The sequence below is a fragment of the Triticum urartu genome, chromosome 3A (genome assembly GCF_056163025.1).
Source record: "Triticum urartu cultivar PI428250 chromosome 3A, HENAU_Tu73, whole genome shotgun sequence".
Classification (NCBI taxonomy): Eukaryota; Viridiplantae; Streptophyta; class Magnoliopsida; order Poales; family Poaceae; genus Triticum; species Triticum urartu.
The window spans coordinates 43,570,995-43,642,810 of NC_141875.1; the positions used below are offsets into that span (position 1 = coordinate 43,570,995).

A 71,816-nucleotide genomic window follows, 5' to 3' on the forward strand; every position below is an offset into this window, starting at 1 on the left:
GCAGAATAGAGAGAAAGGACGAAGGTCGTCCCCTATGCTTAAGACGTAGGCTCTTCAGTATGCTATGCTGTGTACCGCACCTGAAGTGTGTCGTGCCATGAGTCAGTGAAGGGGTACAAGAGTGATCCAAGAATGGATCACAGGACAGCGGTCAAAGTTATCCTTAGTAACTAGTGGACTAAGGAATTTTCTCAATTATGGAGGTGGTAAAAGAGTTTGTCGTAAAGGGTTACGTCGATGCAAGCTTAACACCTATCCGGATAGCTCTGAGTAGAGATACCGGATACGTATAATGGAGCAACAATTTAGAATAGCTCCAAGTAGAACAGTTATTTGGAATAGCTCCAAATAGAACGTGGTAGCTACATCTAGGAGATGACATAGAGATTTGTAAAGCACACACGGATCTGAAAGGTTCAGACCCGTTGACTAAAACCTCTCTCACAAGCAACATGATCAAACCCAGAACTCATTGAGTGCTAATCACATAGTGATGTGAACTAGATTATTGACTCTAGTAAACTCTTTGGTTGTTAGTCACATGGCGAAGTGACCTGTGAGTGTTAATCACATGGCGATGTGAACTAGATTATTGACTCTAGTGCAAGTGGGAGACTGTTGGAAATATGCCCTAGAGGCAATAATAAATAAGTTATTATTATATTTCCTTGTTCATGATAATCGTTTATTATCCATGCTATAATTGTATTGATAGGAAACTCAGATACATGTGTGGATACATAGACAAACACCATGTCCCTAGTAAGCCTCTAGTTGACTAGCTCGTTGATCAATAGATGGTTACGGTTTCCTGACCATGGACATTGGATGTCATTGATAACAGGATCACATCATTAGGAGAATGATGTGATGGACAAGACCCAATCCTAAGCCTAGCACAAAGATCGTGTAGTTCGTATGCTAAAGCTTTTCTAATGTCAAGTATCATTTCCTTAGACCATGAGATTGTGCAACTCCCGGATACCGTAGGAATGCTTTGGGTGTACCAAACGTCACAACGTAACTGGGTGACTATAAAGGTGCACTACAGGTATCTCCGAAAGTGTCTGTTGGGTTGGCACGAATCGAGACTGGGATTTGTCACTCCGTGTAAGCGGAGAGGTATCTCTGGGCCCACTCGGTAGGACATCATCATAATGTGCACAATGTGATCAAAGAGTTGATCACGGGATGATGTGTTACGGAACGAGTAAAGAGACTTGCCGGTAACGAGATTGAACAAGGTAGCGGAATACCGACGATCGAATCTCGGGCAAGTATCGTACCGATGGACAAAGGGAATTGTATACGGGATTGATTAAGTCCTTGACATCGTGGTTCATCCGATGAGATCATCGTGGAACATGTGGGAGCCAACATGGGTATCCAGATCCCGCTGTTGGTTATTGACCGGAGAACGTCTCGGTCATGTCTGCATGTCTCCCGAACCCGTAGGGTCTACACACTTAAGGTTCGATGACGCTAGGGTTATAAAGGAAGTATGTATGTGGTTACCGAATGTTGTTCGGAGTCCCGGATGAGATCCCGGACGTCACGAGGAGTTCCGGAATGGTCCGGAGGTAAAGATTTATATATGGGAAGTCCTGTTTTGGTCACCGGAAGAGTTTCGGGGTTTATCGGTAACGTACCGGGACCACCGGGAGGGTCCCGGGGGTCCACCAAGTGGGGCCACCTGCCCCGGAGGCTTGCATGGGCCAAGAGTGATGAGGGACCAGCCCCTTAGTGGGCTGGTGCACCTCCCACATAGGCCCAAGGCGCCTAAGAGGTGGAGAGAGAGGGGAAACCCTAGGCTTAGATGGGCCTAAGGCCCACCCTAGGGGGCGCCCCCATCTCCCCTCCCCTCTTGGCCGCCGCCCCCCCTAGGGGAAACCCTAGGGCGCAGCCCTCCTCCCTCTCCCCTATATATATGAGGCCTAGGGGCTGCCCAAAGACACGCGATTCGATCTCTCGTTGGTGCAGCCCTGCGTCTCTTCTTCCTCCTCTTCTGTGGTGCTTGGCGAAGCCCTGCAGGATAGCCACGCTCCTCCATCAACACCACACCATTGTGCTGCTGCTAGATGGAGTCTTCCTCAACCTCTCCCTCTCTCCTTGCTGGATCAAGGCATGGGAGACGTCACCGGGCTGTACGTGTGTTGAACGTGGAGGTGCCGTCCGTTCGGCACTAGGATCATCGGTGATTTGGATCATGGCGAGTACGACTCCATCAACCCCGTTCACTTGAACGCTTCCGCTTAGCGATCTACAAGGGTATGTAGATGCACTCTCCTTCCCCTCGTTGCTGGTCTCTCCATAGATAGATCTTGGTGACACGTAGGAAAATTTTGAATTTCTGCTACGTTCCCCAACAACTAATCTTGTCTTGAATTGGGAAAATTGCCACTTTATGGTTAATGAAGGTATTATCTTGGGGCATAAAGTTTCTAAAAGAGGTATTGAAGTTGATAAAGCCAAGGTTGATGCTATTGAAAATATGCCATGTCCCAAGGACATCAAAGGTATAAGAAGTTTCCTTGGTCACGCTGGATTTTATAGGAGGTTCATTAAGGACTTCTCAAAAATTTCTCGGCCTCTGACTAATTTATTACAAAAATATATACCATTTGTCTTTGATGATGATTGTGTAGAAGCATTTGAAATACTTAAGAAAGCATTAGTCTCTGCACCTGTTGTTCAGCCACCTGATTGGAATTTACCCTTTGAAATTATGTGTGATGCTAGCGATTATGTTGTAGGTGCTGTTCTAGGGCAAAGAGCTGATAAGAAATTAAATGTTATCCATTATGCTAGTAAGACTCTAGACAATGCTCAAAGAAATTATGCTACTACTGAAAAAAAAACTTTCAGCAGTTGTATTTGCTTGTGATAAGTTCAGATCTTATATTGTTGATTCTAAAGTAACTATCCACACTGATCATGCTGCTATTAAATATCTTATGGAGAGGAAAGATGCTAAACCTAGACTTATTAGATGGGTTCTCTTGCTACAAGAATTTGATTTGCATATTGTTGATAGAAAAGGAGCTGAGAACCCCGTTGCAGAAAACTTATCTAGGTTATAGAATGTTCTTGATGACCCACTACCTATTGATGACAGCTTTCCTGATGAACAATTAAATGTCATAAGTACTTCTCGTAGTACTCCTTGGTATGCTGACTATGCTAATTACATTGTTGCTAAATTCATACCACCTAGCTTCACATACCAACAAAAGAAAAGGTTCTTCTATGATTTGAGACATTACTTTTGGGATGACCAACATCTTTATAAAGAAGGAGTAGATGGTGTTATTAGACGTTGTGTACCTGAGCATGAACAGGAACAGATCCTACGCAAGTGCCACTCCGAAACTTATGGAGGACACCACGCGGGAGATAGAACTGCACATAAGGTATTACAATCCGGTTTTTTATTGGCCTACTCTCTTCAAGGATGCCCGTAAGTTTGTCCTATCTTGTGATGAATGTCAAAGAATTGGTAATATTAGTAGACGTCAAGAAATGCCTATGAATTATTCACTTGTTATTGAACCATTTGATGTTTGGGGCTTTGATTATATGGGACCTTTTCCTGCCTCTAATGGATATACACATATTTTAGTTGCTGTTGATTACGTTACTAAGTGGGTAGAAGCTATTCCAACTAGTAGTGCTGATCATAACACTTCTATTAAAATGCTTAAAGAAGTTATTTTCCTAGGTTTGGAGTCCCTAGATATTTAATGATTGATGGTGGTTCACATTTTATTCATGGTGCTTTCCGTAAAATGCTTGCTAAATATGACGTCAATCACAGAATTGCATCTCCGTATCACCCATAGTCTAGTGGTCAAGTAGAATTGAGTAATAGAGAACTCAAATTAATTTTGCAAAATATTGTCAATAGGTCTAGAAAGATTTGGTCCAACAAACTTGATGATGCATTATGGGCCTATAGAACTGCATATAAAAATCCTATGGGCATGTCTCCGTATAAAATGGTATATGGAAAAGCATGCCACTTACCTCTCGAACTAGAACATAAGGCATATTGGGCTATTAAAGAGCTCAATTATGATTTCAAACTTGTCGGTGAGAATATGTTATTTGATATTAGCTCACTTGATGAATGGAGAACCCAAGCATATGAAAATGCCAACTTATTTAAAGAAAAGGTTAAAAGATGGCATGACAAAAGGATACAAAAGCGTGAGTTCAATGTAGGTGATTATGTACTGCTATACAACTCTCGTTTAAGATTTTTTGCAGGAAAACTTCTCTCTAAATGGGAAGGCCCCTATGTTATCGAGGAGGTCTATCGTTCCGGTGCCATAAAAATCAACAACTTCGAAGGCACAAATCTGAAGGTGGTAAACGGTCAAAGAATCAAACATTATATCTCAGGTAATCCCATAAATGTTGAAACCAATATTATTGAAACCGTAACCCCGGAGGAATACATAAGAGACACTTTCCAGAACGTTTCAGACTCCGAAAAGGAATAGGTATGTGGTACGGTAAGTAATTAAACCGATTCCAAAACAGTTTTTAAGGCAATATTTCTCCGTTTTGGAATATTTAGAAAAACAGAAAAATAAGTAGAAGTCCGGGAAGGACACGAGGGCCCCACGAGGGTGGAGGGCGCGCCCCCCTACCTCGTGAGCACCTCGTGTGCCTTCCGGACTCCGTTTTCTTGCACGATACTATTTTGGTCGGTAAAAATTCACTATATATTCTCCCGAAGGTTTTGACTCCCGTATCACGCAAATATCCTCTGTTTTCGTTTCGAGCTGTCCCGCTGCAGATTAGATCAACATGTCTTCCCAGGATTCAGAAGGAGAAAGCTATGTGGATGATTACTTAGCCAATCCTAAGGTCTATGGAGATGTGGAGCACGATGGTTGGACCACAGAGGAAGAAGAGGAGTATGAACCCAATGGGAAGGAGGATAAGAGCTTAGATGAAGACGAAGCCCCATTACCTCAACTTGGGGATATGCACGTGGAGTTCAAAAAGTCAAGTCTCCCTGATAGGGTAAAGAAACCAAAGTTCGAGTTTATCCCTTTTTGTCTCTTGCAGGAAAATAAGCAGGGCCTATGCAAAAAGATATTAACCCTGGAGTGGGAGATTGATGATCTGAGGGATCAAAATGCCGTCCTCAAGCGTAAATTAAGGGAGAAGTCTATGCCATCAACTAAGTCAGCATCACCTCCATCTTCACCAACACCAACCAAGAAGACATAATAACATGGGTATGGGCACTCCCCTTGGCAACTGGCAAGCTTGGGGGAGGTGCCCCGGTATCGTATCACAATCACAACTCCTATCTTTACCGTTTTCCTTAATTCGATCCTATTAGCAGTATTTTGATCTAGTAGAATAAAGTTTATGGCATGATCTAGTTTTGAGTTTTGCTTTATGATCTCTCTATGTAATCGAGTCCGTGAGCTATATAATAAAGATTAGTGTTGAGTCAAGGGCTTGCTTATTTTTGCCATGATCCCAAATAAAAGAAAAGAAAAGAGAAAGAAATAAAAGGAAACAAAGAGATCATGTGACTCTTATGGAGAGTAATGAGCTCACATAGAAAGAGTATGATGAATAAAAGTTATTGAGGGTTGACAGACATAGCTTTGGTCATCGTTGCAATTAATAGAAGTAATAAAGAAAGAGAGGTCTTCATATATAAATATATTATCATTGACATCTTTTATGATTGTGAGCACTCATTAAAATATGACATGCTAAAGAGTTGATATTGGACAAGGAAGACAACATGATGAGTTATGTTTTCTTATATCTGAAATAAAGTATGTTGTCATGGATCCTCCAACATGTTGAGCTTGCCTTTCCCCCTCTTGCTAGCCAAATTCTCAGCACTAAGTAGAGATGCTACCTGTGCTTCCAAATACCCTTAAACCAGTTTTACCATGAGAGTCCACCATATCTACCTATGGATTGAATAAGATCCTTCAAGTAAGTTGTCATCGGTGCAAAGCAATAAAATTTTCTCTAAATATGTATGATTAGTGTGGGAGAAATAAGCTTTATACGATCTTGTGATGAGGAAGTAATAAAAGCGACGGACTGCATAAAAAGGTTCATATCACAAGGGGCAATATAAAGTGACGTTCTTTCGCATTAAGATTTTGTGCATCCAACCACAAAGGCGCATGGCAACCTATGCTTCCCTCTGCGAAGGGCCTATCTTTTATTATTATCTTCTACCTTATGCAAGAGTCATGGTGATCTTCACCTTTCCTTTTTACATTTTATCCTTTGGCAAGCACGGTGTGTTGGAAAGATCCTGGTAGATATATCTAATTGGATGTAGGGGGGCATGAGTTATTATTGTTGACATTACCCTCGAGGTAAAAGGTTGTGGGGGCGAAACTATAAGCCCCTATTTTTCTTTGTGTCCGATTAAAACTCCGTAACCACAAGTATTGCGTGAGTGTTAGCAATTATGAAGGACTAGATGATAGTTGAGTATGTGGACTAGCTTTTTAGCTCTGTCATAGACTCTTTTTGATGTTATGATAAATTGCAATTGCTTCAATGACTGAGGTTATAGTTTGTTGGTTCTCAATAAGGTTTCTGATTCATACTTTTGCATTGTGAATAGATCATCACTTGAACATAAGTAATCATATGACAATATCTATATATGTTGCTGTTATGAGAATAATCATGATGCCTTCACGTCCGTATTTTATTTTTATCGACGCCTCTACCTCTAAATATGGGGACATATTTATTGTTATCGGCTTTCGCTTGAGGACAAGCGAGGTCTAAGCTTGGGGGAGTGTTGATACGTCCATTTTGCATCATGCTTTTATATCGATATTTATTGCATTATGGGCTGTTATTTCACATTATGCCACAATACTTATGGCTATTCTCTCTTATTTTACAAGGTTTTCATAAGGAGGGAGAATGCCAGCAGTTGGAATTCTGGGCTGGAAAAGGAGCAAATATAGAGACCTATTCTGCACAACTCCAAAAGTCCTGAAACTCCACGGAATACCTTATAATAAATAATGAAAAATCCTCGCCAAAGATGAAGACCAGGGGGCCCACACCCTGTCCATGAGGGTGGGGGGCGCCCCCCCCCCTAGGGAGCGCCCCCTACCTCGTGGGCCCCCTGGTGGCTCTCCGATGACCATCTTCTGCTATATGAAGTCTTTCATTGAGAAAAAAATCAGAAGCAACCTTTCGGGACGAAACTCCGCCGCCACGAGGCGAAACCTTGGCGGATCCAATCTAGAGCTCCGGCAGAGCTGTTCTGCCGGGGAAACTTCCCTCCCGGAGGGGGAAATCAATGCCAGCATCATCACCAACGCTCCTCTCGTTAGGAGAGGGCAATCTCCATCAACATCTTCACCAGCACCATCTCATCTCAAAACCCTAGTTCATCTCTTGTATCCAATTCTTGTCTCCAAGTCCAGGATTGGTGCTAGTAGGTTGCTAGTAGTGTTGATTACTCCTTGTAGTTGATGCTAGTTGGTTTATTTGGTGGAAGATCATATGTTCAGATCCTATATGCATATTAATACCCCTCTGATTATGAATATGTTTATGCTTTGTGAGTAGTTACGTTTTTCCCTGAGGACTAGAGAGAAGTCTTGCTATTAGTAGTCATGTGAATTTGGTATTCGTTCGATATTTTGATGAGATGTATGTTGTCTAGCCTCTAGTGGTGTTATGTGAACGTCGACTACATAACACTTCACCATTATTTGGGCCTAGAGGAAGGCATTGGAAAGTAATAAGTAGATGATGGGTTGCTAGAGTGACAGAAGCTTAAACCCTAGTTTATGCGTTGCTTCGTAAGGGGCTGATTTGGATCCACATGTTTCATGCTATGGTTAGGTTTACCTTAATACTTTTGTTGTAGTTGCGGATGCTTGCAATAGAGGTTAATCATAAGTGGGATGTTTGTTCAAGTAAGAACAACACCTAAGCACCGGTCTACCCACATATGAAATTATCAAAGTACCAAACGCGAATCATATGAACGTGATGAAAACTAGCTTGAAGATATTCCCATGTGTCCTCGGGAGCGCTTTTCCTTATATAAGAGTTTGTCCAGGCTTGTCCTGCTACAAAAAGGATTGGGCCACCTTGCTGCACTTTATTTACTTTTGTTACTTGTTGCTCGTTACAACTTATTCTATCACAAAACTATTTGTTACCACTTATTTCAGTACTTGCAGAGAATACCTTGCTGGAAACCGCTTATCATTTCCTTCTGCTCCTCGTTGGGTTCGACACTCTTACTTATCGAAAGGATTACGATAGATCCCCTATACTTGTGGGTCATCATACGGCGATGCCTCAGCGGTGTGGGTGCCGGAGGGTGGTCGGAGGTGCGGGTCGAATTCATTCTGGTGGCAGTCCCCTGGCGTGGGTGAAGGCAACCGTGGCGGAACTGGCTTTGCACCGCTCGGTGGTTGCTGCGGCTCCTAGTCGATGTTGAAGGTGATGGCTTTAGGTGTGTTCCCTCGGTAGTGAGGGGGGCTTCGATGGCAAGTTGTTGCGGTGACGGCGGTGTGAGTCATCTGATCGGGACTGGCCGGGATCTTGGAGACTTGGAGATGTGCAGAGCTACAGATGAAAATCCTGTTTGTTTGTGGCCGGACCGGCGTTGATGGCACCTGCGGGTGTCATTCACCTTCCTGGAGGCTTCGCCGAGTGCAACGACATCTTCCTCGCGACTTCGTATCGGCAACTGTCTCCGGGGCGAAAGCCTTGATTCATAGGATCGGCATGATGGCAACGTCTTTGAGGTTGTTACTCTGTTGGGAGCATTGTGCTGGGAGACTCAAGGTCCCATGATGCGGTCCTTCGGTGTTCACCGCTACCCGGATCTTTCTCCTTCGGCGCCATGTACGGTTGTCGCTGGCTACTCCAAGGAAGCTGGAGTTGCTATTCTTCGGAGATCTTCAGTGTCGCTGGCTACTCCAAGGAAGCTGGAGTTGCTATTCTTCGGAGATCTTCAGTGTCGGCCGAGACGCGGCAAGGGGCTCGGTGTTGGGTAGGCTTCTTGTGTCATAGCCGTTTTGTTGTGTTTGGTTGTCCTTGTACGAACCGGGTGTGAAGTTGGTCACCTTCATTCTCCGCAGCGAATGGTTAACGTTGTTGTATGTCTTATTTCTCTCGTACTATAAAGCTAAGGTACGCAATTTGTGTACCTTCGAAAAAAAGAAAAAAAGGTAGACCATCTTATAATTTAGAACGAAGGGGGTATAATTCAAAAACATATTTTATAATGAACTTAATGAAGTAAATTTGGTTTGTACATAGATGTTAATATACTTTTATATAGACTCGGTCAAATTGACAATCCTAAAATTTTAATTATTTTGAAACAAAGATAGTACGACACGATTACAAATTTAGATATAAGATAACTAAAAGTAACTTAATCCAAATAACATGATGCAACTGATTATCTCATATCATCGAGAATGTCTGATTATAGTCAGCTTTTTTTTTGAGAAGAATCTGATTATAATCAGCTCAAAGGGTATTGTAGTCTTTTCGTCATGCCAACACACAGGGAGGTTGGCAAGTTGCTGCTCGACGACCAATCGTCAATGGGCCCGGCCCACTAAGCCCGAGGAGCGGGGGCGAAGCGGCCAAGCCGGAGCACGACGCGGCTGTCTCCGTCGGAGACGAGGCGGCTGACGAGCCGTCGGAGACGGAGACGGCCTGAGTAGGTCAGGGTTGAGGGTGCGGGGGCTCGCCGGCGTCGGAGAAGATGCGTGGTGCGCGGTGTTTAGGTGGATGGCCTGGCTGGCGACGCCGGCCGCGTGAGGCCGGTAATGGCGGTTGGGCCAGTGCCAGCGGGCACGCCTAGCGGTGGTGGAGGCGGGCGGAGATGGACGGCAGTGGGTGGGGTCGGGTGGGCTCGAGCGCGACAGCGGCTCCACCTCGCATCTCATTCAGGTTTCTTTCAGCTTCATGGTGAAAAATATTGCTTCACATTCGTAAGTTTTTTGTACAGTTGTTGGGCTTGACATATATAGGGACACAACAAAAGGATTAGTCAAACTTTATTTATTTTGATTTTGTGTCCAGATGTCTGGAGAGCTTAGTTTCAAGCCACCTGAGGCCAAAATGGATGCAGCCGAGGTTCAGTTCACCCCACTGTCTCTCTCAGTTAGCAGCTTCAAAGCAGAGGTACAGAGTCCGGGGCCGGGTGCGTCTCCCACTGATGTGGGGAGCCTTCAATTCAAATCATGGCCACACGTTGTTCAGCGTCGAGATTTTTCGATCGAGGATAAAGTGGCTGACACATTCCCTGCCTGAAGCCTGAACCTCGACACCAAAAAGAATTCTCCAGTTAGCACACTTATCTTTTGGTCTTCTCAACATGCTGATGCTTCTTCCGGCCTATCACTTGCAGGGACAAACTATCCAAGCCAATATACATCACAATTCACAAACACAGATAAAAATGTGTTTCAAAGAGCGGCTAGTTGAAGGGCAAGTTTATGCATTGCCAGATTCTGAAGTGTCTGAAGTAAAGCACTGAAATTTCATCACCTGTCGTAATGGCTTGATGATATACGTTAGTGGATGAGATAGATGGATATGTCAATTCGATACCAGAAGATACAGCACCTACATGCGGTCCAGCCATTGACCGACCGAGGTTTGAAATATAACTCTTGAATCTCATGTTTAATTAGTCTACAGTTACGTAGTGTCCTGGTGTTTGCTAGGAAGCTTCTCCACATGGAAAATCGAATGCGATTTGCAATAGAATCACAACCAAGCTGTTCCCTTGTGCCAATCTGGAACGAGGAATTAACATGGATCTAGTCGTCCAGCTAATCTCATCCATGGAATGGTAGCACAAAACGATGTCCTTATCCTGGCAGTAGTTTTCTATTCTCTTGACTGGCTGACTGGTCACAAATTGCTCCACTTACTACATAGCATAAACAACCCTATGCTTTCATGGAACTACGACTTTCCGATGGGCAATATACATGTTTAAGTTCAGTGATTTATGATCGGGGGTAGAGTAGCGTGATTAATCTGCACCATGCTATTGTGATCTCGCCGAAATAACTAGTTAAATCTTTCCTTCTTTTGTCTGAATCGTTTGTGATTTTCTAGTATATTTCATGTTGTGCATGTGGCAAGTTTCTATGAAACATATATGTTCGGTTTGAAATAACATTATAAATGTTACACATTTGTATCTTTATAATAAAGTTTAATTCCCTGCAGTCGTGCTATGGCATGGAAAACCAGTAGGCCATTCTTGTGGGTGCCAAATGTATAGTCTTTTGGAGTGAAAAATCAAAGATGGTGAGATGATTGTTTTGCTTTGAACATGAGACCTTTCAACATTTATTCTTTGACTATCCTTTGCCCTGGCGTGCTGTTCATTCAGCATTCAAATTACTCCTTTGTGTGGCATGTCACATATTTTTGCCCGCTAAGGCATAGGGTGTGTGCATGCTCAATCTCTCATCATATTTGCCCACCAAAAGTGCTGTAACAGCTGCCGCTCATGCCTTCATCTCGCCCGTGGCTTTGATCTCTCTTCCCACATAAGCTCGGCCTTCCTGTTCAGGTAACCATGCATCCTCCTCCCCGTTCTTTTCGAGCTCCTTTATCTTGATCCAGTTGGATATGCTCTGTGTATCCATTCCTGGGCTCCAATTTCTGAAGGCTTCTGATATTTATAGCTTCCGCCCCAAATTTGGCCAAGGGGTTCCCCTGAGTTTCATGCACAATCACCATACTGTGTGTTTTGGAGTGACAACAATTCAGGTTTTCCTGCTTGGATTGTTTGTTTTTAGACTTTAAAAAAGTATGATTTCGAATCTAGTAAGAAGAGTAGACCTCTTTTTATGGTAAATATCAAAATAAAAGGCAAGTTGTCCACCAATTTCTTTTGTAGATGTGGAATCATCATTCAGGACTGTTGCTCCGCAGGTCAAAATGATGGACTGTTGCTCCATGTGTTTCCTCTTGGTGTGAATTTTTCAAGCACAAATGTATACTAATGTTTACTTGATTTCTTTCTTAAACGTTCTGTTTGTACATGCTGGATCTTCCCTTGTGAGATATATATTGCCTACTTCTGTTGAGCTAAATTCTTGCACTCTTTTTTTCTTCTTATTTGCACTACTATTGGAAAGAAATTAGTGAGCAGGCTTTGTCTATATCTGTCTTCTGGTACTGTTCCCAAATTTCGGTGATGCCAGGAACTTCAATTTACTAAAGTTCTTGCAATTATTAGTTGTGTTCTCTTACTCAGACACGTGGATGTTCTGTCTTGCATCAATGAGCTTTTGTTCAAATTGCCATGATTCAGTTTACTGAATTATCAACTTCTTTTTTGCTGCGATTGCAGGTTCTGTGGCTCTCTAGGTGTGCCTTCTTCACTAAACAATAGCACGATCCTACGATCCTCAATTTTCCCGACATTTTCTTGCCTCAAATTCCAAGAAAATCACAATGTTCTTGCTCTATACAACTGCCCCCCTGTAGCAAGTTGCTGTAACGGAGTCCCCAATTATTTTATCCTGGTACACCAACCACCGCAATGGTGCTCCCGACCTTACCAGTTACCCTCACATTCCTCAGACTGTTAGCTCTCTTGTTGATTGCCATGGCGGCTGATAACACCTCCACGGCCTCTGGCATCATCCTCCTAGATTGTGGAGCATCAAGCCAAAACATTGATGATAGCACTGGTCGTACTTGGGACGGGGACGCTGGCTCCAAGTTCGCGCCATCACTGAAAGGAGTTGCAGCCAATGCTGCGGTCCAAGACCCTTCACTCCCCTCCAGGGTCCCTTATATGACCGCACGCATCTTCACTTCAAATTACACCTATTCCTTCCCTGTCAGCCCAGGCCGCATGTTCTTACGCCTCTACTTCTATCCGGTTGCTTACGTAAACTATGCTGTCTCAGACGCCTTCTTCAGTGTCACGACACGGAATCTTGTCCTCTTAAATGACTTCAATGCTTCGCAAACAGCTCAGGCGACCAGTTCTGCCTACCTTGTCAGTGAATTCTCGGTGAATGTGAATGGCAGCTTTGACCTCACCTTTGCACCATCAGCACATCAGTATGGTTCTTATGCATTTGTGAATGGCATTGAGATTGTGCCCACTCCTGACATCTTCACAACATCCGACACAAGTCTTGTCAGTGGTGGTAGCACAATTCCATTCTCATTCGGAGCTGACACGGTCTTCCAGACTATGTACCGGCTCAATGTTGGGGGCGAAGACATTTCCCCGACAAATGACTTGGGCTTTACCGCTCATGGGCCAAAGATTCCCCATACATATTTGGTGGCTCTGGGATATCATTTTCCAAAGACAGTAATTTGACTATCACGTATACACCAGCAGTGCCGAATTACACCGCTCCAATAGATGTCTACGGTACAGCTCGGTCGATGGGGTCAAATGCACAGGCCAACCTGAACTACAACCTTACATGGATTTTACCAGTTGATGCGGGGTTCTTCTACCTCCTAAGGTTCCATTTCTGTGAGATTAAGTACCCCTTTACCAAGATAAATCAGAGGTCGTTCTTCATCTACATCAATGGCCAGACAGCGCAGAAGCAAATGGATGTCATCGTCTGGAGCGGAGGAATCGGTAGAACAGCATACAAAGACTATGTTACCATGGCTAATGGTTTCGATCAGGTGGAGATGCAGATTGCACTTCACCCTGATCTTTCAAGGAAACCAGAGTACTTTGATGCAATACTGAATGGTCTTGAGATCTTCAAGCTACCGTTTTCCAGTACAAATATATCCAAAGTTAACATGCGAGCAGCCCTCATTGGAACTATCGGTGGTTTTTCTTTGATGTTGATTGTCATTTTCAGCACGCATGTCATCTGTAGGCGGAAGAAGGTAACGAAGAGTTCTTGCAAGACCGACTACGGACATCTGAATCGTCACACTGAACAAAGAAAGTCTTCATGTGATCTCGTCCGCCATTTCTCATTTGCAGAAATTCAAGTTGCCACCAAAGACTTTGATAGAGCACTTATCATCGGCAGAGGCGGTTTCGGGAATGTCTACAGCGGCGATATAGACGGAGGGACAAAGGTGGCGATCAAGCGATGTAACCAGAAGTCCCAACAAGGCTTTCATGAGTTCCAGACTGAAATCGAGATGTTGTGCAATTTCCGACATCGCCACCTTGTGTCTCTGATTGGCTATTGTGAGGAGAAGAATGAGATGATTCTGGTGTATGATTACATGGCTCATGGAACATTGCGTGAGCATCTATACAACACCAGAAACCCACCACTGTCATGGCAGCAGCGCCTTGAGATTTGCATCGGTGCAGCCCGAGGACTGCATTACCTCCACACTGGCACAGAGCTAGGAATCATCCACCGTGACGTTAAGAGCACCAACATCCTATTGGATGATAGGTTCATGGCAAAGGTTTCCGACTTCGGTTTGTCTAAGGCTAGTCCAGACATTGACAACACCCACATGAGCACCGCTGTGAAAGGCACCTTTGGATATCTTGATCCGGAATACTTCCGGCTGCAGCGTCTCACCAAAAAATCAGATGTGTACTCTTTCGGGGTCGTGTTGTTTGAGACCCTGTGTGCCCGCCCTGTGATAAACACCGAGCTCCCCGAGAGCAAGTGAGCTTGCGTGACTGGGCGCTATCTTGCTTGAAGAATGGTGTACTCGAGGAGATTGTTGACCCCCGTGTTAAGGAGGAAATCACCCCTGAGTGCTTAAGGATTTTTGCAGAGATAGCAGAGAAATGTGTTGCTGATCGTAGCATAGATAGGCCATCAATGGGTGATGTACTCTGGAACCTTGAGGTCGCACTCCAGCTGCAGGATAGTGCAAGCTACAACAGCAGATGTGCCAAGGGTGCGTCATCTCTTCATATCATGGCGGTGGATTCAGACAGACCATCGACCAACTCAACAATTAGCGTTGCAGCACAGGAAGCCATATTTTCAGATATTGCACATCCAGAAGGACGATAAAAGCAAAACGCAGGTCAGTATTTTTATTTGTATGATCTTTTCATAGTTACCATGCATAACTGATATTCTGTTAGCTGGTTAACCTGTATGTTCAACATACTATCTATGTTCTGGTGACCATGCACAATACTATCAGATAATTTAGTTTCCTCATTTTAGATTTTTCTCCTGGTCACTGACATTTCAAAATACGTCCCAGGTTGCTACTTCGATATTTTGCTACATATGTGATCGCCAAGGTTGTCTGGTGCTTCGGCTATCTGGATGCAATATTATTAACGATAGCATCATACCAAGCTATCAAGGATAAACGAGGGATCTGAATTAGACATATTACCTGATTTTTAAGCATTCTCCCTTCTCCGAGTCAATGAAGAACTCACCAAGTGTTAAGTCGCTGTGCTGCTGCAAGTGTGTCGACACGCACTGGTGCTACCTCATCTCCCACCTGGCAGCCTCCGCCCCCTCCTCCGCGCTGCGGGCCACTCCGGCCGCGGCGGCCACCAGCCCCCGTGGCTGCCCGCTCGGGCAGCTGCGCCTCATCAACGGCCATGGCCTCATCCCCTCCGCTGCCTTCAACGCCTGTCGGCTCGCCTTCGGGCCGTTCGGCATGGGCGACCCCTGGATCTGGGGGTGCGACCCCTACGCCCTCCGGTCCGTACGAGGTCCTAGATTCGCAGCTGTCGCCGCGCATCCCATCACCGGATCCGCCGCGCCTCCTCCTCCGGGGTGAGTGCTCCCATGCCGCCCCCCTGTTTCTCCACTGGATATTGTTGCGCCTCCCTTCTCTGGGCGACCCCAGCTTAGATCCATCGTGGTTGTTCCGTCGCCGGCCGCCGACCATTCCCCTTCTGGAGATGAGGAGGGATGGAGCACGTATCGCTCGCGGAAAAGCCGGCATGCTCTTCAATCCCCACCGGACGCCCCAGCGCTCCGGCGCGCACCCCGACGCCCCGCCTTCAATGCCTCTGCGGGTCGCGCTGCCTTCTTAAGGCGCTTCAAGGGTCTATGCTTCCGCTGCCTTAGCACAGAGCATCGACGGATCGACTGTAGAGACCCTCTCCGCTGCATCTACTGCAAGAACACCGGCCATTTTGGTAGGGAGTGTAGCCGTAACCCCCGCAACCGCCCCGCCGGTGGCCCGGCGCCACTGCACCAGCGTCTCCGTTTCCCTCCGCCGCCCAACCACCCTCCACCGCCACCCGCCATGGCAGCTAGCCTCCACTTCCACGTTGACCCTTCGCGTCGCCCCCGCGAGAGCCACAAGATCATCACCTCCACCCCAGCCATGGAGCGTCAGGAGTCCATCCTTCGCCACCATGCTGTTCTGCTGAATGCCGTCGACAAGTTGCGCCCCACCAACCCCATGGCTGTTGGCAAGGCTCTGGAGGCGCAGCTGCGCATTCCCCCACACCTGTTGAGGGTCACCTACGACCACCCGGAGGATTTCCTCGTTCGCTTCAACCTCCCTGCGCACCATGACCTGGCCGTCCGCCAGGGCATGGTGATCGTCAACGCCGGGGGGGGGGGGGGGGGCGCTCCGGATCAAGCCCTGGCACGAGGATGATCACATGACCCACGACGACTTCAAGCTCCACGTGCGGCTGGTGATAGAAGACTTGCCGATGCAGCTCTGGTCGCTCGAGGGCGCTGAGGAGGCCCTTGGCAACCGGTGCAGGGTGGATCGGCTCGACTCCAGAACTTTCGAGCAAGATCACACGAAGACTTTCGGTGTGTGGGTCTGGGTGTGGGACGTTTCCCACATCCTGACCAAGCGCGCCCTCTGGTTCATCAAGCGCGGCGCAGGCCGGACCGAAGAGATGTATGGCTTTTCCCCGCCGAGCCGCGACGTCGCCCCTCCTCCGTGGGTTCGGCGTCGGGACCTGCTCATCCACGTCGATCGCGTCGACGACTGGACGCCGCTGTCCCCCCGCTCCTCCTCCTTGCCTCAGAGCGGCCTCCCCTCCTCCGAGTCCGAGGTCGACACCAGGCCGTTCCCAGCAGTCTACCCCGGCACCTGGCACATGAAGGTCGAAGATGGCCAAGCCACTGCTGACCATGGTCGGTCTCAACGCTCCAGGCCGGCAGTGGTGAGCACTGGCTGCCACGGCATGCCCTTCGGCGGCCACAGGCGCAACCACGATGGCGACGATGGAGGAGGCCGGCGCTCCTAGAAGGACACCCTGCTGGGGCGCGGGCGCTCCTCCCGTGGCAGCGAGGCGACAGACCAGCCCCAGCAACGTCAACGCAGCCGCACGCCCTCTAGCCGGTGTGAGCATCAGCACCGTCGCAACTCCTCCAAGGGCAAGCAAGTGCAGTCGGCTCCTTCCCCTGCCCAGAAGCCCCCATCCGACCCGGTGGCTGATTTCTTTGACGACGCACCAGCACTGGCCCCTCCCATGCCCCCTCCTGCTGTGGCTAACGACGTCGATCTAGAAGCCGAGGCGGCGACGGCGGAGCCGCTCTACTTCCCCGACAACGCATCCAGCAGCATCACCCTGCCAGCAGCTGTTGCTCCCTCTGCACAGGCCTGCTGCGCCCCGGCTCCAGCCATTGCGGTAGGGCTGCAGCTGGGCGCAGTCACCCAGAGGGTGCAGCAGCTCGGCATCCAGGACCAAGACGCCGCAGCTACGCCTCGTCGCCTCTTCGCTGACGCCCAGCCCGCCCTGCTTCCTCCGCCACGCCCGTCAGCACCCAAGAAGACAAGGACTGCTTCAGCCCCAGTGCGTCAGAGCGCCCGCCAGGCAGGCAACCGCACGGAGGTGCCGGTGGCGCACCGTGCCACTCTTCGCATCATCCGCGACCTCGGGCTACTGGGTCCAAAAGACAAGATGACACCTCAGGCGGCCAAAGCCCTGATCAAGAAGTTCGACGAGCCACTCACGGAGGATGACATCATCGTCCTGGCAAAGCTCACACGCCAGGATCCAGCTGCCCTTCGCATTGCCGCCGGCCTCGCCGGCCCGGACGGAGCTCCCCTCGGGGAGAAAGCGTAGTTTATGTTACTGCAACTTATCTGTAGTCTCCAGAGGCGGTCAGTCTCCGACTGGCTTGAGTTAGGGCAGATGTTTAGTGTTTGGTTAGAGGAGAAGCTTCCATGTCGACGGAAGTTGGGGCCTATTGGTGGCCGTCGACATGCCACGGATGTAGTTGATGTGTATTTCCTTCATATTAGTATTAGTCTTCTGGAGAAACCTCTCGTGCCCCCATGAATGACATCAACTGCGCTATCATGTCTTGGAATGTTAGAGGCCTCAATTCGGCGGCAAAACGAGAAACTGTTAGAGAAGTTTGCGCGGCATAGAGACTGGCCATTCTCTGTTTATAGGAAACAAAAATAGATATTTGGTCTCAAGCCATGGTTAGTGACATAGGAGGCAATTGGATGAGAGACACCGTAGTTCTCCCGGCGTTAGGATCTAGAGGTGGCATTGCGATCTTCTGGAACAGAGATATCGTCTCCATCTCTTCACAAGCCGTAGGCCAGTTTTCGATCACAGCCATCGTGTCCCTTGTGAACTCGACTACAAGCTTTGTGCTCACCACGGTCTACGGCCCGTCGGATGGCACAAACAAGGAGGCCTTCTTCGACGAATTAGCTAGGTCAGCCCCGCCGTTAGGTACTCCATGGCTCATCAACGGAGACTTCAACGTCATCTACGAGGCGAGAGACAAAAATAACCTCAACCTGAACAGAGCAATGATGAGTAGGTTTAGAACTGCTCTTGATTCGGCGGCGCTGAAAGAAGTCAAATGCAAGAACAGAAGATTTACGTGGAGCAACGAGAGGCGATCGCCAACGCTAGTTAGCATCGATAAATTCTTCGTCAACCTTGAGTGGAAGGCCCTCTTTCCTTCCTTCATGCTAGTAGCCGCCTCTACATCATGCTCCGATCACTGCCCTCTGATCCTGGCAAGCGCCACCGCTCCTCCTCGTCGAGCGCGCTTTCGATTTGTGAGCTTCTGGGTCAAATTCCCTCACTTCAGGGAGACAGTGCAAAGGGCATGGCAACGCCCGGCCACACAAAATTGTGCTTTCAGCAGGATCAGAACAAGGCTCGACAGGGTGGCCAGAGACCTCAAGATTTGGAGTGGAAGCCTCTTCAGTGATTTCAAACTGCAATTCCATATAGCATCCGAAATCATTCTGAGATTTGATGTGGCAATGGAGAAGCGGCAGCTAACCCCGGCTGAATTCAGCTTCAGGAAACTGCTCAAGCCAAAAGTGGTGGGGCTGGCAGCGGTGGAGCGAGCGCGGCGGCGTCAGGCCTCTAGAATTACATGGCTGAAAGCAGGAGATGCCAAAACTGCATTCTTCAACGCCAAGATCTGCTCAAGGAGAAGGAAGAACTTCATACACCCCCTGCGTGTCAACGGTCGGGTGGCGATCGAGCATGATGAGAAGGCCAACACCATCTACGAGCACTTCAGCAAGATCATGGGTTCCACAGAGACAAGAGGCTGCACCATCAACTGGGCTGAAATTCAGTTGCCCACTATCCAAAGCGAAGGCCTGGATGCCCCTTTTACTGAAGCTGAAATTTGGGCTGCAGTTCTGGCATCGCCAGCGGAGAAAGCTCCGGGTCCGGATGGATTCAACGGACAGTTTTTCAGAACTTGCTGGGATATCATAAAAGACGAGGTGCTGGCTGTCTTCAACCAATTCCACGCCTTATCAGGAGCCAACTTTGCCAAGATCAACTCTGCTTTCGTGGCGCTGCTACCAAAGAAAGACGGAGCTGATTCAGTAGGCGACTTCAGGCCAATCAGCCTCATCAACTCCCTCGCCAAGCTAATCACCAAGGTGCTATCTCTCCGATTAGCTGACAAGATCTCTGCTGTAATCTCGCCGGCCCAGAGTGCGTTCATCAAATCAAGATGCCTGCAGGACAATTTCTTGTATGTAAGGAATTCAGTTCGCTCCCTGCACCGCAAGAAGAAACCGGCACTGCTCATCAAATTGGATATTGCTAGAGCTTTTGACTCCGTATCATGGGAATTCATTCTTGAACTGCTCCAGCAACTGGGTTTTAGCTCTCGCTGGAGGGATTGGATCGCGTTGCTGCTTCGATCCTCATCGTCCTCCTTCCTGCTGAATGGCGACCCGGGCCCCCCACTGATACACCGTCGAGGCCTGCGGCAAGGAGATCCCTTATCGCCTCTGCTGTTCATCCTAGCAATGGATGTTCTCCACCGTTTGATTGCCAAAGTGGCCGAGGATGGTATCCTTGCACCTCTACCAGGAAGAGAGCTAAAGCTGCGCACTAGCCTGTACGCGGACAATGCCGTCATTTTCGCCAACCCTGACAGGGACGAACTTGACAAGCTTTTTGAGATCATTTCCCGCTTTGGAGAAGCATCTGGCCTGCGCCTCAACATCACCAAATGCTCGGTCACACCCATCAGATGCGAGCAGATAAACCTCCAGGAGGTTCTCCACAGCTTTGGTGGCCAAATAACTCAATTCCCCATCAAATATCTGGGCTTGCCGATAAGCCTGGGAAGGCCAAAGATGGTTTTGTTCCAGTTCATCCTGGACCGTATCCGTGCACGACTGGCTGGTTGGAAGGGGCGACTCATGCCCATAGCTGGAAGGAGGGTGCTCGTCCGCTCAGTTCTATCAGCAATCCCTACGTCCGCCCTCTCCGTTCTCAGGCCTCCCAAGCTTCTGTTCAAGGAAATTGACAAAGCTAGAAGGAAGTTCCTCTGGGCTCAAGACGAGGAGCTCAGTGGAGGTAAATGCAAGGTCGCCTGGAAAAATGTCTGCATCCCGACGGAGAACGGTGGCCTCGGCATTCTTGATTTGCAGAGATTCTCCAGTGCCTTGCGCCAGCGATGGTTGTGGCTATCATGGCAAAGTGAGGAAAGACCATGGAAGGGCTCTGAACTTCCATGTGACAAAACCGACAGAGCTCTATTTGACTCTGCGACGACGGTCACCCTTGGCAACGGAAAGTTAGCACTGTTCTGGCTATCTCCATGGATCACCACCCCCAACCTGGTCACTTTGTTCCCAGCCTTGTTCAAGCGCTCAAAAGGAAAGAAAAAATGTGTAGCCAATGCCCTGGCAGACAACTCTTGGGTGCAAGATATCAACCTCCGCCCAACTGACGGCCTTGTTCAAAGCTTCCTGGTTCTATGGAGGGCGCTGCGAGCTGCAAACCCGGTGCTGCAACCTCATGTGGAGGACAAGATCACACGGCACACCGAGAACACTGGCAGCTACAGCGCCAAATCAGCGTACAAGCTGCAACTCAGAGAATGCCCGAAGACAGACGACAAGCAGCTCATATGGAAAACCTGGGCTCCCGGAAACATCAAAATCTTCATTTGGCTGCTCCTCCGCAACCGCTTATGGTGCAACGACGGATTGCAACGCAGAGGATGGGAAAATGACTATTTTTGCTCCCTTTGCAGAAGAAACTTGGAGTCCTCAACTCACCTGTTCTGGGACTGCCCAGTCTCTAGAGCAATTTGGAGGCAGATTGCAACCTGGGCTGACTGCGACAAGCTCGCGCTCATTTCAGAGAACACCCAAGACACAACCACCTCTGCCCCACGGCTGCGAAGCATCCTCCAACAGGCACGACCGAGGCTCAGAGAGAAGCTCAAGACAATGATTTTCCTAACTGCCTGGCACATCTGGCAGGAAAGGAACAATCGCACCTTCAGGCACGAGTCAAGCCCAGTATGCAATGTCGTCGCTGCAATCAGGAGAGATGCAGAAGGTTGGAAGCTGGCAGGAGCCAAATGCCTCGCGACTCCTCTGGGCGATCCGGGCTAGGGCCATCACATATCTTATTTTCATGCCTACGTCTTGTAATCCACCATGATCACTTGATCATGAACATATTTTCCGCCTCTCTCCTCTTAATATATGAATGCCGGTGATACACCGGTTCTTTCAAAAAAAAAGAACTCACCAACAGTGTAATCAATCTAATTGGGGTTAGGAGGGTGCCCAGTGGATATCCAGTGTCATCCCTTGTGACTCTTAGCGTCTTATCCATGTTCTTCAGAGGCCGCGATTGCGATGGCATGGACCAGAAGTCGATGACGCCACGGAGGCACCCGCAGCCTCATCGATGAAACGGGTCACCAGATATATGGAGCTAGTGGGGCCATAATTACAGAGTAAAAGCTAGACATACGTTCTTTTAGATAGTATATGCTTATTCCACAAAATTCCTAAGAATTGTTGAATTCAATGTCCACCTACACTCAGAACTTTTCACATTCAACCAAACATTTTGTTGGCCCATTCATATCTCGCAATTTCTGCATATTCTGCAATCCTCGATTCTGCACTTTCATGTTCATGTGTTTTTCTTTATCGTTAGGTTTTTATTCATGTGACCCGGAGACCCCGTGAAACTAAAACGTGCAATCCTCTCGGGAGTTTGTACAATTTTTCAGTGTATACCAGCACTTTTCAACTGTACTTATGGTAGCTACAAGTATTGATTATTTTGGAGCGTCTTTTTGGTCAAGAATTTGTTATTCCTAAGTCCAAGATCTTCGAACTTATCTTCTCACCAAAGCTTATTACTCCCTCCGTACCTATGCACTAGGCATCTTAGGTAGTGCACCGCGACCTATAACATAGTATTTTTCACGGTGGCTAGAAACCGATCTTACATAAATAGCACACTAACATATTTTCGGCGGTGGATGTGAACTTGGTTGAAGTACAAATAACAATTTCCACGGTAAACCTGTGAATCTTCACACCTACATGGTTCCCTGAATAGTACTACCTCTGTCCCTAAACATAAGACGATTTTGGGGTTGAAATTATAATCTTCACAGCACCTAGTAGTAGTATTGTTTGCTTTGCTACGCTATGGCTCCAAACCATGGCTTTGTCCGAAAGCCTGGAGGTGGCCACTCCGTTGGTGGCTCCAGCTCGTCGACGGTACGCACAACGGTACAAGCTGATTGGAAAGAAAGCAAGCCAGCGTACGTCCAGTCTTGTGAATATCCGTCGTCTGTACCACGACAAGCGTCGCGTCGAGGCGCCCTCCGGTCCAGGGAACAAGAGCTCTGAGGCCAACTCCAACACACGACCACAAACGGACGTCCGTTTTATCTAGCTTTCGTCCATTTGAAGCAGTAAAAAGAAGAAATAATATCGTTGGGAGTCACAGAACTTGCGCTTGATATTTAGTTTGGTGCTAGAACTTTGAAGATACGGAATTACAGTCACTTAACTTGACTCAAGCGAACATATGGTCACAAAACGTGTATGCAGACGTATCCGTGTGTAGGGCCCTACCTCAGTGAGTGAGGGCTCTAGGCCGATGCATTTTTGCACAAAACACCCATGTATTCTTTTATTCCTAGAAAAAGCCGACCATAGTTTTGTACCAAACCCCTTACAATATTTTTATTTCCAAAAGAGCAAGCACCACTGTACTGCGAAAATAAAGACAAAAAACCGGGCGCCCGCACTTGAACCCACGACCCAGCTTTAATAAAACAGTAGTCTTTTTTTTTGAGGGAAAAATAAAACACTAGTCAGTCTAGCTTTTTTTAAAAATCTAGCGACTCAACCAATCATGTTCACATGACAGATACAGTCATACAGATAAATGCATATGGAACTTAAATGGGCTGCAGAAACTGCAGCCCATTTTGCACGGGCAATTTTTCATATATTTTTACAAAACATAAGTTCTTTAGCCACAGGGCGCCATGTTGGCAAGTTTCTTTACCAGAAATTATTTGCATTCCTGAGAACGTTGTTATAATCCAATAAAGCCCTTTGCTTCCTAAAAAAACATAAGTAAAAAAAGTTTAGTTCAAATATTTGTGTGTTAAAAATACTATACAGACAGAAAATTATTATTTCTCAAAAAAATTTAAATATAAACCTGTGTATTATGTAAACAATATTTAGTTAATACAGACATCAAATACTTTATTAAATAAATATGTCTAGTAAATTCATAAAAAAATATACATTGACGGATTATATTTAAATTATAAAAATGATGAATAAAATTTTTATTAAATATTTTGAATATTCACTTGTCTATAATTTTTACTCATGACTTATATTAAAATATATAATTTAAATATTATGAACAATTTAATATTCAAATAAAAATTAAAATTCTAAATTGTAAATATTTTTACTTATAATTTTTTAATAATTCATAAATATTATTTGAGTTATATAAACATTTTAAAATAATACAGGGAGAAATTTAAAAGTAGGTTATTTACTTTGTATGTACAATATTTATAACAAATAGTTATCTGAAGGTTATTTTTATTACTGAAATTATAAGTACATACTATATACAAATTTCTACAAAAAAGAACAGATGCAAAATGGGCTGCACTGGCCATAGATTCCAGCTCCAAGTAAACGAGAATGTTTAGGCAATGCGCCACACATAGGGGCGGCCCTCGTGTTACATATATATAGGAATACATGAGAGTTACATGCCTTGGAGGCTAAGGGAGATCACAACCATATCATACAAAATCAGGTAGGTTGGGATATTCCAATACATAAGCAATACACGGAGATATACTCTAACATCCCCCCCTCAGTTTGTGCGTCAGCTGGCAAGAGGCACGAACTGGAACCAAACTCCGAGAAGAGCTGCGAGGGTAAGCCTTTCGCCATAATGCCAGCATACTGTCGAGATGATGGCACATGAAGCACACGGACCTGACCAAGGGACACCTTCTCGCGAACAAAGTGAATGCCGATCTCGATGTGTTTGGTACGGCGGTGTTGCACCGGGTTGGAGGCCATGTACACTGTGCTAACATTATCACAAAAAACGACCGTGGCAGTAGTCAAGGGTGATGAAGCTCTGTAAGAAGCTGACGGATCCGGCAGCACTTTGCAACAGCGTGAGCCACAGCACGATACTCCGCCTCAGTACTCGATCGGGAAACCGTGGTCTGTCGCTTGGAGGACCAAGAGACCAAGGTGTCACCGAGATAGACACAGTAACCTGAGGTAGACCGCCGAGTATCAGAGCAACCCGCCCAGTCAGCGTCGGATTAGGCCGTGAGAGTCAAGGTCGACGTCCGAGGAATGTGCAAGCGGAGGTCGAGTGTACCCTTGATGTAGCGAAGAATACGCTTGACCAAGTGTAGATGCGGCTCGTGGGGAGCATGCATATAGAGGCAGGCCTGCTGCACAGCATAGGCGATGTCTGGACGGGTGAGAGTGAGATAATGCAATGCACCAGCATAACTCCGATAGGTAGCAGCAGCATCAAGCAGAGCACCATCAGTGGCCGAGAGTTTGACCTTGACATCAACTGGAGTGGGCGATGGATGACAGTCGGCCATGCCTGCATGCTGAAGAAGATCCAAGGCGTACTGTCGCTGGGAGAGAACCATGCCATTATTAGTGTCCCGGCTAACCGAGATGCCGAGGAAAAATGAGAGGTCTCCAAGATCTGTCATGGCAAACTCCGAGTGTAGTTGCTGCGTCAAGTGCTGAAGGAGCGCGGATGTAGAAGCTGTGATCACAATATCATCAACGTACAGGAGGATGTACGGAAGCTGGTGTCCGTGGTGGTAGATGAACAGAGAGACGTCTGATTTCAATGCAACAAAGCCGAGGTGATGAGCATGGAGAGCAAACCGTTGGTACCATGCACGGGGCGCCTGTTTGAGGCCATAGAGCGACTTGTGAAGATGGCACACATAGTCGGGGTAGCGGGCATCAATGAAACTAGGCGCTGTTGGCAATAAACCTCCTCGTCAAGATTGCCGTTGAGGAAGGCATTCTTGACATCAAGCTGGTGGATCAGCCATGCACGGGAAACCGCAATGGTGAGGACGATGTGGATGGTGGCCGGTTTAACAACCGGGCTGAACGTCTCGTCGAAGTCGATGCCCGGCTGTTGAGAGTAGGCGGGAACCACCCATCGAGCCTTACAGCGAGCGAGCCGTCCATCTGAATGAAACTTATGCTTGAAAATCCACTTCCCTGAAACAACATGAGCACGAGGTGGCCGTGGAACAAGTGACCATGTCCGGTTAGTGACAAGCGCCTCGAACTCATCGTGCATGGCACGACGCCAGTGTGGGTCGTTTAGAGCACCCCGGTATGTTTTTGGAAGAGGAGAGATGGAGGAGTCGGAAGCCATAAGATTCATACGATCGACGGGCTGAAAGAGGCCACGCTTGGCGCGAGTAAGCATTGTGTGGGTGTTGCTAGGGGAGGGTGGCTGGTGCACGATGACAAGAGGGAAAGGTGTGCTCGAACCAGATGCAGGTGTGGTCGAAGGCCCAGGGGAGGTGGGTGCGCTCGGCGGGCCAACGAGAACGGGAGAGCTAGGCGGCGGGCTCGGCGGCCCAGCGGGGCTAGGTGCGCTCGCGGGCGAGCGGGCAGAGGGGTGAGGGGAAGGCGAGGGGTTGACATGCATAGCGGGTTGGACCGCAGGAGAGGGGCGGGTGTGGTGTCGGTGGCTGCGAGGTGGAGGAGGAAATCCAACGACGCAAGGGGTTTAGACGGGCGATCCGGAGAGGAGGAGAAGGGAAAGATCGTCGCGTCGAAGACGACATGGCGAGAGATGATGACGCGACGTGTTTGAGGATCTAGATACCGATGCCCTTTATGGTTGGAGGGATAACCAAGGAATATGCATGGGACGAAATGGGGCGCTAGCTTATGCTTGGCGACGGAGGATTGGTTAGGGTAGCATAAACATCCAAAGACACGGAGCATGCTATAGTCGGGAAGTGTATTGTGTAGGCGGATGTAGGGGATGGCGAACGCGATGGGCTGAGGGGCGTATGTTGATGAGATCGGTGGCGGTGGCCAAGGCTTCCGCCTAGTAGGGCGGTGGCTGATACGTCCATTTTGCATCATGCTTTTATATTGAGGAGGAAGAAGCAGGGAGGAGGTGGCGAAGCATACCGGGGTCGGAAGCCATGTGGGAGGTGGCTCTAGAGTCCATGACCCACTCACCGATGTTGGAGGCCGATGCAGCGTTGTTCAAGGCAGCCATCAGCGCGGCGCAGTCCCACTGAGGTGCCCGATTGTAGCCAGGGACCGGGGGGCGTTGGTGCCGAAGGCCTGGCTGTGGAGAGGAGCCAGGGAAGTGAACGCCTGGGCGGGTGGCAGCACCGGGAGACGCGGGCCAAGCAGGCTGGCTCCACCTGTTGGGTGCGGAGCGGGAGCGCCCTAGGGCTACAACGGCTGGCCCGTGTATGGGTTGAAGCAGATCCACGGGCCGACCGCGGGCTGGCCGCCTGCACTGACGTGGGAGCCGCCGGAGTTGCTGCCGCTGGACCCGCCGCCTTGCCGCTTCTTGCGCCAGTTCCCGCCTTTGCGGTTGTCGCCGCCTCTGGAGTTGCCGTCGCCACGGTTGCCATCGCCGCGGTTGGAGTTGGCGCTGCCAAGGCCAGAGCCCTGGGAAGAGTGGCTGCCGTACAGGGCGGTCTGGTTCGCCACGGCGGAGGTGTTGGCGAGCTGAGTCTCGCGGAGAACCAACATAGAACGCGTCTGCCCGAAGATCGGGAGCGGGTTCTGCATGGTCACGATCGTGGTGATGTCGGCGAACCGCGAGTTGAGTCCGCGAAGTTAGTTGAGGACGATGGTTTGGTCCGTGACCGGAGTGCCGACGTCGGCGAGGGCGTCGGCGAGGGCCTTCAAGCAGTGGCAATACGCGGTGACCGAGAGGTCACCTTGTCCGAGGCCGCGGAACTCGGCCTCGAGGTAGACCGCGCGAGTCATCTGGTTATCCAGAAAGAGGTTGGAGATGAGAGTCCAAGCCTCATGCGCCGTCTGATCTTCCGCCATGATCATATCAAGAATCTCGTCAGAGATAGAGCCGTACAGCCAGGACCGGACGACGTAGTCCTCGCGGGTCTAGTCCGGCGTGCGGTCCGCCGCGGCCGTGACGGTGGTGACGTGGGGAAGCAAGTCGTACTTGTCGAGGAGTAGGCGGATGAGCATCCACCACTTGGTGAAATTGGAGGTGTGGAGATCCAACGTGACGGGCACGTGGGTGCGCACGCTGGCGACTTGCACAGCCGGCGAGGCGGAGGCGGGCATGGTGGCATTGATGAGGGGGCCAGCGGTGGTGGAGTGGGAGGCGGGTAGGGAGGGGGAAGTGAGGGAGGAGTTGGTGGAAGCGCCAGTGCCTGACATGGTGAGGGGACGACGATCGGGGAGTGGCTGGCGGCGGCGTGGTAGGGTTTAGGAGGAGAGGATCGATCTATCTGATACCAAGTAAACGAGAATATTTAGGCAATGCGCCACACATAGAGGTGGTCCTCGTGTTACATATATATAGGAATACATGAGAGTTACATGCTTTCAAAGCCAAAGAAAATCACAATCATATCATACAAAATTAGATAGGTTAGGATATTCCTATACATAAGCGATACACGGAGATATCCTCTTACACTCCATGAGCTCCTTTATTCTAGTACATGTTTCTTGGCCATCCATATTGAACATGTCAATTTGCACGTTGTAGTGGCTAGCGCGACTTGATTTCAAGGCCCTGGTTGTTGGTTTGAGATCTGGCTTCTACTCCTTTTTGTGTTAATTTTTATTCTGAAATAACATTGTGGGCCATCGTTCAATAAATATTAGGCTGTGTTTGATAGGAAAGTACTGCAAAACTCAAAGTATTGCAAAACCACAGTATTTTAGGCTGTAGGTACATGATACCACAGTTTTGACATATCAAGATATTTTAGAGTATTGAGAATACCATGACCCTATTTGACAAATGCTTGTATGCAACGAACTAAATTTCCTAGCTAGCTAGTCGTTTCAAGCAGTTACAACATGCGTATTGCTAGCTAGCTAGCCGCATACATTGACACGGCCATGCACAACAACCAGTTGCATGCACTGAACGACCACGTACAAAGGCTCAAAGCTAGCATACCAAAAGAAGAGGCAGTTGAACAGAGCGGCGGGAGGGCGAACAGCGCGGCCGGCGGCAGGAGGTGCGCCTTGGGAGGATGATAATATCCATGGCTGCAGAGACTACAGAGTGGCTACGGCTTGGAAAGAGGAGAGCGAGGAAGAAGCTAGCTATGCGGCGTTTTGTTCGCTTGCTCAGTTTTATAAAAAAAGGTTGAGGGCTCTTTTTTTTAGACAGAGATAATACTGTGGTTTTGAAGATACTGTAGTATTAAAACTACAGTTTTTACTGATAGCCAAACAGGTTAGATTAAATTAAACTGTAGTGTTTAAAAAACTGTAGTATTTTTAGAAAACTTAGAAAATACTTTGCTATCAAACGGGCCTTTAATTTGTTATCCGTCATTGACATGTGGACGAGATCGGTGGAGTAGGTGGCTGGTTCAACAACCGGCAGTTCCATTTTGGCGTTAATTTTCACAGCTTTTTCCGAATAAAGAATATACAAGGGTGTTTTATTCAATGCGTCATCTGAGTGGTTCCATTCACTAACAGGTGGGCCATAAACACGGATACACTTGCATATGTATTTTATGACCATATGTACATGCTCAAGTCAAGTTAAGTGACTGTAATTTTGTATTTTTAAAGTTTTAGCACCAAATTAAGCATTAAGCGCAAATTCTATGACTTCCAATAATATTACCTCTTCTAGTTTTGAGGATAGTGCTTCTAATATCGAATCACGAATAAAGCTACACCTACCAAAAGTTTGTAAGTAAACCTGCGAAATCCTTCTTCCGCTAAATAAGCAGCCCCACCCTTCATTTTCAAGGGCAATAATGCTACATCTACGAAACTCACTACGAAAGGTTACGTAAATTTCCTTAACTAAATCTCTCTCCCTCCTGATTTTCAGGTGGTGGGCCCCTTCACCCCCTAATCCTCCAATCCTAACTGTCCATGTTTTGATTTACGTAAAACTCGTAGCTAACCTTACATAGGTATAGCATTACTCTTTCAGGGGTGGGTCGTGCCCCTAATTAAGCCCAATAAAACACAACCATCTCATTTTTTTGAGGGAAATGCCATCGTGGCGGTTTATATTTCATGTGCAAACATTGATACATCGTTTATCAATACATCTACTAGAAAATCCGAAGGTTCTGATTTCCAGACAATGGTTCTAGATACCTTTGAATTTCTAGCCAACAAATCTGCCGCCATATTGGCCTCTCTAGGACAATGAGAAAATTCTATTGAAATAAAATTACGAGCTAAAAACGAGCATTCTTCATAAATTGCCGCTGCCGGACCAAGTGAGTTTCCTCCGTTTTGCATGATCTCAATAACTTCCATGCAATCACCTTCTACGCAAATTTTGTTACATCCCATTTCATTGGCAAGGAGGAGTCCATCTCGTAATCCCCGTGCTTCTGTTGTTGCCGCATCTTGTACGAATGGGATGTCGCTGCATGATGCTGCCACAAAGAAGCCCGTATGGTCCCGTAGAATCGCACCTATCGCCCCGGTGCCGCTGTCACTATCAAAACCAGCATCAAAATTCAGTTTAAGCATGCCCTCCAATGACTTCTCCCATCTCGTTAAGTAAGCTATCCCTTCGTAAACCATTACGTAGGTGTGTAGCAAAGCCGAAGCACGTAAGTTTAGAAGGAAAAAAAATCTCTTTCGTTAGCTCAGGGTGTCATGTGTGGTTTAGCCAGCCACATGAGAATGTATATATACTCCATATTTTGTGAGACTGGCCAGTAAAGAGTAACATACACATATTCCTAGATTATGTTATTACTTTCTCCGTTTTTATTTAGTCCGTGTATTAGCTTTAGTCAAAGTCAAGCTTTATAAACTTTGACCAATTTTATAAACAAAAATATTAACATATACAATAACAAATTAATATCATTAGATTTATTATTGAATGTGCTTTCACATCATATAAATTTGTTATGGTAAATATTTATATTATTTTCTATGAATTTGGTCAAACTTTACGAAGTTTGACTTCAGTCAACTCTAATATGCGGAGTAAATAAAAACGGAGGAAGTATCTTCATAGTGGATAGTAACATAAGTGTGTGATAATATGCAAAACTTCATTTATTAGGTTATAGACTCATATTGCATTGGGACATGTGATATTACAATAACTAACTGGCTAAGACTACCCACGGTGCGAGTAACATATGTAGTAACATCACACATATCTAGATAAAATAGATGATGTGGCAAGCAATAAATGAAGAAAGAGTAACATTACACATATCAAGGTAAGATGAGTCTATAAACTAATAAATGAAGTGTTTTATGTTACCACACATATGTTACTCCTCACTATAGAGGTAGTAACATGGACATGTTACTACTCTACTCCCTCCATCCGTGAATAAGTGTACTTCTACGTTTTGGTCTAAGTCAAAGTTCTAAAATTTTGACCAACTTTATAGAAAAGAGTAGTAACATGTATGACATCAAATTGGTATATTATGAAACTACATTTCAAAACGAATTTAGTGATACTAATTTAGTGCCATAAATGCTGGTACTTTTTCCTATAAAGTTGGTCAAAGTTTTAAAACTTTGACTTAAGACAAAGGCTAGATGTACACTTATTCACGGATGGAGGGAGTATGTTACTACCCATTGTGGGTAGTATAAGTTACTCAAATTATCTCTCTCCTCATTAACTCATTGCTACATAAGCATATTTATTGAGTTGGACTCAATGTTACTGTTAAAATTACCCCCACTATAGCTAGTCTGAAGTTTGATGAATAGAGTAAGGCCTTCCTCCCAAAAAATTAGAAAATAACAATGACTACCCGAAAACAACGACACAAGAGGCTAAAATCCAAGTCCCGAGGCGTCTAAGCTTTGGAGTCGAGTGTTCCCGAGAGCTGAGGAGATATCCTTCCCGAGGCCGTCTGCCCAGCTGCGACGTGCGACGGCTCGCTTCGTCATGCTCCCTGTACGAGGGGTGGCGGTACCTTTGCCCAAGATACTAAGGTCATCTTCACCGCGTGACCCCAAACGGACATCCGTTTTGTTCGGTTTTTGTCCCTTTGGGTAGAGAATTAGGGTCGTGTCCGGGCCTGTCCTGAGATGCGTCGGCCGTGCACCCAGCGCGCGGACGCATCCTTTTGCCCCATCCTGTCCGCGTCTAGTTTAAAAAAAAGGGACGTTTCAAATGCCAAGCCCCAGTTCACGACCCCAGTTCACGCCGGCAACAAAGCCAGCGGCCTACACGACCATCGCCGGCAACACAGCCAGCAGCCGGCAACACAGCCAGCCTCCAAAATGAATAGTTGTCCTCGCCGGCAACACAGCCAGCGGCCGGCAACACGGCCGGCCTCCACAATGAATGTTTTTTCGCCGGCACCCATGCCAGCGGCCCAGCGGGCGGGCGGCACCCATGCCAGCCTCCAAAAAGAACGGCCACGCCGATCGAACGACCTAGTTCAGGCCTTCGGCTTCGAGCATCTCCTTCTGCTTGGCCTCGAACCAGGTCCTCATCTTGTCGCTCATCTTCGACAAGTCCACGCTCATGATCGCTAGGGCCACCTCCTTTGCTTTGGTGGCGGCATTGGTGGCCTCGATGTCGAGCTGCCTCTGCCTGGCCTTGACGTTGTCGGCCTCGATGTCGAGCTGCCTTTGCCGGGTGGCCTCTTCCATGTCGAGCTGCCTTTGCCGGGCGGCCTCTTCCATGTCGAGCTGCCTTTGCCGGGCCGTCTCCTCCATGTCTATCTTGCTCTTCTTGGCCGCCTCCTCCGTCTCAAGCTTCTGTCTTTGGAGATCTAGGTATTGCTTCATTTGCTCGTCCTTGCTTTGCCGCTTCTTCTCGTCCCTCACATCCTTATGTGACATCATGCCATGCAATGTCTCATGCAAGGCCATGGATGAGGCGTCACGGATGTCGTCCACCTTGGAGTTGGTCTTGCCCCTCGGCCTCTTCAACGCCTCGCCATCCCCACCTCCAGCGAACTTGGCCGTCTTCTTGCCTCTTTTCCTTTGAAGTTCACGGTATTGATCCTTAAACTTAGGGCAATTGTTGATGATCGTCCAACAATGCGTAAGAGTGAATGGCTTGTCATTGTGCCGGGCCTTGAATGCCTCCAAAGATTGAAATGCCTACCACATGATCAACAACAAGTGAACATGATCAACAACAACAAGTCTCATGGCCGTAGCAAGGGCTATAAAGAGAAGAGCATACCATGTCTCCAACGCTGAGACCACTCACGGGCCGTGCTTCAACGCTCTCAAATGCGGCGCAATATTTGTTGCACTCTTGTTGGATAAACAACCATCTTTTTTGAATCGAACCGATGCCACGGTTGCTTGTAATTTAGTAGGGCTCAAACATCTTCCTTTCATGGAATGTTTTGTGGATTCTCGTCCAAAAAACAATGCCCTTTTGTTGCGCGCCGGTCCTTGGATCTTGGCTAATCTCCATCCAAGATTGGCAAATCAACTTGTCCTCATCTTGTGTATATGACCCGGTGCGAATGCTCTTCCGCTTCTTTTGTGCTTCCGCTCTTTGGGTGAGCTCGTCTATGAACAATGGAGCGCCACTAATATCAACATCATTGGCTTCATCTTCATCTTCACCTTCGACATAGATGTCATCGTCTTCATGCCACGAATCACCATGGTCGTAACCAGCACGATCGTCGGCCTCTTCATCGGGCACGTACTGGGCACGGCCATCCTGACTTTGGGTCTCATCGAGGTCGTAAGCACGTCCATGCCCACCCTGGAAGATCACGTCCTCCATGTACTGGTTGTAGAAGGGGTCGTCCACCGTCGGCGTTGAGGTTGGCATTTCCTCAAACAACACGCGGGGGGCCGGCATGGTGCCCGTGAACGGTGCACGCGCCTGCTTTCCTTACATCTCGACGGAAGGCCGCCCGCCGCTGCTGGACCCAGGCGTCACGTTGAGGTCGATGACGGCCGCGGGGCGTGGTGTGGACGGCGCGAACAAGCTCACGTCCGGCGACGCCGAAAAACGGGTTTGGCCGTCGTGCCTGGGCGGAGAAAAGCTGGGCGACATGGGCGCGACGCGCGACGTCGGCGACTGGCAATGCGTAGGCCGGGCGACCGACGAGCCTGTGCTCGCCGGGCCGGCGGCCGCTGCATGGAACCCCGCCGGACGGCCCATGCCAAGCATGAGGATGGCGTGCGCTTTGTTGACGAGGTCCTCCTTCTCGTCGGCAGCGGCCTTGCGCCGCGCGGCCTCCAGCTCCTCGCGCTGGGCTTTGAACTTGGCCGCGGCGGCATTCATCTTGACGACCGCTCTCCGTTCCCTCCTCTTCGCCGATTCCGCGTCCAACTTGGCGATCTCCTCCGGCGTGTACTCCGACCGCGGCTTCTTTGCCGCCTTCTTCCTCACCTTTGCGGTCGGGTCGACGGCCAGGCCGCTGGAACTCGGCGGGGCGTCGGCCATGGACGGGGCAGAGAGGGGGGAGCGGCGGGAGGGACGTGGGAGGGTTTGGGGGAAATGGCGCCAAATGGCCGTGGGGGTTTTGGTTTCTCCCACCGACAGGCGGGCCAGGGGAGGACAAGCGTGCGCATCCCACCCGTCCGTGCGCTGTCCGTTTCATCCCAAAACCAGCGCAAGTTTGGGCCAGGGATGGGTCGAAAGCGGACACAAAGCGGACAAATGTCCGTTTGCTCCCGCGCGCTGGGCCGCCTTTTTTGTCCCTTTTACCCCAAACAAACGGGGGCGGACAGGATAGGGTCGCGCGGTGGAGTTGGCCTAAAGAATGACGGGACGCGTGCTTGACCACTCCACTCAAACTCAATACTAGTCCATATAGTAGTACTCTTTGGCTTGGCTTGTTTCAGACGCCGCCGCTAGGGACTGGTCGGAGCTGCCTCTTGACGCGCTGACCTCGATCTTCATCAAGCTCGGCGCCGTCGAGATTCTCATGGGCGCCGGTCTTGTGTGCCACTCGTGGCTCCACGCGGCCAAGGTCCTGCCCTACCTGTGGAGGTCCGTGATCATGGTGCGTGACGCCGCGGTAGCTGATAAGGATGAACTTGTTCTGTGCGCAATGGCGAAGGTGGCCGTGGACCGCTCCGGCGGACAGCTCGAGGTGTTCGCGGCCAAGCGGTTTGTCACCGATGAGCTCCTCGAGTACATTGGGGACAGGTATGCCCCTTGTTCACAATACATGTGTGTGTATGATCTGCCATCCGGCTAAAGATCCGAACGTGCGCGCCAATGATTTCGTGTTGTTTCGATTTTGGCATGCAGGTCGCCTTCCCTCAAGGTTCTTGGCCTCATATCCTGCCTCGACGTCACCAACCAAGGGTTCACCCACCTGACAACCAGATCCCCGCTGCTAGAAGACCTCGTGCTTCTCGACTGTCCCAACATCGGCGGCGACGCGTACGAGGCCGCCGGCGTGGCATGCGGCGCGAACCTGAAGCGTCTCGTGCTGCGTAAAGGGTGGTATGACGAGAGAGGCGGCGCGCTCGGAATCACGACGATGCGCGAGCTGCGGGACCTTTCTCTCGTCGGCAGCGACATCACCACGGACGAGCTGGCGGCCGTCGTCGACGCCTGCCCTCACCTGGAGCGCCTCCGCGTGAACGACTGCTACAACGTCGTCGTGGACGACGCCCTGCGAGCCAAGTGCGCCGGCATCAAGGACCTGACGCTCCCCTCTGTGCAGGACGCGCTCGCGAGGTACTACCTTGACGACTATGATGAGCCGTTGAGCAGTCGCGATGTCGATGGTTGGGGCTCTGACTAAATTTACGCGCCGATTCGTTCATGGCGGCCGCGTGCAGTTTACGTGTATCGTAGTACTCCTGAAAGACAATGTAGAATCATCACGTTGCTACTTAATGTTCTTATCCAGTGTGATCGCTGCCATTGATGTTCGCCTGGTCAAGATTGATGAATTCGAAACTTCATGTAAGGCCAAGATCATATCATTGTCCCCTTTTAATTCATTTGGTTGATCAAACGCATACGAAACCTTTTGTTGAGAGTTTGAGATGAGACTTTTTGGGACAGAGAAGGTTTGCTTGTGTTGGCATAATAAAGTTTGTATTCAGAAAATAGGTGATGTTCCATTTAGTCTCAATGAATGAAGGGACTCGCCAAAAATAATTACATGATGAAGGGAGCAACTACATATTCATCAGGTGCCTGAAAAAAATGTTTGCATCAGTCACTTTATTTGTTTCTATAGTCTTAGATTATCATCAAATGGACAAAAAAGACATGTTGTCCAGGGGCAAGTCTGCATGTTGCTTAGCCGATCGAAAGCCTCGTGATGGGCCTTTTTCTTGCCATATAGATGTCGTCCTTGTATTTTCTGGTGATGCTACAAGCCTAGTGTATCTGTACATTATCGTAGCATGTGGCAGCATATATGATATCATATTTGTACCGCCCTTGTAGCTGTCATGAGGCACAGAGAATCAAACGCATGCATCTAAATAGACACTATAATATAGAGTAATGTATAATCTGCCTTCTAGCCCTGCAAAGAAAATAGCACTTAGCTTTTAGTTCAATATAAATCGTGAACATATTTATTTCTAAGAAAGAATGAAATATGGGAGTGGATTAAATCCTAAAAAATAATAAATTTAAAAATATATCGACAAATTGCACATAATTTAAACAAACTTACACTCTTCCATACTGTGCAAAAACAAGCGTACTATAAGTATAGTGAAATTTTAGTAATAATTAGGATTTAAGTGTATTAATTATAAATGAATTCCATGTTAATCCCCTAAAACAAATTAAGTAGTAACATGATTGCAACAAAGAACCATCGCTTACACAGAGAAAATCCAACAGTCAAAAAAATGAATAAGCAAAAACAAGAAAACAAGATGACACATTAGCACAAGTAAGAAAATTGGACATCTTTTCTCGTGCCAATCAATTGTTTTACCCGTAAACAAATACTTATAAAATATGAACTAGAATAATATACTAAATAATATCTAATCTATAAATGTTAACTTAGCAAAGGTAGAATCGTGAAAGTGGTGTTACCTGGAATAAAACCAAAAATGAAAATGAAAATACAACAACATTTATTCTAAGGAAGAAAGAATTAAGGGATTGGTATTATCCTAAAAGAAGGAAAGAAAATGAAAAAATAATTGAAAAGGCCAAAAACAGCTTTTAAAAGTAAATAGCACTGAACTTTTAGTACAAATTCACACGAAAGAACACATATTTTTTTCAGAAAGAATTACTTATGGGAGTGGTTAAATCCTAAAAGGACAAGCAATTTTAAAATAAAATTTAAATTATACAACTATGCTTACCATGGTAAAATTACAAAGACTTAATGTCAAACTCTTTTCTTATATGCGAAAATTGGAATATATCAATAAATTACACAAAACTTGCACTCTTTCATATCGTGCAATACAAGCATAATTTAGTAGAATTTTAATAACTACTATGATTTAAGTGGATTAATTAAAATCAATTTCATTTTACATCCCTAACACAAATTAAGGAGTGTCCACTTATACACAGACAATACAACGGTCAAGTTGAATAAGCAACAACAACAAAATCAGGTCAAAAAATTAGCACAAGTGATCAACTAAGATGATTTTCCTAGTGGTGGGCACCTTTTTTACCACTAAAAAAGACATATAAATTATTAACTAAAACGAAAATATTATTTAAAACATAAGTTTCAATCTAAGGAAGATAGAATCAGGAAAGTGGTGTTGCCTGGAATAAAAAAAATTAAAATAAAAGCAACATTTATTCTAATGATAAATTAATTAAAGGCATTGGTATTACCCTACAGAAGAAAGGAAATCAAAAAAGAATTAAAAAAAGGTCAAAGACAAATTTTAAAATGAAATAGAAGTTAGCTTTTGGTACAAATTTAGCTTATGAACAAAACAAAACAAATCAAGAAGAATGACTTATGGCTGGGAGTGGTTTGATCCTAAAATTAATGACAAGAAATTTGGGAATAAACAACTATTATACAACTATGCCTACCATGGTCAAATCACAAAAACTTATTGTCAAACTCTTTTATTATATGCAGCAATTAGAATATATCAATAAATTGCACATAAATTACACAAAAACATGCACTCTTCTATATTGTGCAAAACAAGCGTAAAATAGTGCAATTTTAATAATAATTATGATTTAAATGGATTAATTAAAAATTAATTCTATGTTAATTACCTAACACAAATTAACTACTTATCGCTTATATAGAGAAAATCCAATGATTAAAAATCTGAGTAAGCAACAAGAAAAAGCAGGTTGAAACATTAGCACAAGCGAGAAACATAGATGGTTTTTCTAGTGGTAGTCACCTTTTTTACCACTAACAAAGACAGATAAAAATATTAACTAAAAATATAATTTAAAATATAAATTTCAATCCAAGGAAGAAAGAATCGTGACAGCGGTGTGACCTAGAACAAAAACAAAAATGAAAAGGAAAAGGAAAATAAACTAACATTTGTTCTAAGGAAGAATGAATTAAAGGCATTGATATTACCCTAAAAAAGAGGAAAATGTTAAAAAGGCCAAAATATTACTTAGCTTTTAGTACAAATTTAGATTATGAACAAAAACACAGAAGAACATATTTTTCTAAAGAAGAATGGCCTATGGGAGTGGTTTAACCTTAAAAAGTGAGTGTGTTCATAACTATGGCTTCCAAAATATAAAATACACACACCATGCGCGCATGCACGCAAGTACAATGCTGTACGCACAATATTGTTAGGCTAGACAGCTACAGCGGACTGCTCTAGTAGCTAAGACATGGGTTGTTCCCAAGTGTACAAAACAAATTGACTGAGACTAAATAAATTATCAGATAACTGAAGGATAGCAAAAGCGCATGATGAAATCTCTGCATTCTTGGAGCCGGAAACATATTGGATCCGTTCCTAAAGAATAAGTGGGCCAGGAAAAGAGTGGATGCATTGTAGAAAAGAAATGAGAAGGAAGCAAATGTTTAGACATAAAAAGAGTTATGAGAAATGGATGAGGCCTCCCTTGGTTCATAGGAATGGAAAGTCATAAAAAATGAGGTGAGATTTATCTCAGTTCCTATAGAAAAAAAAGATGTTATTGATTCATAGAATAGGAAAAAAATTCATTAGGTCTGAGCTATTATTTTTTTCCTTTGAAATGTAAAGGATAGGAACGGATCCTATATTGGAATATGAATCCATACCTACAAATCAAAGGGCTCTAAAGAAAAAAAATTCTATAAGAATTCTATCATATAGATTTTTTTTATCAAATTCCTAAAAAACAAAGGAGTCTTGCATTACTTTTGAAAGAAAAGATGATGTGGAAACAAAGAGTGTTCATTGGCTTATATGCGGAGACGAAATACTAGTTATTTGCATAGGAACGCTTGTTGGATGGCAAAGAAAAATAAGATAACTACGCCGAAGATAAGTGATGATTCACGAATAGGTTGGAGGAACTTCATTTATTTTTATTTTGCAAAAATGATCCAGATCTATTATCAAAGTTCACTAGAAGTACAAAGCATCTCAAATATAATAAAAATTACATCTAAATTCCAAGACCACCGAACAACCACTGCCACCGCTAGAATGAGCGCCGACATGCCACTGTCGTTGCTCCCCTACCGGACATGTGGATTCACTTCCTGCCGCTCCCCCTACCACGCCACCGGAGCAGCAAGCGGGAGGGAGGTGAATCTACGGGCTCACTAGTGAAGCCTTGAGGGAAGACTTTTCCCTAGCCGCCAAGAGATAGGGGAGGAAAAGCTAAAGACGTTTATCTTTTCTTGTTGGAGGAACTTCATGATTTGACTAATATTTTTTCAAGAATTTGCAAGAAACAATCTTACAATGTTGGGTAGCAGAATACGTAGAACTGACTAAAAACTATGCATAAGTAGATAGGAGTCAAACCAACGAATCATTATTGTCATTCAAAAGGAACCCTAGGGCCGAAAATTCGAATCTGAGCCCGAGCTCATCTGCACCCGCGCTCACGAAACAAATCAAAATAAATACTAGAAAAATTCCAAAAAAAATTGGGTGGTAGAAAATTTGATGCGTGAGGTACGCTTCAATTTTCAAAACATTTGGACTTCTGTGCAGCTCTCAGCAAAAAAGACAAATCGGAGGTCTGTAAAAATGTGTACTGTTCATATACTGTTCTGGTCTGATTTGTCTTTTTTGCTGAGAGTTGTACAGAAGTCCAAATGTTTTGAAAATTGGAACGTACCTCACGCATCAAATTGTCTACCACCCTAATTTTTTTTTTTGGAATTTTCTGAATTTTTCTGAATTTTTTCCGAATTTTTTTTTGACCGGGTGCAGATGCACCCGGGCACCGAAACGCCGCTCTCCCCTAGAGCAACCTATAATAAGTTTATCCAAATCTCTTTTTCTTTGTCCAGCCATAGCCCTTCTAAAGTTCAAAGTATTCAGTCCCCTCCAAAAAACCTCAGTCACTCTAATGCTCCGATCTAAAGAGATGCCATAAAGTCTTGGGTAAGAGGTTGCAACACTACAATTTGTTATCCAAATATCTTCCCAAAACCTAGTTTTTTCCACCATTACCAACTTGGATTCTACCATTAAAATGAGTTTCTTCACCACCATTTTGTCGTGCTAGAAGTGTGAATCTCATGGTTTGGAGGTCACTTGGCCAAGGATTTTGTGAGCTAAGTACATTTTGGTTAGTATACATCCTACCAACATTAGTATTAAAAGGTTTCCGTAACCACTTAGGGTTGTCGCCATGGCGGCCAATATCTACCACAATGACGGGAGTCCTCAGACTATCTCATGCACAAATGGCGGAGTCCTGGGACCCGGGCGGCGGCCCCTCTAAGTGGTAGCGACTATCAACATCCATGCAGATGGCATAGCAGTCGGACCTAATGTTGGGTGGCCGCATCTTCGATGCCGTCCATTGTCGACATGGTGTGGTTGCACTGATTTAGATCGGGATGGCTTGGTGCTAGTGATCCGGATCCAGTCGGCCGGATGGTGGTAGTTGTAGATTGTGTTGCAATGACTTCTTGTGGCTACACGACGACGGTGGTCACCGAAAGGTCTTTGGGAGGGTTCATCTCTCTAGATCATGTGGTTGACTTCAACGATGAGATGCAAACTATGAAGGAAGGCTTGGGGCAGAGGGATGGTTGTGCAGCGGCGACGGTCGCACATCACATGTATCTGCTGTCATCGCAAAAAAGTGGCGGTGATAACACATGAGTGGATTCGATGGTGGTGTTGTCATGCACTCGATCTCGACCTCCGGGGTGAAAAACTAGGTCTGGCCCGAGTTGGTTATGCCTAGCAATCATGATTTTTTATGTCGTTACCTTGTTGAAGGCATTGCTTATATATGTTCACGCTGATTTTTGAGGGTGAAAACCTTGATTTTGGCCTTGTGGTTGGATCCGATAATGGCGGCACTTGAGCGTCGGTTCCTTCCTAAAGGTATTTTTGTTGAAGAACTTCGTCGTCTCTGTGGTATCATGAGATGGATGGTGCAGATATGGTCATTGCTGCAGTTCACCGATCGCAGATTTGATCGCTTTCAGACTTTTTCCTCGCCTGCGCATGGTTTTCGACTTCTATGACTTTTCTAGTTGTCAGCGTGTTCTAGAGTGGGTTTGTGTTGGTTGTGTGTATTCTAACTATACAAAGGACAAGTGTGGATGGTGCAGATATGGTCATTGCTGCAGTTCACCGATCGCAGATTTGATCGCTTTCAGACTTTTTTCCTCGCCTGCGCATGGTTTTCGACTTCTATGACTTTTCTAGTTGTCAGCGTGTTCTAGAGTGGGTTTGTGTTGGTTGTGTGTATTCTAACTATACAAAGGACAAGTGTGCGCTTATCGTGTTTGTGTCCTCTTGATGATCCATTTTGAGCCAATAAAATCCACCATTTGTCGAAAAAGGGTATTTCTAACCGAACACCTGTAATTTAGCCCCTCAAATACCTTCACAAATCTTAACTCCACTATGTATATTTAGCGCCTTCACATAATATCGTTGCATGATGCTGTTGGGATGTTGCAACATGTCCTATCGGTGCACTACCATCATGGATCTTCGGAGAGGAGCTCAACTGCAACGCACAGAGTGGAGCTCAAAGGTTTTCATAGTGATGATGGTGGCGACAACGGCTAGGGGTTGGTCCATGCTGCATTCGGTGGAGGATGACCACAGTTGCTTGTAGTTGCCGGAGTCCTTAGACTTCATTTGAAAGTGAAATACAAATTTGTGGAACTTGTGAGAACTTTTGAAAATTCTGAAAGTTCATTTGAAAGTTTGGGGAAATTGTGGGAGTTCTCTTTGTGAAATTTGGCAAAAATAAATAAATTAAACTTTTATTTTCTGAAAGTTCGACCAAGCCTCTGTGAAAGTCTTTCTTTCCGAAAGCTCACCAAAGATTTTTGAAACTCCAATTTCTCAAAGTCTAACCATATGTTTATGGATTTTCCTTTTCTGAAAGCTTCATCCAAAATCTTGTGAACTTGCTCAGTATTTTTATTGTATATAATAAACAACTTCAAGAATTGTATACGGTGCAAAGAGGACCCCCCCCCCCCCCACACACACACACACACACAAAAGGGGAGGAGCTTGGTCCAACTACCACTTTGGTTCAAGATTTCATGTCGCGGTCACAAGCCAAAGATGAAGAACAATATGGGAAGGGGAAAGCGAGCTTCGCGGTCCAGGCTAAAATGACTGGAGTGTCCTTCAACTTTGCTCTGACAAAAATGTGTTAATAACTACTGATAGATTTGAGCGTTCGATGCACATGGACGATCTCAAATGATACATATGATTACAACTTCAAAGAAAATAGTTAAAAATAATTTATTCCAAATAACATAATTTAATGGTCGTATAGTCAATATACCAAGTTTTCGTTGCAAACCCTGAGATATTATGGAAATTATTTCACATCATCAAGAATGTTCTTGCTATAGTAGTCTTTCCTGTCAAACGGAAATTGTACAATGCTATAGTAGTACAATTTTACACAAGCTCCCTCTGAAATCTGATTATATATATCCAGCTCAAAGGGCATTGTAGTCTTTTCGTCCTGCCAACATGGGGCTTGCTGCCGAGTGCCTACTCCGCCGTCACCCCCAGCGACCCGCGTCAATGGACCCGACCCAACAAACCCGCGGAGCGGCGGCGAACCGGCCGAGCCGAAGCGGTGACGAACCGCCGGAGACGTTAGGGTCGGGGGTGCGGGGTGGAAGTCGGCGTCGGAGATGCCGTGGTGCGGGGTGTTCGGAGGGATGGCCGTGCTGGCGACGCCGGCCGGGGGTGGCCGGAAACGTCGTTTGGGGCCAGGGCCAGCAGGTCGACGAGCGGGCGTGCCTGGTAGTGGTGTAGGCCGGCGGGGATGGAGGCGGGGTCGTGTGGGCTCGACCGCGACAGCGCTCCACCTCGCATCTCATTCAGGTTTCTTTCAGCTTCATGGTGAAAAATATTGCTGCACATTCCTAAGTTTTTTGCACAATTGTTGGGCTTGACATATACAGTGACACCACAAAAAGATTGACCAAACTGTATTTATTTGATTTTGCGTCCAGATGTCTGCAGAGGTTAAGTTTCAAGCCATTAAGGCCAAAATGGTTGCAGCTGAGGTTCAGTTCACCTCACTTGACCGCTTCAAAGGACAGATACAGAGTACTGGTCCAGAACTCCAGATGCGCATCCCACTGATGAGGGAGCCCTTCGATCCAAATCATGACGACGCGGTGGTCAGCCTCGAGATTTTTTGATCGACGACAAGCTAGGTGACTGGCACATTCCCTGCCTGTTCGACCGAGGTCTGAAAGATAAGTCTTGAATCTCATGTTTAATTAGTTTACAGTTACAGTGTCCTGGTGTTTGCTAGGAAGCATCTCCACAAGGCAATTCGACTGCGATTTGCAATCGAATCACAACCAAGCTGTTCCCTTGTGCCAATCTGGAACCTGGAATTAACATGGCTCCAGTCCTCGAGCTACTCTCGTCCATGGCATGGTAGCACAAAACGATGTCCTTATCCTGGCTGTAGCTTTCTATTCTCTTGATGGGCTGACTGGTCACGAATATCTTCACTTGCTACATAGCATAAACAACTCTATGGTTTCATGGAACTACGAGTTTCTGGTGGACAATACATGTTTAAATTCGGTGATTTATGATCAGGGGTAGAGTAGCATGATTAATCTGCGCCGCCCTAATGTGATCTCACCGAAATAAATACTTAAATCTTTCCTTTTGTCTGAATAGTTCGGGATTTTCTAGTATGCCATGTTGTGGATGTTTGGACTTAAAATAACATTATAAATGTTATACATGTATATCTTTAAAATGAAGTTCTATTCCGTGCAAAGTTGTTCTATGGACATGAAAAATCAGTATAGACCATTCTTGCAGATGCCAATTGGAGTGAAAAAAAATCTAAGACGGCGATATGTTTGTTTTGCTTGCTTGAAAAAGCGACCATTCAACATTCTTTCTTTGGCTATCCTTTGCCCCGAGTTGCTTGGTGTGCTGTTTATTTTGCGATCAATATTACTCCTGGGGGTGGCATGTCACATATTTTCGTCCACTAAAGCACTCGGTGAGTGCATGCTGAATCTCTCATCGCTTTTGCCCACCAAAAGCGCCGTAACTGCTGCTGCTCGGGCCTTCATCTCGCGCATGGCTTTGATTTTTCTTCCCGCACGAGCTCGGCCTTCCTGTTCAGGTAACCATGCATCATCATCCTCATTCTTTTCGAGCTCCTTCATCTCACTTGATTCAGTTAGACATGCTCTGTGTATCCGTCCTTGGGCTTGAATCTTTGAAGGATTTCGATACTTATAGTTTCGCCCCAAATTTGGCCAACGGGTTCCCCTGAGTTTAGTTCTTTCATCCATGTTCCTTCCACTGTGTGTTTTGGAGTGGCTAAAATTGAGAGTTTCCTGCTTAGATTGTTTGATTCAGACTTTTAAAAGTATGTTCTCCAACCTAGCAAGAAGAGCAGACCATCTTTTTAGGGGAAATGTCAAAAGTAAAAGGCAAGTTGTCCACCAATTTCTTTTCTAGATGTATCATCATTCAGGACTGTTGCTCCATGCTATTTTCTCTTGGTGTGATGTTTTGTCCACAAATTTGTACTGCCTTTTACCTGATTTCCTTCTTACACTTTTGTGTATACATGTTATATAGTAAGACGTTGGATCTCTCCTTGTAAGATATATATATTGGCTACTTTTGTTTAGCTATTGTGATCTTTCACTACTGTTGGAAAGAAACCAGTGAGCAGTTTTTGTCTGTTTATGTCTTCTGGTACAATTTCCAACTTCTGCTGATACCAGGAACTTCAATTTGCTAAAGTTCGTGCAATTATTAGTACTGTTCTCTTACTCAGACATGTGGATGTTCTGCCTTGCATCAATCAGCTATTGTTCATATTGCCATGGTTTACTTTACTGAGTTTGCTTCTTTTGTTTTTCCTGCTATTCCAGGTTCTGTGGCTCTCTAGGCGTGTGTTCTTCACTAAACAATAGTAATATCCTAAGATCCTCAATTTTCCTGACTGTTTCTTGCCCCAAATCTTATCAAGAAAATCACAATGTTCTTGCCCTATGCAACTGTCCCCTAGAGACATCCTGTAATAGTTGATGTAATGGAGTCTCCAATTTTTTGATCCGGGCATGCCAACCATGGCAATGGCGCTCCCAACCCTACCAGTTACCCTCACATGCCTCACACAGTTAGCTCTCTTGTCGATTGCCGTGACAGCTGATAGCAACTCCACGGCCACTGGCCTCATTCTTCTAGATTGCGGAGCATCAAGCCCAAATGTTGATGATAGTAGTCGTATTTGGGATGGGGACACCGGCTCCAAGTTCGCGCCATCAGTGAAAGGAGTTGCAGCCACTGCTTCATACCAAGACCCTTCACTCCCCTCCTTGGTCCCTTATATGACTACACGCATCTTCACTTCAAATTACACCTATCACTTCCCTGTCAGTCCAGGCCGCCTGTTCTTACGCCTCTACTTCTATCCGATTGCTTATGCAAACTATGCTGTCTTCGATGCCTTCTTTGATGTCACGGCAGGAAATCTTGTACTCTTAAATGACTTCAATGCTTCGCAAACTGCTCAGGCGATCAATTCTGCCTACCTTGTCCGTGAATTTTCAGTGAATGTTTCTTCAGGCAACTTGGACGTCACCTTTGCCCCATCAGCACATCAGAAAGATATAGTAAGACGTTGGATCTCTCCTTGTAAGATTTATCAATGGCATTGAGATTGTGCCCACGCCTGACATATTCACAATAGCTGATACAAGAGAAGTTAACGGTAATGGCGTAGTCCCAGTATCAATTCCCTCTGACACAGGTTTCCAGACTATGTACCGGCTCAATGTTGGGGGCCAAGACATTCCCCCGATATATGACTCGGGCTTTTACCGATCATGGGCAGATGACTCTCCGTACATATTTGGTCGCTCGGGGGTGACCATCGGCAGAGATTTTAATGTGACTATCAGGTATACACCCACAGTGCCAAATTACAGTGCTCCATTAGATGTCTATGGTACAGCTCGGTCGATGGGGCCAGATCAAACGGTCAACCTGAATTACAACCTTACATGGATTTTACCCGTTGACGTGGGGTACTCTTACCTCCTAAGGTTCCATTTCTGTGAGATTCGGAATCGTATTACAAAGGCGAATCAGAGGTCGTTCTTCATCTACATCAACAACCAGACAGCGGCGGAGCGAATAGATGTCATTGTCTGGAGCGGAGGAGTCGGTAGAACAACATACAAAGACTATGTTGTCATGGCTATTGGTTTAGGTCAGGAGGACCTATGGGTTGCGCTTCACCCTGATCTTTCAAGTGAACCAGAGTATTTTGATGCAATACTGAATGGTCTCGAGGTCTTCAAGCTACAGAGTTACGGACCGAGCAATCTTGCTGCGCTCAATCCTCCATTTCCGCAAAAGCCTGATGCGAGTCCTAATTGGCTATCTAGCAGTGAAAGAAAATCCAAAGGTGACATACAAGCAGCCATCGGTGGTATTACTGGTGGTTTTGCTTTATTGTTGATTGCCCTTTTCAGCACGTGTGTTATCTACAGACGGAAGAAGGTAGCGAAGAGTTCCGGCAAGACCGACTATGGACATGTGAATCATCCAACTAAATGCATAAAGTCTACATGTGATCTCGTTCGTCATTTCTCATTTTCAGAAATTCAAGTTGCCACCAAAGACTTTGATGGAGCACTTATCATCGGCAGAGGCGGTTTCGGGAATGTCTACATCGGCGATATAGATGGAGGGACAAAGGTGGCGATCAAGCGATGCAATCAGAAATCCCAACAAGGCTTTCATGAGTTCCAGACTGAAATCGAGATGTTGTGCAATTTCCGACATCGCCACCTTGTGTCTCTGATTGGTTACTGTGAGGAGAAGAATGAGATGATTCTGGTGTATGATTACATGGCTCATGGAACATTGCGTGAGCATCTATACAACACCAGAAACCCACCACTGTCGTGGCAGCAGCGCCTTGAGATTTGCATCGGTGCAGCCCGAGGACTGCATTACCTCCACACTGGTGCAGAGCAAGGAATCATCCACCGTGACGTTAAGACTACCAACATCCTGTTGGATGATAGGTTCATGGCAAAGGTTTCCGACTTTGGTCTGTCTAAGGCTAGTCCAGACATTGACAACACCCACATGAGCACCGCTGTAAAAGGCACCTTTGGATATCTTGATCCGGAGTACTTCCGGCTGCAGCGTCTCACCAAAAAATCAGATGTGTACTCTTTCGGGGTCGTGTTGTTTGAGACCCTGTGTGCACGCCCTGTGATAAACACCAAGCTCCCCGAGGAGCAAGTGAGCTTGCGTGACTGGGCGCTATCTTGCCGAAAGAAAGGTGCACTCGAGGAGATCATCGACCCCCGTGTTAAGGAGGAAATCACCCTTGAGTGCTTCAGGATATTTGCAGAGATAGCGGAGAAATGTGTTGCTGATCACAGCATAGATAGGCCATCAATGGGTGATGTACTCTGGAACCTTGAGGTCGCACTCCAGGTGCAGGATAGTGCAAGCTACAACAGCAGCTGTGCCGAGAGTGCGTCATCTCTTCAGATCACCGCGGTGGATTCAGACAGACCATCTACCAACTCAACAATTAGCGTTGCAGCACAGGAAGCCATATTTTCAGATATTGCACATCCAGAAGGCCGATAAAAGCAAACTGCAGGTCAGTATTTATTTTGTTTACAAGTTCATACAACTGATATTCTATTAGCTAGTCAACCTATATATTCAACATACTATCTTTGTTCTGGTGAGCTTGCATAATACTGTCAGTTAATTTAGTTTCCTTGTATTAGATTTTTCTCTCTGTCACTGACATTTCAAGATATGCCCCAGGTTGCTATTTTGTTATTCTGCTACAAGGTTGTTCAGTGCCTCAGTTATCTTGATGCAGCAGTATTAACTACAGCTATCAAGGATAAAGGAAGGATCCACAATAGACATCTTACCTGATTTTAAGCACTCTCCCTTCTCCGAGTCAATGAAGAACTCATCAACAGTGTAATCAATCTAATTGGGGTGCCCAGTTGATATCTAGTGTCACCCTTTCTGATTCTCAGCGTCTTATCCAGCTTGTTGAGAGGCCGCGTTTGCGATGACATGGCCAAGAAGCCGACGACGCCACTGAGGCACCATAGCCTCATCGGTGCTATGTGTCGCCAGGTATATGGAGCTAGTGGGGCCAGAATTACAGAGTGAATGGTAGACTTACGTTTTTTTAGATAGTATGCTTATTCCACAAAATTTCTAAGAATTGATTAATTCAATGCGCACCTACTCTCAAACTTTTTTACATTCAGTCAAACATTTTGTTCACCCATTCATTTTACATAATCTTGCAACTTTCGCATATTCTGTAATCATCGATTTTGCACTAGCATATTCATGTGTTTTCTTTATTGCTATGTTTTTAACTTTTTATTCATGTGACCCAATCACACTTGAAACTAAAATATACAGTTTGCACTTCCTGGAGTCCTCCAGCAAGCTGGTACAGTTTTTCGGTGTACCAGCACTTTTTAACTGTACTTATGGTAGCTACAGATATTGATTGTTTTGGAGTTTCTATTTGGTAAAAAGTTGTTTTTCCTTGGTCCAAGATCTTGGGACTTACTATCTTGTTATCAAAGTTCATATTAAGTGGGTAGTCACTAGCCTCACATAACTAGCACACTTCTACATATTTTCCACGGTGGTAATATTGACGATGTGAACTTGGTTGAAGTAGAAATGACAATATTCGTGGAAAACTTGACAAATCCGATGAAAAGGTTTTCCCTTCTTACAAGACTAGACAGGTGGCCTTTGCATGTATGCCGGGGGTGTCTTTGATTCGCCGGATTATGAAAACGTAGTGATAGGGAAAATTAAAAATATAATAGAAATGCATATGAAAACAGAGATTAATGAAGACAAGAGTTTCATGAGGTTTCGTGTTAGAAACATTGAGTTGAGTCACTATAAACAGTCAAATTACAAGAATGGTATGATTAGAATATTTTCATAGCTTTTTTACCTTCGCCTCATTACCTGGATCTCCTGTTGACGGGATTTTTTTTTAAGTTGTTTTCCATCAACATCTAATAGAAGTTATTTACATCAAACTAAAGGAAAGGAAATAAAAACAGCTCCAAAGGGCTATCCGATGCCAGTCTTTTTCTACCAAGCATGGTGATAATCATGGGAGAGGAAACCTAGAGGACCAAGGAATCAATCCATTCATCCAGACTGTCCACATTCTTTGATTTAGTTCTGATCCTGGCCAGTAAAAGGTCATGTTTCAGCTTGAATTTCCATGATCTTACCGTAGGAGTTCCATTGTTAAAGATCTTTCAATTTCTTTGCATCCATATATTCCAACAACCCATAGTGATAATATATCCTATGGACAGAGACGCGTGAGATCTCATGCTATTTTTTATTTATTTCCATTCGATTGAACCAGATTGATGAACCGCGTCACCAGTGGAAACTTTCTGTTTCTACATGGCGGCTACATTCTTTCCCCTGCACTTGGGTCTCCTGTGATTTCACAGCTACCATGGTTCCCTCAGCATTATTTATTTGCTTTGCTACGCTGTTGCTCCAAACCAAGGAAAAGGAGGGGGGGGATCTTCCGAACCCAATCCATATGTGGGATGAATATAGGGTGCCCGGATGCGTCCGCCATGTCAGACTGACGGGAGAGGCCCGCGCCAGAACCCGTCAGTCCAATGAACGCCTCCTTTGGTTCAGTGAGGACGCATTCATGGTGCCGCTCCAGCACGCCACACAAGGGGCCAAATATGGCTATTTAAGTCGGCGGCGAGGCAACCTAACCCCGTCCCCATTCCCATCCTCTCCCTCCCGTCTGTGTCGTTGTTGCTCCCTTCTCCCCTCTTCCACTTCCAATCTAAGCTCGTCGTACGCCTGCCGCCATGGTTTAACAAGCGACGTACTACAAGTTGTTGACCTTGGAGCTTTGGACGGAGATGCACGCCGTCGAGGCACTCTTCGAACTCCCCAAAGGAGGAGGCGTCGCCGGAGCAGGAGGAGGTGGAGACACTGGAGCAAGAGGAGGTGATGGCGTCGGACGAGGAGATGGAAGAGGCTAAGGTGTGGGAGGAGGAGTCGACGTCGGACGAGGAGGTGGAGGCGTCGACGCCGGAGCATGCCAGATTCCACATGGAGGACCCGCTGTCGGGGTTCAAGCTCGCCCAAGCAGAGGAGGCGACGGAGCAGCATGCCATCGTCAAGTCCATCCAGTCCGAGGTGGAGGTGGCGGCTAACTGCCGGCTTCATCCACAAGGTGGGTATGAAGCTTGAGTAGCTCTTCGCACACGAGGAGGCGTCGGCATTTTGCCCGGCGGCCAATGACCATGATGTTGACGACTGCGGCCAGAAGGTCATCGATATGTCCAATGATGAGTAGTTAGTTTGCTAAATTTTAGCTATATAGAGAGAGAGGTGAAATGGGACATTGCATTGCATGTAGTAGCATGAAAATGAGGATTATGGTTGCAATGACTAAGATGTGAGGCGCTGTGCCACTTAAAATAAAGATCTTCGTTTGGCAGTTGCTTCAAAACCGTTTGCCCTCGGGGACGAAGGTCCTTAAGCGCAACGGTCCGGGTGATGGTGTTTGCCCCCTCTGTAGTATCCCAGAGACGAGCATTCACATCATGTTCTCCTGTACGGCGGCACGGGCGCTGTGGAGGTTTGTTCGGGAGGCACTCGGGCCCGACTGAGAGGCTGGAGACCTGGTCGAGTTCCTGCAGGCCAGGGCAACCCAGGCGGGTCGCAACCGCCGCCTTTTTTGGTTTATCTTCGCGGATTTGACGTGGACCCTTTGGACTACTCACAATAAAATGGTGATTGAGCAGATCTTCCCGCGTCGGACTTCTGACTCGTTCTTTAAATTTTTGGCTTTTCTATAGCACCGGCACCCGCTTGCTAGGCAGCGGGATCGCGACCGGCTAGGCGAGATGTTGGATGCGCTGGTGGTATCGGCGTGGTGTCTTTCTGCTCCATAGGCGTGCTTCGGAGTTTGCCACTCGGTAGCCTTTTTTATGTTTCTTTTTTGTTTCTTGGGCGTGCTTGTGATGTGACCCCAGCCGTCCGTTCATGCTATTGCTCTTGGTATTTGGTTGTATGGATGTTTGCTTTATTTATAAAATGGAATGAAAGTTTAATTCAAGGAATGACTAAGATATGAGGGTCATCAGATGTTTTTTTTTTTGCGACTGGAAAGAGGGTTCGGATTTGTGAATTGCAGTTGTAGATGGTCTTACATGCATGTCAGCGCCGCCGGTAGGCTCCAACTGCACGTTTTGAGTCAAGACTAAACAGGCCAGTGATGTAAAGTTGAACTGCATTTTCTTCATCGTCGTCGTCCATGTGGGTGGATAGACGGGATCCAGATCATGCATGCATGTGTGACCCATCCTGGCCCCATGCATGCATGGCCCCGGTCGGTTACCATGCATTTCTGCCATGCCTCCCCCACCGCACCTTCACGCCATGGATGGGCGTACGTACCGATCATCATCGAAGATGTATGATGCCAGACTCACTTCGTCGTAACTAATTAACTTGCCAAACCGTTCGTCCACGTGCTTCGGTCAGCGGTCATCCCAAACAGTTCAAGACACTACACTACTACAGTAGCACTTTAGTTAAGATCCAGTCCGCATCCGTATTACCACACTAAAAACGGCCATCTTGATCGGCTGTAATGTTAAGCTTGCATGAGTCATGACCAGCGAATCAGCGAATGATCATGCCAAGTACGCTCCGAGCTGGCCTGGGCAAAAGTCTAGACTCATACTACGAAATAAGATTTAGAAATGCTTTTTTTTTAGCTACGAACACGATAGTAACCATTATTAGGATTAAAAATAAGTTTTTTTACAAAAAAAGAGCTTTTATACAGATTCATATATGAAGTACAAAGCACCTCAGACATAATAAAAATTACATCTGCATCGCCAAGCAACCATTACCGCTGCCAAAATGAGCTGTGGACACGGCATTATCGCCGCGTCCATGGCGTTGCACACGCATGGGAAGAAACCCTAACATTGTCGTGGTACTGGTGTCTTAAATCGACCTGAAGCGTCTGATGCTAAATCTAACCGTCCAAAAGAAACGACGGGAATCTATGTCAAAGCTCCATCAATTTTGTCCGGATGGACGAACTCAAGGACAATCAAAGCGAAGGCCGAAAGACCAACTTAAAGATAAAGTGCCGTCGTCCTAGGAAAATAAATTCTAACCAAAACTACTAGCTGGAGTCGGGGGAAATATCAGGTGATACCATGATACGGGCTTCTGGGCCGTTGGATCTCGGATCCGACGGCTCCCGGAAGTCTATTGTACCTACGTGAAATTTTAAGACTCCCGGATGACTTTTTTGCAAATTGCTCAAGAACTCCGGGGAGCCGTTGGATCTCCCAGAAGCCCGTATCATGGTATCATCTAACACATGGTATCACCTGGTATCTTCCCGCTGGAGTGGAGGCATCAGGACCCCCTCACTACCATCGGCTATCTAAGAGCATCTCCAGGAGGCGCTAAAAATCGCCCCCTGGGGGCGCACCGGTGCAAAACGCGCGCTGGGGGCGTGATGCCACCCAGTCGCGGCACCCACGGAATTTTTTTGAACGGCGCAAACACGGCGAGTTCATGCATATTTCGGCGATTTCAAACCAAATTCGACCAAACACGGCACAAACACGCCCGCTCATACATATTTAAACTATTTTACAAAAAAACACAGTACTAGGCCCGCCCGCCGTCTCGCTCGCCTCGCCGCTCCTCGCCGGCCGCCGCCCTTGCGGTTCTACATGCCGAGGAGGCTGTAGAACCGCGTGTAGTCGTCGTCATCATCGTCATCATCGTCGCCGCCTCCGTCGTGGCTGCCGTCCCTACTGCAACCCTCCCCCGGTTGGCGCGGCGGGTTGGACGATCCGGCGGCGTCCTCGTTGTCGTCGTTGTCGAGGATCACGATGTTGTGCTCTTCCTCGCGCCCACGCTTGCGGGCGGCGATCTCCTCCAGGGCCTGGGTCTGCCGGGTCATCTCCGTCCGGAGGTAGTCGTCGCGCGCCCACCGCAGGGCGTCCGGGTCAGAGAAGCCGCGCCAGGCTATCTCCTCGTACTCCAGGGGGAGACTGGGCTCCGGCTTGGGCGCGACGAGGACGAGGCGCCCGGAAGCGAGGGTGTAGTCTGTGATGCGGATACCAGAGCTGCGGGTGCGCCGGCTGACAGGCATGTCCTGGGGCTACGCTTGATGACGGGGCGGAGGCAGGGAGAGTCGGTCGACCGACCGGACGAGGAGGAGGACGCCCCGGGGTCCATGCGCCTCGACGTCCACGAGCTCCCACGACGGCGAGAAAAGGACGGCGGGGACACTACACCATGAACAAAACTTAGGGGTCACCACATCTGCCGGGAAAACCAGTTAATGGAGGCAGAGAAACTGCCGGGAATGCATTTTACCGGCAATTACGAACTGCCCTTGAAAGTCCTGTCGGGAAAAACAGTTCCCGGCAGTTATCTGAAACCCCGTCAGTTCTGTTGCCCTACATGGTCGAAGCTTTGCCGGCAGTTAGAACTATTTCCGGCATACAGCTTTTCCCCGGCAGTTTAGCAATTCAGGGCAGATTGAAGTATTCCCGGCAGTTAGTCTGCCTGTATTTGTGTCTAGTGCCAACACATAAATCTCCTGTACTATTTTGTGCCATATATCATTTATACATGTAGTTCATCTCCAAAAAATAATTAAGGTTGCATCACTTAAGAGATAATGTGTACCAATACATATGTATGTATATGAGCAATCAACCGTACATACATAGGTTCACAAGCTAGTCTAGTAGTACTAGGGAGAGCCAAAAGAACAAAGCTCCATCGCGTGCCTGCATGCACACATAGGCATACACGTACAATATTACAGGATAGCCAAAAGCACAGCGATCCAGCATGTCTACATGCACACATAGGCATACATATGTAGATTCTTAAGACCACCATTACATTGTAGGCAAAAGCGCAAAATAAAGATCTAGTTTTAGGTAGAAACATATCCCAGCAGAAGATCCGTTTAGCTCACAAAACACACCTCTTGAAACTTGTGGTTGTGGGTACAACCTGGCAGAAATCAGTAACAACATTAAATTAGGTTCAGAGCCACTGAATATGACATAGGGTTTGGACACAGTAAGTAAATTCATCATATGGCGAATTTTCAGAACAGTGCAACAGAGAGCAAATGATGGACAATACTTCATTCATGTAACTAAATGTGCACGCGATAAACTAGCCGGAAGGCTGGAAATTAACAGAACATCACCACAAAGGAGCAAAAAAAAGTTCAAAAATAGCTGCAGATTCTAATATGGTCATAAGTTCACATGCCGCTGGTGAACAATTAGCTCATGCAATGAAATTTTATATTTCACAAGCTAGCAAAGTTGATTTATCACATCAGTTGCACTTTCGCAAGACCTGGGTGCAAGGATTACGAGTCGACGAGTCGTTCCGAGGTTGAGACTCATAGACTAATCGGACTAGTCTTAGACTAGTGCTAGACTAGTCGACATAGTACTGCAGTACTCAACTACTAATACCTAGTAGTAGTACGTAGTAGTATGTAGTAAACTGTACAGCACATTACAGTATATACATAATAAAACCAGCAGTGCTAGTCAACACTTGTCACGCCCAGCCCAGCTCAGCACCGTGCAGCACGCCCCCCACCCACCAGCTGGCCCATTTGGCCCAAGTGGCCAGCCTACTTAGTCCCCCAACCACTGGAACCCTAGCTCTTGATCTACCCAATCGCCGCCGCCAGCGCCATCACGCACAGAGCACGCGCGCACGCGACCCGCGCCTCCTGCCGCCTTCCGCCGGCCTCAGCCGCTCCCGCCGGCGAGCCCGCCGACCACCGCCATGCCTCCTCCTTTCCTCTCCCCTCTCTCTCGTCTCAAGGCCGCGCGCGCCTACGGGTCACGGCCATGGCCGCTGCCTGAGCACGAGCTCCGGCCGGCTGCCGCACTTGGCTGCGCCATCCGCCGTCCCAGCGGTGGGTGGCGGCAGCAGTGGCAGGCCAGTGGGTGCTGGCGGCGCCTCGCCCCAGCTGAGGCAGCTCTCTCTGGAGCAAGCCTGGATTTTTTTTGAGTCGAACGACTCAAGATGCACGACTAGTCCAGACTAGTAGTCGATTAGTCCTTCGACGGCTCGACTCGTATTTGTAGTCTACACGAGAAAAGGAGTCGACAGCTGGAGTACGACTCGTAGACTAGTCGAGCGACTAGTCTAGACTAGTCGTTCGACTCGTAATCCATGCCTGGGTGGAAGCAACATTTGGGATCCCTTCGAGTTATCAATTTCACAAATCAAAAGATCCATTGTGCATTAAGAATTATTTGCAGATGGAAGCAAAGATCTTAATATAACTTCCTAGAATTAAGAAAGCATCTAAGACATGGCTAAATGAAAGAGGGCAGTGGATAATCACTGAATTGTTCGCATTGATGCAGACTACAACCCTGGATGGGTAGCAGTAAATATGAGTTTGGCCCATTTCACACATTAGAGCGGCGAAGTCAGATTATAGATGTATTAACATATCATTGTATCAGGTCAGAAATGGATTATATTTTTAATTTTGCAACAAGAATAGTTATTTTTTGTCTATACTCAAGGTGATTCACAACTGAGGTGATTATCAATATTTTTTGTCTATTGATAATCCTATGTATGCAGATGGAGATTGTTCACAAAGTTTCATGGGATTATCAATACCTTGCATAACTTTGTGAACAATCTCCATCTGCATACATAGGATTATCAATAGGAATCAATTTGAGAAACTCTACAGCTGCTGAAATAAACATGATCAAAAAGAAGTTTTACATATCTACGAGGCCAAGCAATAGATCACCTGAGAACATTCGGCATGGTCCTCACATTTCCAGGGAGAATGATTCAGCTCAGGTTGTACACTACTATAGAGAGTAGTGCTGGACATCTCATAGAAAAGAAATTCAATACATTGATTAACTCTGACAGAAACTCGTAATTCTACTCGACTGTATGGCCAACAAGCATTATGAGAGAATAAGAGAAATAGGGAACATAACCGCCTCTGTTTTTACAGTAGCTATCACTCTCCAAATCTCCACTCTCTCTAGTTTCTATCTTCTATTTATATTTTAAAATCACTTTTTAACAAGACATATAGCTGCCGAGAAGGTTCATTTAAACAGACCAACTATGCATGTGAAGAGAAGGCAACCCAGATTAAGGAGAGATCATTCAGATCACGATATGTATAGTCATGTGTATTTAAATTCAACATTGATGGCTTACCTCATAACATGTTTATCTTGGAAATAAACATTGTAGTTCAGTCAAGAAGTGCCTACTATTACACTAATCTTTCAAGTTGCAAACAAGAAGTGACACCTATGCAAGGTAACTGGAAAGAGATTTGATTGTACAATCCCATCTGAGCTTATGAACTATGCAATAGCAAGATCAAATATCACCAAACAAACATCAGGATGACTTGAAATGCAATGCTACAGGAGCAGTTCACATATATTACTTGCAAACCGGAAAGAGGCGTCACCATAAGCCAAAGCAGTAGATTTTGGCATGGCTCAATGGCCATGCGCACAAAGAGCATGCGAGCAGAGGCTTACCTCCTCCCCTGGAACCAAGCAAGGGAGGGGTTCCAATGAGCGTAGCGCCAGAGCTCGCAGAGCTGCTTGTCTGGCCAAACTTGTGCCCAGCAACCTCGCTGGTGGATGTTGGGTGTCTCGTATGTATCTGCGTGAGGAAACGAACCAAGAGAGTTTCAGGGGAGGGAAGGGATTAGAAGATGAAAATCCAAGATTAATTCTAGCAAAACAAGAACTTAAAATGCTGTCGCTAGTAGGTTTCAAGCACAGGAAATAATTACAGAGCAATCAGCAAGTCCACCCATCAAGCCATTGTGAAAGCATGGAAATCCTTTGCATGGAAGGTCAAATGCCAAGATTAAATCCTAACAAAACCAAAACTTAAAACTGCTACTGCTGGTAGGCTTTCCGCACAGGCAATAAATGTAGAGCAATTGCGAGTTAGCAAGTCCATCCATCAAGCTACTAGTTATTAAGCAGCCAAAAATGAACAGATAGCCTAGAAACAATTCGACGAACTTAATTTCGTATTCTCCCTATTTTCTGTAGGCTAAATAAGTTAGCCCAAGACAACAATATTTTCAAGCAAAACAAATTGTCGAGAAAATTATAGCTTTCTGCTGTGAAAGCCCCCCAAAGGACATTCGTTGCAACCTTATACAACAGTGTATGAGAGGCTCATATTTTATTATCTAACCTGCATATCAATCACTATCCCAGCTTTTTCCATAGTGCGCAAATATGATTCTGCAGTTTCCACCTGAACATTGGAGATAGCAAGCACAGTTGTCAATCTATCAAGTAGCAAAGAGTGAAATCCCTCTACAGAAAAATTAGATAGCACTTTTTTATCAACCAAATACTGTATTCCACCATTTTCAGGACTATAGAAGTTTTGTCAAGAATATTAACTGAGAAGATTTTACTGGAATGTGCACTTAACTTGGTGCTAGTGATTTGCATGGATATGTGTCATTTTTTCTTAGATGGTGTTGTTGCTGCATATTTATTCATAGCAAAAATAAAGATGGGTTCATCCAGTTTTAGTCTGACCAGGAAATAGATAATGTGCACATACATACAAATTTCTTGAGCCAAAACGTTTCATATATCAGTACAATTGCAAGTCGCAGGACTGGACGATGGAGAAACAAAACATACAGTACAGGTTGAGATTTGGTGGGTATGAAAACCATACCTTTGCTTGAGGGCTGGCTTGGCCGTGGTGTTGATGAAGCGCGTAGGAAAGGAGAGCAAATCGAGAGAGGGGAGCGGTCCTTGTCCCGTATACTAGGGTCAGAGCAGTGCCGGTAGTGGGGCTGAGCCATGTAGCATGCCATGAAGATCTCCTCCTCCTCCATCAGGTCCCTTTACGGGTATGCTGAGTTCTTCTGCAGCAGTAGCACGAACTTGACGAAGACAGGAACCATGTCAGCGAATTCGAATTGAATCGAATCAGAGAGAGAGAGGGAGAGGCGTGGGGAGGAGAAGAGGCGAAAGAGAGGAGACCTTCTGGATGAGCTCCATGGCTTGGGCACCATGGATCTGGAAGCACCGTGGTGGATCTGGCCGCCGGCTGCCCTGCTGCTCAGTTTGGACCAGATGCGGCGGCGACTCTGGATGGGGACGCAGGTGCGACGCGGATGGAGATGGGCCGCGGTGTGCGTCGGAAGTGCAGGTGTGTGGATTTGTCGATGGGGATTGGGGATTGGGGATTGGGGAGGAGCATGAGTCAGGGGCAGCGGTGCTGGGTCGAGGCATGGATGGGGGATGCAGGGGGCGGCTGGGCGATGGAGGGGATGGGGGCGGTGGCGCTGGGCGGGGCGACGAGGATTGGGGTGAGTCACCATGGCGCTAGGGTTGGCGGTGTCGACGGCGAGATGTAGTGCGGCGGCTGATGCGGGAAGGAGAGCGGCGAGATGCGGTGTGGAGAAGGGGGAAATTAAGGCCGCGTGACCGCGGTGGGCCTCGAGCCCTCGAGTGCCTTCTAAAATTTTCATTCTCCCGCGAGTGCCTCGCGCGCTTATTTGGGCCAATTGTTTCGTGTCCGCGCGTTAACGGCAGTGTGTTTGCCTGTAAATGTAATTCGGGGCAATTGGACCGATCCTAAAGATGCCGGCAGATTGTCTGCCCAAATAACAACAACATTCCCGGCAGTTATCTTGACCTATATAGTCTTGCCCGGCACATATATCTTTGGAGGCAATTAATTGACCCCAATTCGTGATCATTCCCGGCTGTTAATTGCCCCTAAACTTTTGACATGGTGTAGTGGGAGGGGTACTCCAGCCTCGGCGTGTTGCCGCTCTCGATGTACTCGAGGACGACCTCCAGCGTGCGGCCGGGCACGCCCCACCATCGGCGCCGACCCTCGGAGTTGAGCCTGCCGGAGGGCACGACGCCGTTGGTGGCCTCAAGCTGCTCGGCGTGACGGCGGCGGAAGTAGGGCTCCCAGAGCGGGCTGTCGGGGACGTAGCGTGGCCCCTCCCTCGCCGCCCGCGGCAGAGAGGCGCGAATACGCGCGATCTCCGCATGACACGCCGCCCCGGTAGGCGATGGTGGCACCGGGACCCCGCCGGCGCTGATTCTCCACGCCCCGGGCACCCGCATGTCCGGCGGGACCGGGTACTCGGCCTCGTAGAGGAGCCGAGTTTCGTTTTCGTGAAGGTGGCGGCGGCCGAAGCCGTTCACCGCCGCGCCGTCGCCTGGGAATCGTTCGGCCATTTCTACGAACTGGGACGACGAGGGGAGAGGGAGGAAAGGGAGATAGGGCGCGTCGGCGGTGAAGACTCTGTGCGTACCACCGGCGCGCTGGGGTCGGCTTATATAGGTGGAGGCGCCTCGTCTACGCGTGGCATGCGCGGGAACGCGCGTCGTCACGCCTTCACTGCGCGGCCCGTGAGGCATCAATGGCGGAGGCTGACCGGCGCGACAGCACGCGGCAGTTTTGGCATTGATTCGCCGCGGGAAACAAGGCGTTGAGGACGACGAAGCGGCGAGAAGCGAGACGAGTCGCTGGCAAGGAGGGCCCGTGGCTCTTTCGCGCCAAAAACGATTCGCCCGGCGCCCTCGAGCGCCCCCCAGCGCGCCGGGTTTGGGTTGGGTCCGCCGGCGCCAATTTCGGCCCGAGCCGGCGAAAATTAGGCCCTTGGGGGCGCGACTGGGCCGATTTTTTGGCGCCGGCGGCCGAAAAGTCGCCTGGGGGGCCTTGTTAGGGGCGCGGCTGAAGATGCTCTAAGCGGCAACCGAAAGAGAGGTGGATCCACGGGCTCGCTGACAAAGCTTGGAGGGATGACTGCGCTCCCCACTCTCACCATAGTAGCAACAGGGAAGACTAAAAAATAATTATGTACTCCCTCCGTTTCAAAATACTTGACTTCCATTTGTCTAAAAATGGATGCACCTATATTCTAAAACATGTTTAGATACATCTATATTTTGATAAATGGAAAGCATGTATTGTGGAACGGAGGGAGTACATGTGAGTCATATTACAAGGCAATAAATTCTCTGGCAGGCCGACGGTGTTTTGGGTTGCCAGCACACTGTACTTGTGGTAGTTACCTTGCACCGGCCCCTAATCGGTAGATGCCTTATATTCCGGTAGGCCACCCTCTTGTCAATTACACGTACTGAATTTCCTGTTTCTGGAAAACTAAAAGGTTTGCCTCGGCACTTATGGGATCCAATAGCAGAGCAACATGGAAGGAGGGATAGAACGCTCTGGAAGCGCTCGATGCGTAATTGCTTGTACAATACTCCATCTCCATGCAGAGTGTCATTGTTTCGTTGCTAGCAGTAGCATTTTTCAAGTTACCCCATCTCCATCTCCATGCAAGCTAACTGACTGACTGACTAACCTACATGCCTGTGTGGAATTAAAGGTGAGAAATGAGAAGGAGATGATACAGATCCGGTCGAGGACAAGTTGTGGATCGTGGAGGGGAGGTCCCCTAGCGACGATTGCTTGCCGAATGGAATGGCCCCTCGAACCACATGCATGGCCTCCGTATGGGATGCGTCTGTATCCTTTTGCATTGCAGTCGCAGCGCATGGTCCCCTTCGCTGGCTCCGCCCGCTCCACCAAGGCACCGAGGAGATCTGGTCTGATCTGATCGGCGCACATTGCCGGCCGCCAGTCACCCCACCCATCCGTTGCTTTGCATTTCCTATCCCTCGATATCGCCTTGCATGTCAACGATCCGATCTACCCTTCCTTTCCTCCGGTGTCTGTCTTTCTGCTCTTTAGTTTGCCCACTCGATCCGATCGATCACCAGGCGGGTGAATTGTGAATGTTGGTCCAAAGCTTGTGATCGACTGCCATTCCTGCAACAATGCCGTTGCTGTGGCGGCTGGGAGGGGCTTGGCTTGATGCATGCATGCATGCACGCACTAGAGTAGCTCTGATTAACCTGAACATGTCAAAAAGAATAGCAGCAGCGTCTGAAACCCACCATTAGAACATGTGCGTGGCTCTTGCTGCTGGTACTCCTACCAGGAGGAATCAGAAGTAACTTAAATGCATTATCAGCACAGGTGCAAAAAGGAAGGGGTATAAAGAGTACCACACCTTCTGTGGTTCTCTTTCCTCGGCTTTTCTTTCGGCAGTATTGCAGATTGCAAAAAAAGACCTGGGTGCACTCAGCACTCCCACTGTCTTTTCACTGACTCACTCCATCTCTTTTCCCTGACTCGGGGCAACGATCGGAGCCCCACTCGGACAGCTCACATCACCGCAGCAAGTATCATCAACATCCCAATCGTCCCAAGGACAGACTGACGGGTCCGGGTCAGGCTCCGAATTGTTCGGCTGGCTTCAGGAACTGAATTCAAATCGCTCGCTCGGCCTCTTTAACTTCCTGCCGCCGCCGCCGCCGCATTAGCTTCGGGGCAGGACAGAATGCAACACTGTGCACTCATCGTCTCATCACTAGCGATCGGGCGACGGGCGGCGAAGCTATTCAGTCAGGGAGGAACAGTGTCTGTCACCACGCCCATGTTTTCCTCCCCGCTGGCGGTGGATGTCATGGATGGATGGATCTCGGTTTATGAACAGCACTGTTGTTCTGTTGCCGGAGCGCACAGGACTATGGGCTCTGCTATACATAACTGACTGCCTGACTGCCCCGGGAAAGCGAGCAGGAGGAGGAAGAGCAGTGAGTCTGGGCTGGATCGTGCATGTGGAATCTGATGCAGTACTCTACCAACTTTCAACTTTCCAACCAACTCAGCTCAATTCATCCCGTATGCATCGATGAGTTCGTCCCGTCTGGTCCCGTTTTCCTTCTGTTTTTCTGTTTTTTCATGTTCGTTTTTTAATTTTTATTTTCCTTTATTATTATTATTTTTAAATAATTTTCTAGAATACCTTTTCATATTGGCGAATATTTTTTGTTCATAAATTTCAGAAAATGTTCATCAGGTTCAAAACATGTTCATCGGTGTCCAAAAAATCAAAATTTGTTCAGAAAATTTCAAAAATATTATAATTAAAAAATGTTCATCATATTTTTTCGATTTTTCCATGAATTATAAAAAATGGTTATTCGAATTCAAAATGTGTTCATTAAACACCAAAAATATTCATATTTATAAATTTGCCAGCATTTTTTAATCTGCGAACATTTCATGAAATACATGAACGTATTTTTCAAATTCAGGTACACTTTTTGAATTATAGGATTTTTTAAAACAAAATTATATACAATTTTTTCGAAATCATGAACATTTTTGGAAATCCCAAAATTGATTTAAAGAAGCAAAAAAAGAAAACAAAAATGGCGCCTCATCCCGCACATGGGCCGGCCTAAAAGGCACGTAGGGGAAGGGGGTGGGTGCGCGTTTCAATACTTCGCATGGCACTACGCGGTAAACAGGAGGTCAGGTCCCGTCCGACCAGTTATTATATTTTTGGAAATGGTTTTCACTTAGATAGGGACTACAAATGGAATATTTCTGGAGTGCCTCTGAAATGGAGCTTAAAATGTTCCTTTGGAAATTCCTAATGGAAATGTATCTTAAATAGTTCTAGACATGTTTTTGTCTGGCCGGTGGCCTTGATTCTCTATTAAATGGATCTCTGAAATTCATGACTCAAATGCACTTCCTTCGTGCTGAAATGCATTTGAGACTATCACACAACAAATTGAAATATTAGCGAAAGAGTATTGAAATGCATTCTGGTTTTACTGAACCATAACTTAAATCAACCTTTTCTAATATCTAAACTTCACACGATTCCAATTTATTTGGAATTGGTTCACGAATTGAAAGTTCAAGTGTATTTTATTTGAAATGTATTTGAAATATTCCTGCTCGTGACTGAAATTTGAGCAATTTATTCCACGTTTGTGAAATTCCTTGAAAATGTATCTGAAACCAAATAAATTTCTGATCAAAATTCTAGTCAATTGAAGGTGATACGAATTAATTAGAAATTGCATTAGAAAATGTATGTGGAACATATTGGAAAATTAGATATTATGGGGGCATTCTTGTCAAGCCATGTACTCCTCCGTCCCATAGTGTCATAAACGCTCTTATATTATGGGAGAAAGGAGTAATTTGTTTGGCAATTTATTGGGGCGTAATCGGGGCAAGCCCCCTTCACGCACCCAGGCAACCCATGGGTCGTCCTCCGTTGCCATCCATGCCCGCTTGCCCCTGCACTTGTCCTTCCTCTCCCTGTTGGCCTGCTCATGCACGCCACCAAGCAGCTTCCCGAGCCCCCCCCCCCCCCCCCTCCCCTCCCAGTCCATAACCATGTCCATGTCCATCTATTGCATATTGAAAAGTTGAGAAGTCTTAGTAAACCCCCTCCCACCAAGAACGACAAGATTCAAAGCCCGGCCACTGGCACGTTATACCCAGCATACCCAACAACGACCACTATGATGCCAGACTTCTTGGACACCACCAACGGGTGTAGCTGCACCAGGAAGCCGTCGATGAGGAGGATGGCGGCAAAGACGTACATATAGTTTTTTTTTTACTTTCATTGTGCCCGGAGACAAGTCGTGGCCAACACATATGCTGGACGAAGCTGCGTTGTCCCATTAGGCATGTATAATGGTACTATCTTAGAATGCCACATAGCATAAATGTTGAGATCGAGGAGAGGGAAATCATATTGAAAAGCTTGCCTTTCTTAATTAAAGGAGATCTCTTAGCAACAATTATCTCATCATATATTGAAAAGCTTGCCTCTATATTAACTAAAGGTTATCGAAGTTAAGACTACCCACTCTACATCATTTTTTATTTTTTATAAATTACGTGGCGAACATAAGATGAGATAGGCTTATGAATCATTGTACATGCTCGTGGATCGAGGGCCTTTAGGCTACCCGGTTGGTTGGCCAAGCGTTGGTTTTTCAATACGTAAATTGTCTAAACTGTTTTTTTTAAAGTGATAGGTAAGTTTTATTCTACACCGTACGTTCTTTCTCAAAAATTGAACACTTTTCTATAGGGAGTGCACCGAAACACACCTCGGGTTTCAATAGGGTTAGACTTGACTTGATTATTTGTCAATGTCCATCATGCCTTTAGTTACAAAGGGTATGGGCCGATTTCGACTGTTTAAGTTGTATATAAATGCACGGAAGCAGAAGTTTTGAATTGTCTCGATGAAACAGAAGAGCAAAAAATAAAATAAAGTGAATTGGTATATCTGGCAGGAACCAAACCAAATTCGAACCGCCCGGGCCGCCCGTCCTGCCGCCGCATCATCATTACTTTCGGGGCACTGTTCGCCACTGATCGTCGACTCGCGGACAGGAAAGGAAGGAACGCGGCACCGTTGGTCACTCACAGCTGCTGAGGGATCTGAGAACCGGCCACTGTTGCTCCATGTGTGCTCCGAGAGCAAGAGGTGCGCAGCGCGCTCGATCGATCGCCCGTGGAATCTGGTCCACTGTAGAGTACTCTTCACTGTACGAGCCCCAACCTTGCAACGAACTCGAACCGTCCACGGCCGGGTACAAACCGTGAACTGGGGCGGCGGAGGGAGCGGCCAGCTGCCGCCGTCCGGCGTCTCCGACCCGCGTGCAGTACGCCAGGACACGCTCCTCGCGCACGCACCGGCTTGGACGGCCGGACGGACACGCGTGCGGCGCCGTGCCGTGGGCTAGGCAGTGGTAGGAGGCTCAGAACCGCAGGCTACACGAAGGTGTATACCCGGGGCCGGCCGCAGTCCTCCGTGCTGTGCTGTGCGTGTAGCTCGCTCGGTGGCCGTACGCCCTTGTCAGACTAGTAGGGGAGGACCAGACCAGACTGTATGTAGGCTGCTGCTGCGTGCTCCCTGCACTATACTGTACTGTACCGGTCCCTCTCTTCACTCCGTATGAATGAATTTACTCGTATCGCAACAATCTTCTTCCCCACTCTCTCCTGCTTTTCTGCTCCTGTCCTCTTTACTCCTACAACTCCAATCTGCCTGCAGCCTTTTGGATCCCCGATCTCTTCCTTGTTTTGCTCAAACTCAAACCAACGCACACCGCGCCACCGCACCCCTATGGCTATGTGAGCTGTGGTCTGTGATGTGAGTATAGTCTCAAATTCAATGACAACGTATTATCAGATTAAAAAAAGGTATATGCCAATGCAGCTTTATATTTCGAAAATGCTATACGGTGAACGTCGGATTTCTTTCAAGTCCAGTGAGTTCCCTAGTGAACTAGTACCTTTTGACCATTGGGCGAAAAACATGGATCCTTAAGCAGCCCTAGTGGCCACGCCAGAAAAACATAAAAGTTCCATGGTATGTCTATAGCGAACGCGGGAGAGGTGTCCAACGACCGCACCCCCCCATCGTCAACCGTGCTCTGGCCTCTCCCACCTTCTCCTCTTTTCGGTCTTCCTCAACTCACTATAACCCTGCCACCACCGTTCCCGTGCAGGAACCGTTGCCGCTTGCTTGCCAGAGCTCCACTGCCGCTCCTATGGCACCACCGTGGTTGACAACTCTGGCGACCTCCCGCGCCTCATTGTCTGGATCTGTGTCCCCGCCTTGCCAACATCACTATTCTTCAGCCGCCGCCACCCGCAAAGCTCCTCTAGACGCATGAACGAGCCCTCAGCTACCCCCTCAACGCAATGTGCCCGACCAGCGGGCCTCGATCCACATGAGGAGCGCCACCGGGTTCGCAGCAGATCAGGGACGCTGGAGGCTATTTTTTGGCAGTGAGCGGTGGCCTCCAACTACTGCATGCCGGCAAGCTACTTGCCGGAGAGCACAAGCTTCTGCGCCCATCACCAGGGGAGGATTCACATGGGGTCAAAGATGTCCATCTGTACACCCAAATGTTTTGGCAGGAAATTTTATATATGATTTATACAAGATGCATGTGTAAAAATGCTGTGGTTTGTGCAATGAACATCATGTCATTTCAAATAAACTGGTCTCAAATCTTCGGTCCAACAATACTGTCATTATTCTTTGAAAAAAATCTTACTGGCCACATGAACCTTTTAGATACTATAGTGCAAAAAAAAAATCAACACCCAATTTTCAAATCCTGGATCCGCCACTGCCCATCATAGATTAGGTACATCATGGTTCTCCTCTTTTTTGTCTTTTACTCCCTCCATTCCACAATGTAGTGCTTCCTCTATCCCCGTGCTTCAACTTTGACCGTAAATTTAACTATCAAGACCGATTGCTGCGGGAGCAAAAGTTATATCAGTGAATTCGTATTCAAAAGAAGTTTTTAATTATGTAACTTTTTCTCCCGCCGCAATCGGTCTCGTTCGTTAAATTTATGGTCAAAGTTCAACCTCGGGAGGCGCGGACATACTATATTTTGGAATGGAGGGAGTATAGAACATGCAACTCTTCCGACATGTATTTATAGTACACATTTTGTTTGCAATGCTTCAAATGCAATTTCACTAGACTTGTTGTGTAACACCAATAATGTTTTGTGTATAATCATGCCATGTTATGAAAATGCGAGAATCGTCCATGGCAATTTATCCATGAACTATTCAAAAAAGACATGACATTTTGTTAATTACGGGCGTGATAAATTTTACTAGGCGACATGGCAAAATTCAGAACATGGCATTTTTATATTGTTTTTGCCATGGCAGTTTCTACATGATAGTTTTTCGGAAACATGGCATTTTTTTAGTTAGCGGCATGGCACTTTCCACTACCGTGTCTCTAAATCCTTGTGTTTTTCGTTGACATGGCAAAAAAAAGTTTTTTCTTGCCATGGCAGCTCCATGATTATTGTGCCAGAGTGTATATATCCTTTTAGGTCTAAATTAGCAAGATGCCCGTGCGTTGCACGTAACATCAAGATCCATTTGTATGACTAGTTTATCTTGTGAGAGAAAAGGATGAACGAGGGAAGGGCTTATTTACAAATGTGGAGAGGTGTATGGGTACCTTTTTGCAAAATTGCCATAGTTTCCTTCCTATCCGTCAGATATAAATCGGACGACCTATATTGCAGGATGGCAGGCACACCATCATCTCCAACTCTGTTTTTTATAAGAGTGTAGATAGCGTGAATGATTTGGAAACATTTTGCATCACGTTTTTTTGTATGACTATTTTTTGAATAGCTCACATGGCAATTTTGTTTTTTCTCATGGCAATTCGGTATGTAATCACCACAAACATTATGCTCATGTTGACTCATGCTATTTTTGACATGAGCAATTTTGTTATAGGCATCATTGCATTTTTAGTATTGATAACATGGTAGTTTTTTAGGTATCATCGCATTTTTTTGTTATAGGATGGCATTTTTTTATAATAGACTATCAACATGTGTCAACCATGGCAATTTTAATTTCAATAACATGTATTTATCATAGCAAATCAGAATGTGTCCCCATGGAAAAAAAGTAGAAACCATGTCATTTTTTGTACAGACCATGACAATTATAATGTATATTCCATGGCAAATCAACATGTGTCCACATGTCAAATTATATTTACGTGTATAACCCATGACATTTTTTTGTGGGCAACCATGGCATTTATAATGTATATGAAATGGCAAAACAACATGTGTCCCCATGGCATTTGTTATTATTATTTTGTGTATAATCCATGGCATTTTTTGCTTGACAATTTTTTATGGCAAATTTTTGTGTTAATGGATGGCATTTTTAAAAAAATAGACGATGCAATTTGAACTTTTTCCATGGCAAAATTATTTATTTTAGATCATGGTAATTTCTTTTAGTTACACCATGCCTTTTTTATTTATTAGGTCATGGTACTTTTTACTGTTCACACAATTGTTTTTTATTTAGTTAGGCAATGGTATTTATTTTGTAGCATGATTTTTTTGTGCACCATTCAATTTGTTTTCAAGAGATTTTGTTTTTATTTTAAAGAGCATGTCATTTTTATTATAAGGACCACGTCAATTTCATTTTAAAGAGCATGTCATCCATTGTTACAAGAGCATGGCATTTTTTATATAGCATTTTTAATGTAGCATGACATTTTTTGCATTTTTTTAGCACATCATGGTAAATTGGTTTTGTTATGGAATGTTTTCTGTACAAACGTCACGACCGTCATTTTTCGTGTGCATAAGACATTTTTTTCATTTTGCATATGATGAATTAGTTTTTAAACATTACCCCACTATTTGGTCGTTTGTATTCTCAGGGCATGGAAATTTCATTTTTGCTGAAGGCTATTTGTCTTGTACGTGATCAATTTTTAAACTTAACAACCTTTTTTTTTGCCCAAATGAGACAGGGCATGAGAGCAGCAAGTTTATACAATTTGCTGGATTGACCTTCAGGAACGATTAGTTAGCTGGAGTTTCCTCCCAACATTAGGGTCCTTAATTTTTTGCGTTGTTACTTCCTCCGTCCCGAATTATTTGTCGTCTATTGGAGCATGTAATTCGGGACGGAGGGAGTATTATTTGACCCTCATTTTTTTCTTTTTGAAACAAAAGCCATGCCACACATCCATCTGAACCGAGTAGAGTGGGAGCATGTACACATACTGCGCATATATAATATTAATAACCCATTGGGCATAGCTTTTTCTCTCTCTTTTTGTACCGTAGCCATCTTTTTCCATCGGAAAGAACTCCGAAGCCACCGTCCCCGTCTCTCTTTCCTAGTACAAAACTAGACAAACCCAGAGCACAGGCACAGCCCACACGCAACACGCAGCACACTGTCTCCTCTTCCTCCTCGTCTCTCCTTTTCTCGACGCCTCGGGATGCCCCGGCGCAGCGCAGCGCAGCACTGAGCTGGCCTTTGCGTAGGAATGTCTCGGCCTGCCGCGGGCTCCGTCTCTGCGCAGCGAAACTCACATTTATTTGCCACCTAAAAGGGGCACGCCTCCCCACCCCAGCTTCAATTCCCGGCCAGCCGCATCGAGAAGCGCAGAGGAGGTGGCCCGCTCGCGACACCACCAATGGCGGCTATATAGCCAGTAGGGCAGGCAGACTGGAGGGGGAACAGAGGTTCTTGTTTGTTTTCTTGCGGAGAAGTACCGTGATGGGTCGTGCTCGCGGCGGAAGGCTGCTCCCTGTCCTCGCCGCGCTCTTCTTGGCGCTGCTCCTCGTCTCCGGCTGCGCGGCGGAAGGGGAGGACGAGGAGGGCTCGCCGGTGGTGGCGGCGGAGGAGCCGGAGGCGCCGATGGAGGACAAGGAGAAGGCGGCCCTGTACGCTGCCATCGGGAGCTTCGTCGGCAAGGCGTGGAACGGCTCCGGCCTCTTCCCCGACCCCTGCGGCCAGACTCCCATCCAGGTTCGTCTTCTTGTTCGTCTCCCCCACAGCTAGCTCCTTCTCTTTACTCAGCGTCTTCGCTTCTTGATTTATTCCTGGGAAATGTTAGAGCAATGGAGGATTCGAAAACACCAAAAATTGCCCCTTTTCATGGATTTATACAGTCAAATCTTTCCTGTTCTGCACTACATTGTCTTGAGATTCACAGCAAATCGCTGCAGAAAGGATCCCGATTTTTTGCACATCCATCCAATTAGTTGTCTTATCTTGGGAATGCACAGTGAGATGCTCCGAGCACGCGTTCCTCAAACATGCTTTTTCTCGCCAAAATCTCGTCAAATTCTCAGCACTGTTCTTGTGTGCAACCTCTGTTTCCTGCTTTTACACACGCAGCAGCAGCTCTCTCACTGTTTGCTCCATTGTTTCTCGACTGTTTCTCCTCGGGGAACGCAAGATTTACTACTAGTACTCCACTGCTGGACGAGTGAGACGAATCCTCTGTTCCTCAACCTACCTACGGCCTCCCGATTCTTGCCTAATTTGGGAGCTTTTTTTTATCTCTTGCGCGTAACAACTTTCTTTCCCCGCACATGATAGGAATCTGTGATTTGAAATGTCAATGTATTCTTAAAGGCATCCCATTTGGTCCTTCTTTTCCCATGCCTCTGTCCTCTTGCTCTTTTGCTTTGCCCAGAGAATTATTGGTACCAAGTACTAGTGCTACTTCCTTTTTTACTTTCACCGATTTAACACTTGTTACCTTCATACGCAGTTAGTTGGTTTAACCTGGTTTACATCTGCTATGAATTATTTACTCTCTCAGTTGAGTTGTACATGAACATGTGAGCGTTCCATGTCTGTTTCTAGTATTTACCCCTAGTATGTTTTGCTTGTTACATGCCCTGCTTCCACTAGTACTTTTCATTTGCATGCAATATGTAGTACCAGTACAATTTAACTGATAGACGATGACATTCAGATTCGGTGAAATAATTTGTTATTGGGTCCCAATTTGTTACTAGTACTTCTCAATTTGCCTGCAATTTTACTGAGTGATGATCTGGCATTCAATTTTACTGAATTCGATATTCAAATTCAGTGCAATAATTGGTTCTTGGACCCCCATTCTGTTGTTTTCTGCAGGGGGTGTCATGTGACCTCTTCAATGGCGTGTGGTACCCAACGGTGGTCAGCGTCGGTCCAGTGCTCGACAACTCGCTGCAGTGCGCGCCGGACGCCAGGTTCAGCCCCCAGCTGTTCGACCTCCGGCGCCTCAAGAGCCTCACCTTCTACGCCTGCTTCCCGGCGTCCAACCCCACGACGATCCCGGCGACAAACTGGGACAAACTCGCCGGCACCCTCGAGACGCTCGAGTTCCGCTCGAACACGGGCCTGGCGGGCGCCATCCCGGCGTCCCTCGGCCGCCTGGCCAGCCTGCAGTCCCTGGTCCTCGTCGACAACAACCTCACCGGCGCCGTGCCGCCGGAGCTCGGCGGGCTGGCGAAGCTGCGGCGGCTCGTTCTGTCCGGGAACGGGCTGTCGGGCCCCGTGCCGGCGACGCTCGGTAACAACAACCCCCAACTACGCCGCCTCGACAACGAGCAGCTGCTGATCGTGGACATGAGCAAGAACTCTCTAACCGGGTCTCTGCCTCCGTCGCTAGGTGGGCTCAAGGGGCTGCTCAAGATGGACCTCAGCAACAACCGCCTCGACGGCCGCGTCCCGCCGGAGCTCGCCGGCCTCGAGAGCCTCACGCTGCTCGACCTCCGGAACAACAGCCTCACCGGCGGACTCCCCGAGTTCGTGCTGGGCATGCCGGCGCTGCAGGACCTGCTGCTCTCGAGCAACCCGCTGCTGGGAGGCACCCTGATGCAGCGCGGCTGGGAGAAGATGGCGAGCCTGGCGACGCTGGACCTGTCCAACGTCGGCCTCGCCGGCACCATCCCGGA

At 46.8% G+C, this 71,816-nt stretch overlaps 3 protein-coding genes, 1 long non-coding RNA gene and 2 pseudogenes across 6 annotated transcripts in view; 4 read left to right on the top strand and 2 right to left on the bottom strand.

Annotated features, from left to right (window-relative positions):
- The first annotated feature begins 10,793 nt into the window (after positions 1–10,793).
- On the top strand, positions 10,794–22,452 carry LOC125542641 (receptor-like protein kinase FERONIA). The gene is given in 5 exon segments (XM_087546237.1): positions 10,794–11,590; positions 12,377–13,280; positions 13,283–14,644; positions 14,647–15,024; positions 22,031–22,452. Coding segments are annotated over 3 exon segments (2,439 nt in total). The 5' UTR covers positions 10,794–11,590; positions 12,377–12,568; the 3' UTR covers positions 15,012–15,024; positions 22,031–22,452.
- Positions 22,453–25,034: 2,582 nt separating this feature from the next.
- LOC147978355 (uncharacterized) lies at positions 25,035–28,143 on the bottom strand (annotated as a pseudogene).
- A 6,590-nt stretch (positions 28,144–34,733) lies between these two features.
- Positions 34,734–35,714, top strand: LOC125547854 (putative F-box/LRR-repeat protein 23). Its single transcript, XM_048711604.2, has 2 exons — positions 34,734–35,044; positions 35,150–35,714. The coding sequence occupies exons 1-2, from the start codon at positions 34,821–34,823 to the stop codon at positions 35,649–35,651; spliced, it is 726 nt and encodes a 241-aa protein (XP_048567561.2). The 5' UTR covers positions 34,734–34,820; the 3' UTR covers positions 35,652–35,714.
- Positions 35,715–44,474: 8,760 nt separating this feature from the next.
- LOC125542643 (receptor-like protein kinase FERONIA pseudogene) lies at positions 44,475–48,828 on the top strand (annotated as a pseudogene). The gene is made up of 3 exons (XR_015618076.1): positions 44,475–44,626; positions 45,390–48,148; positions 48,322–48,828. The product of XR_015618076.1 is annotated as a receptor-like protein kinase FERONIA pseudogene (transcript).
- A 5,425-nt stretch (positions 48,829–54,253) lies between these two features.
- LOC147978356 (uncharacterized) lies at positions 54,254–59,111 on the bottom strand. The gene is made up of 5 exons (XR_015599582.1): positions 58,659–59,111; positions 58,348–58,558; positions 57,847–57,909; positions 56,408–57,297; positions 54,254–54,612 (listed from the first exon to the last, which is right to left on the bottom strand). It is a non-coding gene; the product is annotated as an uncharacterized LOC147978356 (long non-coding RNA).
- Positions 59,112–69,258: 10,147 nt separating this feature from the next.
- LOC125542644 (uncharacterized) overlaps positions 69,259–71,816 on the top strand; it is a 3,323-nt gene continuing 765 nt past the window's right edge. Inside the window, exons 1-3 of one of the 2 annotated variants that reach the window (XM_048705759.2) lie at positions 69,260–69,888; positions 71,011–71,431; positions 71,531–71,816. The exon at positions 71,531–71,816 is cut by the window's right edge and continues 765 nt beyond it. In XM_048705759.2, the coding sequence (XP_048561716.2) occupies positions 69,637–69,888; positions 71,011–71,431; positions 71,531–71,816 (959 nt within the window). In that variant the 5' untranslated portion in view covers positions 69,260–69,636. Of the gene's footprint in view, positions 69,889–71,010 lie in introns of both variants that reach the window. The other variant, XM_048705758.2, reaches the window with a different exon arrangement.

Coding starts and splice junctions, on each gene's coding strand:
- LOC125547854 (XM_048711604.2), top strand. CDS start 34,821: ATGGGCGCCGGTCTTGTGTGCCACTCGTGGCTCCACGCGGCCAAGGTC. Junction 35,045..35,149: donor CTCGAGTACATTGGGGACAG/GTATGCCCCTTG, acceptor TTTGGCATGCAG/GTCGCCTTCCCTCAAGGTTC.